The sequence below is a fragment of the Arachis ipaensis genome, chromosome B6 (genome assembly GCF_059453495.1).
Source record: "Arachis ipaensis isolate K30076 ecotype BB chromosome B6, ASM5945349v1, whole genome shotgun sequence".
Lineage (NCBI taxonomy): Eukaryota > Viridiplantae > Streptophyta > Magnoliopsida > Fabales > Fabaceae > Arachis > Arachis ipaensis.
This window is the reverse complement of record NC_142441.1, coordinates 49,553,289-49,625,377: the sequence shown is the minus strand read 5'-3', so window position 1 is coordinate 49,625,377 and position 72,089 is coordinate 49,553,289. Positions and strand designations below refer to the sequence as shown.

Sequence of the window (72,089 nt, the reverse complement as noted above, 5' to 3'; positions counted from 1 at the left end):
ATTTACCAAGGAAAGGAATTATGTTTCGAACTTGAATTATTTAAGAAAGAAATTATGTTTTGAATTTGATTCAATATAGAAAGAGTTATGTTTTGGGCATGAAATAAAAGATTACCTTTTTTAGAAATTTGGTGAAATAATAATATTTGAATTTGAATAGTAAGAGAGATGATTTTTGAATCTTTGTGAAGTTAGTAAATTTGAGAAAGAGTTTTATTTGATTACTTCTAATGAAAGGTTATGTTTTGAAAAGTGTTTAATGAATTTAAAAATAAATGATTTTCTTGAGTCTTTGATAGAGAACTAAAATGAAAGATAGTTTTAAAGTTGGCTTGACTCAAGATTGCCATAGTAGAGATTATGAACTGAATTGATGATTGAGATTTTTATGAACGAATGGTAAAGAGAAATAGCTTGAGCCAAGATATTACAAAAGTGAAAGATGTAAAGTTTGTATAGTATGATTGAACAGAGAAAGAAAAAGATATTGCATAAGAATGTGAAAGTAATGATGAATTATGAGAATGATAATGAATGATGATAATGAGAATGATTATGTAATGATCTGCTGCGTGAAGGCAGCCAGATAGATGGTGGTACGACCGCTAAGAGCACTTCCTTGGGATACTTAGCTATAATGCTATTCTGTTAGTCAGAGGACTCTTACAGAGGTATCAAGAAAATACATAAGTAGCATATTCTCCTGTAAGTCAAAGGACTCTTACAGTGAGTGTGTTGGGCAGACTTGCTCCGCCCTGCAAGTCAAAGGACTCTTGCAGTGGGTTGTTAGTGCCGCCATGCAAGTCAAAGGACTCTTGCGATGGGTGTTGCCAACAGGGAAGCCTTACCTGGTCAAAAAACTCCGGGTAACGTCGGGAGAGGGTATGTAACCGACAGATGAGCTCATTACCTGCACTAGGGCTAGACATGCATCATCCTCGTTTGCGCATTTGCATTTGATTGGGTTTGCTCATTGTACTTCCCTGTGATTGTGCTGTTTGTCTTGCTGTGACTTGTTTGTATGTTGAACTGGATCTCTGGCTTATACTATTAGTTTGTGAATGTATTAAATTGGTTAAGAATTGATGTTTTAATTGAGAATTAATTATGTGACTGATAGATGGTTAATGTGACTAGTTTCATATTTAGAATTTGTTTGAGTTTAGAGATCTGGAAGGAGGTAATTAATTAGTTAAAGTAAAACCAAAAGTATTTTCAAAAAGGTTTGATAAAAATATAATTTCCTTGAGTATGTTAATTATTTGCATTCTATTTCATTACTTTTACGGCATTCCCATTCCCTACTGAGAACGTGTGGTTTGTTCTCACCCCAAAATTTTCCACCCTTTCAGTGACACAGGTTCGAAGACACAGTGTGAAGCTGGGGCGATTATAGAATTTATTTATGAGTTAAGTGTGAGTTAATCTGCTTTCATAGAGTTCCCTCGCGCTTATTGCTTAAGATTTTTATTTTATACAGAGGGATAGGATTTGTATCTGAGTTTTATTTGAAATCTTTTGTATGACAGATATTATTATTAATAATTATGTGATTATTATTACTTTGAAATGTTTGATATATGATTTTGATTATCAAAAACAAAATTTTCTGGAATTTTCTATAAAACTAAATCGCGATATCGAACTAAAGGCTCAATAGTAAATAGTTAATAAAGGAAAGCAGGTTGGTAACACCTTACTTTCGGTACAATCATGACGTTTTGGAAGTTGGGTCGTTATAAATATTACCAACTGGGATACGCTCAGGAGAGAATTCTTGGAAAAATATTTTCCAACTGAAGTTATAGACAGACTGAGGAAGGAGATCTCCTGCATTGTTCAAGGTGAATCGGAGACTCTCTATGAGTACTGGGAGCATTTTAAGAACTTTCTAGACGCATGCCCCCATCACATGATTGACAGACTAGTTTTTATCAGCTATTTCACTCAAGGCATGAAGCCTCAGGATAAGACCACACTGGATGGTGCTAGAAATGATTCTCTGAAAAAGTTCAAGATCGCAGATGAAGCATGGCAACTAATCAGCGACTTAGCTGAGTCCACTAGGAATCACAGGCACAGGCACAGCCACTCAAAAGCTGTTGCAGAGGTTTCCTCTAGCATTGAGACTACTGCTCTCACACAAAGTATATGTGAAATGACCAACCTACTGAAGCAGAAGTAGTTAAATCAACAACAAGCACAACAAGCTCAGCCTCCCCCACTACAACAAAGCCAACAGTTGGTCCCACAAAGAGTATGCGGAATCTGTGCTGATTATAGTCATTATACTGATGAATGTCCGCAGCTCCAACAAGAAGACAACACTGTGGCAGCCACTCATAACTTCTATGACCGCCCGAGTCAAGGATATAATCAACAAGGCGGCAACTACAACCAAGGTGGCAACTATAACCAAGGGTGGCAAGACAACTCCAACCAGGGCTGGAGAGATAATTCCAACCATGGCTGGAGAGGGACAATGATGAGCGGATAATTTATACGCTTTTTGACACTGTTTTTAGTATGTTTTTAGTAGGATCTAGTTACTTTTAGGGATATTTTCATTAGTTTTTATGTTAAATTCACATTTCTGGACTTTACTATGAGTTTGTGTGTTTTTCTGTGATTTCAGGTATTTTCTGGCTGAAATTGAGGGACTTGAGCTAAAATCAGATTCAGAAGTTGAAGAAGGACTGCTGATGCTGTTGGATTCTGACCTCCCTGCACTCAAAGTGGATTTTCTGGAGCTACAGAACTCGAAATGGCGCGCTTCCAATTGCGTTGGAAAGTAGACATCCCGGGCTTTCCAGCAATGTATAATAGTCCATACTTTGGCCAAGCATAGACGACGTAAACTGGCGTTCAACGCAAGCTCTCTGACCAAACCTGGCGTCCAGCGCCAGAAAAGGATCCAAAACCAGAGTTGAACGCCCAAACTGGCACAGAAACTGGCGTTCAACCCCACAAATGGCCTCTGCACGTGCAACACTTAGGCTCAGCCCAAACACACACCAAGTGGGCCCCGGAAGTGGATTTATGCATCAATTACTTACTCATGTAAACCCTAGTAGCTAGTTTATTATAAATAGGACCTCTTACTATTGTATTAGGCGTCTTTTAGACCATCTTTGGATTACCTTATGATCCTTTGATCACGTTTTAGGGGGCTGGCCATCTCGGCCATGCCTGGACCTTCACTTATGTATTTTTAACGGCAGAGTTTCTACACTCCATAGATTAAGGTGTGGAGCTCTGCTGTCCCTCAAAGATTAATGCAACGTACTACTGTTTTCTATTCAATCCTTCTTATTTCGCTTCTAAGATATCCATTCGCACCCAAGAACGTGATGAAGGTGATGATTATGTGTGACGCTCATCATCCTTCTCCCTTATGAACGCGTGTCTGACAAACACTTCTGTTCTACATGAAATAAGCTAGAATGAGTATCTCTTAGATCTCCTAACTAGAATCTTCGTGGCGTAAGCTAGAATGATGGCGGCATTCAAGAGAATCTGGAAGGTCTAAACCTTGTCTGTGGTATTCCGAGTAGGATTCAATGATTGAATGACTGTGACGAGCTCCTAACTCGCGATTGCAGGGCGTTAGTGACAGATGCAAAAGGATAGTAAATCCTATTCCAGCACGATCGAGAACCGACAGATGAATAGCCGTGCCGTGACAGGGTGCGTGAGCATATTATTCACTGAGAGGATAAGATGAAGCCATTGACAAGGGTGATGCCTCCAGACGATTAGCCGTGCCGTGACAGGGCATTGGATCATTTTCCCGTGAGATGACCGAAAGTAGCTGTTGACAGTGGTGATGTATCACATAAAGCCAGCCATGGAAAGGAGTAAGACTGATTGGATGAAGATAGCAGGAAAGCAGAGGTTCAGAGGGACGAAAAGCATCTCCATTCGCTTATCTGAAATTTCTACCAATGAATTACATAAGTATCTCTATCCCTATTTTATTATATAATATTCGAAAACACCATTATCACTTTATATCTGCCTGACTGAGATTTGCAAGGTGACCATAGCTTGCTTCATAAGGTATTACTTGGACGACCCAGTGCACTTGCTGGTTAGTTGTATCGAAGTTGTGACAATCATGAATTAAGATCAGAGCACCAAGCTTTGGAGCCATTACCAGGATTTGTTCGAGCCTGGAGATCACAATTTCGTGCACCAAGTTTTTGGCGCCGTTGCCGGGGATTGTTTGAGTTTGGACAACTGACGGTTCATCTTGTTGCTCAGATTGGGTAACTTTCTTTTCGTTTTCTTTTCAAAAATCTTTCAAAAATATTTTCAAAAAAAAATTTTTCTTTTGTTTTCGAAAAAAATAAAAATGTTTTCAAAAATTTATTCAAAATTTTTAAGAATGAATTCTAGTGTTTCATGAAGCATGTGAAGCCTGGCTGGCTGTAAAGCCATGTCTAAATTCATTTGGACTAAGGCTTGCAATTTGTTATCAAGAGCAAATTAGTTGTTGCTCATCCACCTGCTGCTGATCCATGATCACCTGCTGAAGCTTGGCTAGCCATTGGCCATGTCTAGTGTTTTGGACTGGAGCTTTCTTTGAAAGCTTGGCTGGCTAGTGAGCCATGTCTAATTCCTGGACTAAAGCTTTAGACTAACATGGCAAGATTCCTGGAATTCATATTCAAAATTTTTGGAATCCTCATTTTTCCTTTTAATATGCGAAAAATATAAAAGAAAAATCCAAGAAAAAATTAGAAAATCAAAAAAATCAAAAATATTTTTGTGTTTCTTGTTTGAGTCTTGAGTCATGTTATAAGTTGGTGTCAATTGCATATGCATCTTGCATTTTTTCGAAAATATCATGCATTCATAGTGTTCTTCATGATCTTCAAGTTGTTCTTGGTAAGTCTTCTTGTTTGATCTTGATGATTTTTTGTTTTGTGTCTTTTCATGTTTATCATATGCATTCTTGAATTCTTAGTGCCTAAGCATTAAAGAATTCTAAGTTTGGTGTCTTGCATGTTTTCTTTGCATTAAAAATTTTTCAAAAATATGTTCTTGATGTTCATCATGACATTCATAGTGTTCTTGGTGTTCATCTTGACATTCATAGCATTCTTGCATGCATTCATTGTTTTGATCTAAAAATTTCATGCATTGCATCCTTTTAGTGTTTTTCTCTTGCATCATAAAAATTCAAAAATCAAAAAAATATCTTTCCTTTTTTCTCTCATCAAATTCGAAAATTTGAGTTGACTTTTTCAAAAATTTTTAAAATCAAGTTGTTTCTTATGAGTCAAATCAAATTTTCAATTTGAAAATCTTATCTTTTTCAAAATCTTTTTCAAAAATCAAATCTTTTTCAAAATTCTTAGTTATTTTCGAAAATTTCAAAAATATTTTTCAAAAATCTTTTTCTTATTTTTATACCAAATTTTCGAAAATAACATAATCAATTAATGTTTTGATTCAAAATTTTGAAGTTTGTTACTTGCTTGTTAAGAAAGATTCAAACTTTAAGTTCTAGAATCATATCTTGTGATTTCTTATGAATCAAGTCATTAATTGAGATTTTAAAAATCAAATCTTTTTCAAAAACTAATTTCTATCATATCTTTTCAAAAATATATTCTCATCTTATCTTTTTCAAAAATATCTTTTCAAAATATCTTTTCTAACTTCCTAACTTCTTATCTTTTCAAAATTTGTTTCAACTAACTAACTAACTTTTTGTTTGTTTCTTAACTTTTTCAAAACTACCAAACTAACTCTTTCTCTCTAATTTTCGAAAATATCTTCCCTCTTTTTCAAAAATTTCTTTTTTATTAACTAATTATTTTTATTTCTAAATTTTAAAAATTTTTCGAAAATTTCTAACATTTTTCAAAAACCATTTTTCAAAAATCACTAACTCTTTTTCAAAATAATTTTCGAAAATTATCCCTCCCCCATCTCATTCTATTTATTCATTCATATCCTAACATCTCATCTCACCTCTCTTCCATCCTCACAGTTGTGTTTCTTCCATTATATTACATTCTTTGTCTCCCCCTCTTCTTCCACTCACACAGGAATCCCTATACTGTGGTATAAAGGATCTCCATTATTATTATTATTTTTCTATGCCTTCTTCTTTGTCATATGAGCAGGAGCAAGGATAAGAACATTCTTGTGGAAGCAGATCCAGAACCTGAAAGGACTCTGAAGAGAAAATTAAGAGAAGCTAAAATACAACAATCCAGAGATAACCTTTCAGAAATTTTTGAACAGGAAAAGGAGATGGCAGCCGAAAATAATAATAATGTAAGGAAGATGCTTGGTGACTTTACTGCACCTAATTCCAATTTACATGGAAGAAGCATCTCCATTCCTGCCATTGGAGCAAACAACTTTGAGCTGAAACCTCAATTAGTTTCTCTGATGCAGCAGAACTGCAAGTTTCATGGACTTCCATCGGAAGATCCTTTTCAGTTCTTAACTGAATTCTTGCAAATATGTGATACTGTTAAGACTAATGGAGTAGATCCTGAAGTCTACAGGCTCATGCTTTTCCCTTTTACTGTAAGAGACAGAGCTAGATTATGGTTGGATTCTCAACCCAAAGACATCCTGAACTCTTGGGATAAGCTGGTCACGGCTTTCTTAGCCAAGTACTTTCCTCCTCAAAAGCTGAGCAAGCTTAGAGCTGATGTTCAAACCTTCAGACAGAAAGAAGGTGAATCCCTCTATGAAGCTTGGGAAAGATACAAACAGTTGACCAAAAGGTGTCCTTCTGACATGCTTTCAGAATGGACCATCCTGGATATATTCTATGATGGTTTATCTGAGCTATCAAAAATGTCACTGGACACTTCTGCAGGTGGATCCATTCACCTAAAGAAAACGCCTGCAGAAGCTCAAGAACTCATTGACATGGTTGCTAATAACCAGTTCATGTACACTTCTGAAAGGAATCCTGTGAGTAATGGGACGCCTATGAAGAAGGGAGTTCTTGAAGTTGATACTCTGAATGCCATATTGGCTCAGAACAAAATATTGACTCAGCAAGTCAATATGATTTCTCAGAGTCTGCATGGAATGCAAGCTGCATCCAACAGTACTCAAGAGGCATCTTCTGAAGAAGAAGCTTATGATCCTGAGAACCCTACAATAGCAGAGGTAAATTACTTAGGTGAACCTTATGGAAACACCTATAACTCAACATGGAGAAATCATCCAAATTTCTCATGGAAGGATCAAAAGCCCCAACAAGGCTTTAATAATGGTGGAAGAAACAGGTTTAGCAATAGCAAACCTTTTCCATCATCAACTCAGCAACAGACAGAGAACTCTGAACAAAATGCTTCTAATTTAGCAAATCTAGTCTCTGATCTATCTAAGGCCACTGTAAGTTTCATGAATGAAACAAGGTCTTCCATTAGATATCTGGAAGCACAAGTGGGCCAGCTGAGTAAAAGGATCACTGAAATCCCTCCTAGTACTCTCCCAAGCAATACAGAAGAGAACCCAAAAGGAGAGTGCAAGGCCATTGATATAAGCGCCATGGCCGAACCTCTGAGGAGAGGAGAGGACGTGAATCCCAAGGAGGAAGACCTCCTAGGACATCCAGTGATCAATAAGGAGCTTCCCTCTGAGGAACCAAAGGACTCTGAGGCTCATCTAGAGGCCATAAAGATTCCATTAAACCTCCTTATACCCTTCATGAGCTCTGATGAGTATTCCTCTTCTGAAGAGAATGAGGATGTTACTGAAGAGCAAACTGCCAAGTTTCTTGGTGCAATCATGAAGCTGAATGCCAAATTATTTGGCATTGATGCTTGGGAAGTTGAACCTCCCTTGTTCATCAATGAACTAAGTGATCTGGATCAACTGACATTGCCTCAGAAGAGACAGGATCCTGGAAAGTTCATAATACCTTGTACCATAGGCACCATGATCTTTAAGGCTCTGTGTGACCTTGGTTCAGGAATAAACCTCATGCCCCTCTCTGTAATAGAGAAACTGGGAATCTATGGGGTGCAAGCTGCTAAAATCTCACTAGAGATGGCAGACAGCTCAAGAAAACAGGCTTATGGACAAGTAGAAGATGTATTAGTAAGGGTTGAGGGCCTTTACATACCTACTGATTTCATAGTCCTGGATACTGGAAAGGAAGAGGATGAATCCATCATCCTAGGAAGACCTTTCCTGGCCACTGCAAGAGCTGTGATTGATGTTGACAGAGGTGAAATAGTCCTTCAATGGAATGAGGACTCCCTTGTGTTTAAAACTCAAGGATCTCCCTCTGCAACCATGAAGAGGAAGCATGAAAAACTTCTCTCAAAGCAGAGTCAACCAGAGCCCCCACAGTCAAACTCTAAGTTTGGATATGGGAGGCCACAACCAAACTCTAAGTTTGGTGTTGAACTCCCATATCCAAACTCTAAGTTTGGTGTTGGAGAGTCTCAACAAAGCTCTGCACATCTGTGAGGCTCCATGAGAGCCCACTGTCAAGCTATTGACATTAAAGAAGCGCTTGTTGGGAGGCAACCCAATGTTTATCTAATTCTTATTTTTATTGTTTTTCATGTTTTCTTAGGTTCATGATCATGTGGAGTCACAAAATAAATATAAAAATTGAAAACGGAATCAAAAACAGCAGAAGAAAAATCACACCCTGGATGAGCATCTGTCTGGCGTTCAAACGCCAGAACAGAGCATGGTTCTGGCGCTGAACGCCCAGAACAAGCATGGTTCTGGCGTTCAACGCCAGAAATGGCAGCAAAGGGGCGTTGAACGCCCAAAAAGGGCACCAACCTGGCGCTGAACGCCCAGAGTTGTGTGCAAGGGCATTTTACATGCCTAAATTGGTGCAGGGATGTAAATGCCTTGACACCTTAGGATCTGTGGACCCCACAGTATCCCCACCTACCTCATCATCTCTCTTCCCATTCATGATCATCCCTTCTACTTTCCATTTACCACTCACATCCATACACCCACTACCTTCAAAATTCAACATCTCTCTCCCACCAAATCCCACCCATATGGCCGAATACACATTCCCATCCATCTCCTCCATATCTTCTTCTTATTCTTCTATTCTTTCTTCTTTTGCTCGAGGGCGAGCAACATTCTAAGTTTGGTGTGGTAAAAGCATAGCTTTTTTGTTTTTTCCATAACCATTGATGGCACCTAAGGCCAGAGAAACCTCTAGAAAGAGGAAAGGGAAGACAAAAGCTTCCATCAAGGGTCTATAGCTCAGTGGTAGAACATTTGACTGCAAATCAAGAGATCCCTGAGATACCTTAGGGGATAAATTTTCTTCCACACAATTATTGGAAGCAACTAAGGGTGGAACATCAAGAGCACTCCATCATCCTTCATGAAATCAGAGAAGATCTAAAAGCAATGAAGGAGGAGCAGCAAAGACAAGGAAGAGACATAGAAGAGCTCAAGGACATCACTAAGGTGGATTCATTCCTTGTTCTTATTTCTTCTGTTTTTCGTTTTCTATGTTATGTGCTTATCTATGTTTGTGTCTTCATTACATGATCATTAGTAGTAATAACTATGTCTTAAAGCTATGAATGTCCTATGAATCCATCACCTCTCTTAAATGAAAAATGTTTTAATTCAAAAGAACAAGAAGTACATGAGTTTCGAATTTATCCTTGAACTTAGCTTAATTATATTGATGTGGTGACAATGCTTCTTGTTTTCTGAATGTATGCTTGAACAGTGCATATGTCTTTTGAAGTTGTTGTTTAAGAATGTTAAATATGTTGGCTCTTGAAAGAATGATGACTAGGAGACATGTTATTTGATAATCTGAAAAATCATAAAAATGATTCTTGAAGCAAGAAAAAGCAGCAAAGAACAAAGCTTGCAGAAAAAAAAAATAGGCGAAAAAAAAAATAGAAAGAAAAAGAAAAAGCAAGCAGAAAAAGCCAAAGCTCTTAAAACCAAGAGGCAAGAGCAAAAAGCCAATAACCCTTAAAACCAAAAGGCAAGGGCAATTAAAAAGGACCCCAAGGCTTTGAGCATCAGTGGATAGGAGGGCCTAAAGGAATAAAATCCTAGTCTAAGCGGCTAAACCAAGCTGTCCCTAACCATGTGCTTGTGGTGTGTAGGTGTCAAGTGAAAACTTGAGACTGAGCGGTTAAAGTCAACGTCCAAAGCAAAAAAAAAAAAAGAGTGTGCTTAAGAACCCTGGACACCTCTAATTGGGGACTTTAGCAAAGCTGAGTCACAATCTGAAAAGGTTCACCCAATTATGCGTCTGTGGCATTTATGTATCCGGTGGTAATACTGGAAAACAAAATGCTTAGGGCCACGGCCAAGACTCATAAAGAAGCTGTGTTCAAGAATCATCATACTGAGCTAAGAGAGTCAATAACACTATTCAAAATCTGAAGTTCCTATAGATGCCAATCATTCTGAACCTCAATGGATAAAGTGAGATGCCAAAACTATTCAAGAGGCAAAAAGCTATAAGTCCCGCTCATATGATTGAAGCTCTGTTTCATTGATAGTTTGGAATTTATAGTATATTCTATTCTTTTTATCCTATTTTGATTTTCAGTTGCTTGGGGACAAGCAACAATTTAAGTTTGGTGTTGTGATGAGCGGATAATTTATACGCTTTTTGACACTATTTTTAGTATGTTTTTAGTAGGATCTAGTTACTTTTAGGGATGTTTTCATTAGTTTTTATGGTAAATTCACATTTCTGGACTTTACTATGAGTTTGTGTGTTTTTCTGTGATTTCAGGTATTTTCTGGCTGAAATTGAGGGACTTGAGCTAAAATCAGATTCAGAAGTTGAAGAAGGACTGCTGATGCTGTTGGATTCTGACCTCCCTGCACTCAAAGTGGATTTTCTGGAGCTAAAGAACTCGAAATGGCGCGCTTCCAATTGCGTTGGAAAGTAGACATCCCGGGCTTTCCAGCAATGTATAATAGTCCATACTTTGGCCAAGAATAGACGACGTAAACTGGCGTTCAACGCGAGCTCTCTGACCAAACCTGGCGTCCAGTGCCAGAAAAGGATCCAAAACCAGAGTTGAACGCCCAAACTGGCACAGAAACTGGCGTTCAACCCCACAAATGGCCTCTGCACGTGCAACACTTAGGCTCAGCCCAAACACACACCAAGTGGGCCCCGGAAGTGGATTTATGCATCAATTACTTACTCATGTAAACCCTAGTAGCTAGTTTATTATAAATAGGACCTCTTACTATTGTATTAGGCGTCTTTTAGACCATCTTTGGATTACCTTATGATCCTTTGATCACGTTTTAGGGGGCTGGCCATCTCGGCCATGCCTGGACCTTCACTTATGTATTTTTAACGGTAGAGTTTCTACACTCCATAGATTAAGGTGTGGAGCTCTGCTGTCCCTCAAAGATTAATGCAAAGTACTACTGTTTTCTATTCAATCCTTCTTATTTCGCTTCTAAGATATCCATTCGCACCCAAGAACGTGATGAAGGTGATGATTATGTGTGACGCTCATCATCCTTCTCCCTTATGAACGCGTGTCTGACAAACACTTCTGTTCTACATGAAATAAGCTAGAATGAGTATCTCTTAGATCTCCTAACCAGAATCTTCGTGGCGTAAGCTAGAATGATGGCGGCATTCAAGAGAATCCGGAAGGTCTAAACCTTGTCTGTGGTATTCCGAGTATGATTCAATGATTGAATGACTGTGACGAGCTCCTAACTCGCGATTGCAGGGCGTTAGTGACAGACGCAAAAGGATAGAAAATCCTATTCCAGCACGATCGAGAACCGACAGATGAATAGCCGTGCCGTGACAGGGTGCGTGAGCATATTATTCACTGAGAGGATAAGATGAAGCCATTGACAAGGGTGATGCCTCCAGACGATTAGCCGTGCCGTGACAGGGCATTGGATCATTTTCCCGTGAGATGACCGAAAGTAGCCGTTGATAGTGGTGATGTATCACATAAAGCCAGCCATGGAAAGGAGTAAGACTGATTGGATGAAGATAGCAGGAAAGCAGAGGTTCAGAGGGACGAAAAGCATCTCCATTCGCTTATCTGAAATTCCTACCAATGAATTACATAAGTATCTCTATCCCTATTTTATTATATAATATTCGAAAACACCATTATCACTTTATATCTGCCTGACTGAGATTTGCAAGGTGACCATAGCTTGCTTCATACCAACAATCTCCGTGGGATTCGACCCTTACTCACGTAAGGTATTACTTGGACGACCCAGTGCACTTGCTGGTTAGTTGTATCGAAGTTGTGACAATCATGAATTAAGATCAGAGCACCAAGCTTTGGAGCCATTACCAGGATTTGTTCGAGCCTGGAGATCACAATTTCGTGCACCAGACAACTATAACAGAGGAGGCAAAGACAACAATGGAAACCAGAGGTGAAATAACAACAACAGGTAGCAGAATCAGAACCAACCTTACAGAGCACCTCACCTAAGACAATCTCAAGGATCCCAGCATAACCAACAACAAGTTCCTCAGATCAACTATCCTAATTCCTCATCAAATGACGAGATGCTCCGTTCTCTTGCACAAGGACAACAAGACATGCAGACGCAGCTGAACTCTACTTTAAATAGTCTAAATGCCACTTTACAAGCTCTCATCTCTCGGATAGATTCATTACCTAATTCCACCAACCAACCTTCAAACTCCATTGGAATTCCTTCTCAACCCCTACCTAATCCCAAGGGTGGCATCAATGCTATCACTTTGAGGTCCGGAACCACACTGTAAGAGAGGAACCATGAGGAGCCAAGCCCATCAGAACACGCCCCAGCTGAGGATGTGGTGGAAGTGGAAGACGCTGAAGAGGAAGAGGACGTAAAAGACATAGTTGAAGAAGAAGAAGTTCAACCAAGGAATGGAAAACCAAAGGAAGCTGAAGTTGTACAATACACCATTCCTATCCCATTTCCACACCTTGCAAGGAAATCCAGAAAGCAGATGGAACTTGATCCCAAAATGGTAGAAATATTCAAAAAGGTTGAGGTAACTGTTCCCCTTTTTGATGTCATTCAGAAAGTACCTAAATATGCAAAGTTTCTGAAGGATTTATGCATTCATAAAGATAAAATTAATGAGTTAGAAAGTATTCCTTTAGGTAGTTTTATATCTTCTTTAATGGGAGGTATACCTGAAAAATGTAGTGATCCAGGTCCATGCATGGTTAACTGTACCATTAGAGGTGTAATATTTTCTAACTGCATGTGTGATTTAGGAGCGTGTGTTAGTATAATACCATTGTCTATATATGATACTTTGAGGCTCCCTCCCTTAAAAAGGTCGGCAGCTCGTTTTGTGTTAGCAAATAAAAGTATTATTACAGTAGTTGGAATTGCTGAAGATGTATTAATGAGCATTAAGGGGCTCACATTTTCCATTGACTTCTATATCCAGGAAATGCCCCCTAATGACTCAGGAAGACCATCATCAATCCTGCTTGGAAGACCATTCCTGAAGACTTCGAAGTTCAAGCTGGATGCATTCTCAGGAACTTACTCCTTTGAGATAGATGGCAGAACAATGAGTTTCAGTTTAAATGAAGCTATAAAGCACCCTCCGGAAGATTATTCTATCTTTCAGTGTGACATCATTGATGAAACTATAGCTGAAGTTCACCAACAAGAAATAGAAGATAAGCACATAGAGCAAGGTCCAAGTGTGGGGACACCCTCTGAACACAATGAGGACACTTTGCCATTATCACTAGCCCCGAATGATCCAGAAGCTAGCCATGAGAAGAAATTGGAATTAAAGCCCCTCCCTCCATACCTCAAGTATGCTTACCTTGAGGATAATCAGAAGTTCCCAGTTATCATTGCAAGGGAACTCACTTCTCAACAAGAAGAGCAACTTCTCAGTGTGCTGAGAAAACATAAGAGAGCAATTGGATGGAGCTTGGTGGATATTGTACGCATCAGCCCCCAAGTTTGTGAACACAGAATATTCTTAGAAGAGGGAGCAAAGCCTGTCCGTCAGCCTCAAAGAAGATTGAATCCCACCATCTTAGATGTTGTCAAGAAAGAAGTGACCAGGCTACTTGAAGCAGATATCATTTACCCCATTTCAGATAGTGAATGGGTCAGCCCAGTACAAGTGGTGCCCAAGAAGTCTGGAGTCACAACAGTAAAGAATGAGCATGGAGAGCTCCTGACAACTAGAGTGCAGAATTCATAGAGAGTTTGCATTGAATATAGGCGTCTCAACCAAGTCACTCGCAAGGATCATTACCCCTTGCCATTTATTGATCAGATGCTTGATCGCCTGTTAGGTAAATCCTATTACTGCTTTTTAGATGGTTATATAGGCTACTTTCAAATTCATATAGCTCCTGAAGATCAGGAGAAGACTACTTTTACAAGTCCCTTTGGAACGTATGTATATAAAAGGATGCCTTTTGGCTTATGTAATGCACCGGCTACTTTCCAAAGATGCATGATGAGCATCTTTTCTGATCTTATGGAAAACTGTATGGAAGTTTTCATGGATGATTTTAGCATATATGGTGATTCATTTAGCCTTTGCTTAGATAGTTTATCTAGAGTATTAGACAGTTGTGTTAGTTCAAACCTTGTGTTAAATTTTGAAAAATGTCACTTTATGGTTAAACAAGAAATTGTACTAGGACATGTGTCTAATTCTGGCATTTCTATAGATCCAGCAAAGGTAGATGTCATTTCTAGTTTACCTTACCCCTCCTCTGTAAGGGAAGTCCGTTCGTTCCTTGGCCATGCAGATTTTTACAGGAGTTTCATTAAGGACTTCAATAAGGTAGTATTGCCTTTATCCAGATTGCTGCAGAAAGATATTGAGTTCGAGTTCAGTGAGGATTGCATGCAAGCGTTTGACAAGATGAAGATCGCCCTGACTCAAGCTCCGATTGTGAGAGGACCAGACTAGATCCAGCCATTTGAAATTATGTGTGATGCTTCCAACCATGCAGTGGGAGCGGCGCTGGCTCAGCGTGAAGGTAAGGATCCTTTTGTAATTGCTTATGCGTCTAAGACTTTAGACGCCGCTCAGTCTAATTACACTACTACTGAAAAAGAGCTTCTTGCTATTATTTACTTGGTACAAAGGTGGTAGTGTACTCAGACCATGCATCTCTAAAATATTTATTAGCTAAAAAGGAGTCCAAACCAAGGCTAATACGTTGGATACTGCTGCTACAAGAATTTGATTTAGAAATTAAGGATAGGAGTGGTAACCAGAATTTAGTGGCTGACCACTTGAGTCGCCTTGAGCACATTAAGGATGACTCCACTCCTATCAATGATACTTTCCCATTTGATAACTTACATGCAGTATCTGAAGTAGTTCCTTGGTATGCATCTGTAGCTAATTATCTAGTTAGCCGCATCTTCCCTCCAAATTTTACTAAGCATCAAAGAGACAAGCTGAAAAGCGAGTCCAAATATTATGTATGGGATGATCCATATTTATGGAGATGTGGTTCTGACCAGGTAATTAGACGGTGTGTGCCTCCATCAGAATTCCAGTCCATTTTAGAGGCCTGTCACTCATCTGAGAGTGGAGGACATTTTGGCCCTCAAAGAACAGCTAGAAAAATCTTAGACTGTGGATTCTGGTGGCCTACTCTTTTTAAAGATGCTGCTACCTTTTGTAAATCTTATTCCCCTTGCCAAAGGTTTGGTAATATATCCAAGAGGGATGAGATGCCTCAACAGATTATGCTTTTCTGTGAAATTTTTTATGTTTGGGGCATTGACTTCATGGGTCCATTCCCAAACTCTAATGGTTACCTTTATATACTGTTAGCTGTAGATTACGTTTTTAAATGGGTGAAAGCAATTCCTACCCGTACTGATGATGCTAACACTGTTGTGTCCTTTGTTAGAAACCATATTATTTGTCACTTTGGATCACCACGAGCAATCGTGAGTGATCAAGGCACTCAATTTTGTAACAGGAGACTAACATGATTACTGAAGAAGCATGGGATAATTCACAAAGTAGCAACAGCTTATCATCCCCAAACAATGGGCAAGGAGAATGCCAGGCAACTAGAATAGTAAAAGATAGTAAAGCCTCATAGGAAGGACTGGAATGCCAGGCTCCAGGATGCACTCTAGGCATATAGAACAGCGTACAAGACACCCATTGGGATGAGCCCCTTTTGCTTAGTATACGGAAAGGCTTGCCACCTTCCAGTAGAGGTAGAACACAAGGATTTCTGGGCTGTGAGGGAGTGCAACATGAATTTGGAGGAAGCTGGTGCTGAAAGGAAGCTGCAACTAGCAGAACTAGAGAACCTTCGCCTAGAAGCATATGACAACTCCAGGCGATACAAAGAAAAGATGAAGGCTGTCCATGACAAGCATATAAAAAGGAGAGAATTCAGACCAGGGCAGTTAGTTCTTCTTTATAACTCCAGACTGAGGCTCATGCCAGGTAAGCTGAGATCAAGATGGGAAGGTCCATACAGAGTAGAAAAGGCAGAGCCATACGGAGTTTTTCACCTGCGTTATCCTTCTAGCTTCAAATTCATCAAGGTCAATGGACATCGCCTAAAGCTCTATCATGGAGAAAAAATGAAGGATCACAAAGAACTAGAGGTCTTCCTCTTGGAAGACCCACCAACAGAAGCAGAATGAGCTTGAAGACCGTCCAACTTAAGGATGTAAAAGCAAAGTGCTAGGTGGGAGACAACCCACCATGGTATGATCGTTTCGTTTCAATCTTAGTTTTATTTTACTTTATTCTATTTTTATTTTGTTAACGACTCTTCTCATAATCTCTGCATATAGTCTACATTTACATTTGTATTCTGCATAAAAAAGGGGGGGGGGGGGGAGAGCACGCGACACACAAGCGTCACTAACGCACTCGCGTCATAAGGATGCATTCAAAAGAAAAGAGAAGTGAACAGAAAGTCACGCGGGAGCGTGGCTAGAGGCGTGCCTTAGGCACAAACATGCCCACGTGAATGCGTGCCCTATGCATCCACGTCAAATTTCATATCCAGCCCTCCACGTGTGCGCGTCACCCACGCGCACGCATGACCCTGCAAAATCGACGTAAATAGGTGTATGGCAGCAAGTTGTGATGGAGTGGGGCTGGAACCATTCTAGAAGCACAAACCTTACCACGTGAATGCGTGTCCCACGCGTCTGCGTCGGTTTTCAAAATAACGCCTTTCACGCGTACGCGTCACTCACGCGCACGCATCACCCAAAATTTTGGCAAAATACAAACGAAATAGAAAGTCATGCGAACGCGAGGCTGCTCTTGCACTACTAGCCCAAATCAAGTCACGCGTCCGCGTCACTTGAAATTATCGCCAATCACGCGAACGCGTGATCCACGCGTCTGCGTCGCCTGCGCCGCATAACTTATCCAGATCAGCGCCAATTGTCTTATCTTTTCTTCCCCAAAACCCAATTCTTTCTTTCCCTTTCTTATTTCTTTCTTCTTCCTTCTTTCTTCTTTATTCTTTCTCACTTTTTACTTTCTTTTCCCCCTTCTTTCTTTTCCACATTTATAAACAATGTTTTTTTCTTTTCTTCTTCCCTCTTTACTTTTCCATTATTATTTTTATTTATGCTTTCTTCTTCTTTTTCTTTTTTACTTTCATTATATATATTTTTCTTTTTCTTTCTTTTTCTTTTTATTATCCTTTTCTTTGGTGTTAGAAATTTAATGACGTGATTGTTTTCTTCCATATGTTGCTTGTGGATTATTAAGAAATTATTTGACAATTATATATTACTTCTTAAAGGGTTGCTTGCATGTTCAATTTCATATTTTCAATAACATATTTACTATGCATGCTATGTATTTGTGAAAAAGCCCGTATGGTATGGTGCATTATTTTAAATTATTCTATTCTACTACTCTAATGCCTATTTTTCACAAAATCCCTTTTATATTTTATTGATTAAATATAATTGTCAATACAAACAGATTGTTAGTTTGAAAGAGTTGATAATCTAACTTGGACATTTAATGCTTGATCTATACTAATCATGCCTTTGCCGGCATGCCAATAAACATCTTGCATCTAAATGCCATCACATGCACTTGCTATATTTCCATTGATGAACTTTTCACATGTAGTCATGACCATGTGTTAACGACATCCTCCTTTACCGTGCATTGATTATCACCTATACCATCCCCTTCCTTGCTCTAATCCTTAGTTTTAAAAAGTTACTCTCTTCTTCCCTTTTCTGGATGGCCACCAAGAAAGGCAAGGAGAAAGCTACTCCCAAACCACCATCAAGGAGAGGAACAAAAAGAGCACTAGTGGCAGAGCCATCTTCAACAGCGGTGAAACCCTCAACAAAATAAATCAAGAGGATCATCAAGGTCGATGAAAAAGAGAAAGTCTTTCCAGCAAAGGACACTGCGCGGTTCACTAACCGCTACTACGAGCAGATGTTCCCCATCCTGGCTAAGAGGAATTATAACAATGAGCACCTTCTCATCCTCCCAACCCGCATTGTTGAAATTGTTGAGCCCTTCATTGAGCGAAGACAATGGGGATTCCTATAGAGACAGCCACGGCAGGTTAATCTATCATGGGTAGTTGAATTCTACTCCAATTTTCACATGCCAACCCTGCAGCCTGTCTATGTCCGTCAGAAGCAAGTCCCCATAACTGAAGAGGCCATTCAGCGAGCTTTAGATCTTCCCCCTGCTCCAGAAGGATTGGACGCATTCCAAGAAGCCTCACTCAAGCGCCGGACATACCAATTTGACTAGGACACCATTCTCAGAATTATCACACAACCTGGTAGCAGATGGATCTATGGATACCATCGATCCCGACCTAAGGGCATAATGGCTTCAGCACTTACCTTGGAGGCTCGAGTATGGGCACATATTATGTCCCACTACATTTTTTCGAGCTCTCACGAGTCCTCTTTCACTGCAGACATGGCCATTTTACTTTGGTGTATCCTTACAGACCAGCCTCTAAACTTACCAAGACACATTCAGGATACTATGGGACACGTACAGATTGCGGGCAATTTACTTTTTCCTACCTTGGTTTTAGATCTAGTCTCAGCAGCCAGAGTCTCCTACAGAGTTGGGGACACTAAAGCCATGATTCCACGGGATGATCAGTATGTCCCTAACGTGAAGTATATCAGACCTCCAGCAGCCACTACTAGCCAGCCTGTAGAACCGGCCTAAGATATTCCTTCCCCTTCCACATCACAAGCACCTTCAACAAACCAACTGCTCCATCAGATACTTGAAAGATTGGATCGGCAAGAACAAAAAGCAAAGCTAAGAGAGCGCCGTAACCAGCGCCGATTCACAAACCTCAAGGAGCTGCTTATGGGAAACCACAGACCTGAAGAAAACCCAAACACCCCGGACTCCACTTTATTTACCAGCACAGGGAGCCATGACGGTGCCGATTGTGGAGATACTGCTACCAGCCTCCCTTTGTTCCTGACTAATGGCACCGAGGACGGTGCAAAGTCTTAAGTGTGGGGAGGTCGATCAGTGCCTGACTTCCGGAGGTAATTTCTCTTTTTTAACACCAATAAAATAAGATATTTATTTCGTTTTCTTTTGTTAGAATAGGATAGATTTTATAGAAATAGGTTATTTGCATGCATGTTCTATTTGGTTGAAAATTAATAAGTTTCTTTTTAAGACCCTATTTTTGAAAAATTTTACTAATTTAATTCAAACCTTTTCTGTTAAATTTGTTTGAAGTTGTACTTGGAACATAGTTTAAAAAGCTAAGAATACACAACCTGTGAGATTTGAGCTTAAAGACATGGTTACACTATTTAACCATAAATATTTTATTCTTGTGTGTTTACTTCTCTATGATTGTAATCTATATTTTGTTCCATCGTATATGTCCAATATTTAATGTATTTAAATGCATGCATATGATTGAGGCCATTATTTTATTAACTCATTTATCCCAAATAAGCCTACCCTTTAAATCACCCTTGTCAGCCACTTTGAGCCTTTTAATCCCATTTGTTCTATATTTTACCACATCACTAGCCTTAAGCAGAAAAACAATTAAATACCCCAATTGAATCTTTGGTTAGCTTAAGTTAGAGATTGTATATTGATTAAGTATGGGAAAATCGTGGGAACATGGATTAATAAGGGAATGTGTTATGTTCTTACTTTGATAAAATATTGGGAATTTGGGTGCCTACTCATGTAAAACAGAAACATTAAAAAAAAATCCATGTGCATTATTGATATGTTATTTTTTTTGCTTTATTTATATAATTAAAAAAATCCAAAAATATTCAAGTAATTAAGTAATTAAATAAGGGGACAAAATTACACCAATGCTAAGTTAAGTTAAGGAAAGGATCAATGCATATGTGATACAAGTTAAAGAAAAGTTGATGCATGAGTATGTAATGCAAAAGTGGGAATTTTGGGTAGCTAGGCATGAATTTAAAAGGATAAAAAGTGTATGTATAGGTAAGAGCTTAGGTTATTCAAAGATTCAATTTATAGCTCACTTAGCCATATATATATACCCTCACCCTTACCTTAGCCCCATTACAACCTTGAAAAGACCTCATGATGTTTGCATTGGTACATTAAATATTTGTTGATTGGTTAGGTGAAGAACAAGGTTTAGAAAGCATGATTCGAGAAGAGTAGAGTGATTACCCTATACATTAGAGAGACTAGAGTGCACATACACCATTAGTGAGGGTTCAATGCTTGATTCTATGTTCCCTGCTTTCATGAGCTGTCTTCTTACAATTTTACCTGTTTTTACTGTATAATTTGAATTAGTGAAATTTGATTTATGTTTGTCTTAAAGAAATTATTTACTTTTAACCAAGTAGACAAAATCATATAGTTGCATTCATATACATAGGTTGCATTGCATTGCATGAGTCTTACTTTTCCCTACTCATTTATTTTATCTCCTTAAGCTAAGCATGTGGACATGCTAATGTTTAAGTGTGGGAAGGTTGATAAACCACTATTTTATGGTTTATATTGTGTTCAATTGAATGGTTTTATCAAGTCTTTACCCACTTATTCATATGATTAGCATGATATTACAATTCCTTCCCAAGTTTGGTTCTATGGTTGAAAACTTGCTTCCTAGAGATCTTTTATTTGTGTATTTTAATTCTCCTTTATACCATTCGATGCCGTGATCCGTGTGTTAAGTGTTTTAGGCTACATAGGGCAGGAATGGCTTAGAGAATGGAGAGGAAGCTTGCAAAAATAGAAGGAACACAAGAAACTAAGGAGATGACCAGCGAGCATCGACGCGCACGCATGGCTCACGCGTGCACGCGAAATGGAAAAAAGCGCAGTAACGCGTGCGCGTGCCTGACGCGTATACGTGGATTGGAGTCTGCACAAATGACGCGCACGCTTGGATAACGCGTACGCGTGACAAGGAAAATCGCTGAATGACGCGCAAGCGTGGACGACGCGTACGCATGACATGCGCGATCTGTAGAAATAACAGAATACGCTGAGAGCAATTTTGGGCCACATTTTGACCCAGTTTTCGGCCTAGAAACATAGATTAAAGCCAAGGAACATGCAGAGACTCAACACACATTCAGACACATTGACATACATTCTCATTAGGATTACTTTTAGTTTTAGATCTGAATCTGGAGAGAAACTACTCTTCCTCTAGGTTCTCTTTACATTTATAATTTATTAGTTTTATGCTTTTGGATATTGAAGAGTCATCACCTCCATTGAAGATATTATTCTAGTTTGTTTCCTAGTTCTTTACTCTTTTAATTATGGTTTATGTTATCTAGTTTGTCACTTACTCTTCCATATCCTTATTTACTTTATTTAGAGTTACAATTGGATTATTTTCATGGATTGTTGATAAAGAGGATTAGTTTTATTTTTAATTAATTTTCAATCTCTATTTTATTTAATTTAATTTATTATGTCTTCTTCTTATATTTTTCTGAGTATTATATTCATGTCAATGGAGTAGATTCCCAAACTTGACATGGGGGTTGATTGAAAAGAGACACTTGAGTTGGAATGCTCAAGTGCTTTGTTAAATTGGACGTTGTTGGCCAATTCTGTATTTACTAATGCTAGACCTTCCCAAGGGAGAGGACTAGGATTTGCGAATAAGAGTTAGCCCAATCACTTGACTTTCCTTTATTTAGTAAGGGTTAACTAAGTGAAAACAACAACCTCTTTATACTACACTTGAGAAGATTTCAACAAGGATAGAACTTCCAATTAATCATTCCCCCAGTTAAGGCTTTTTATATTAATAATAATTCTTAGTTTTTATTGCTTTAATTTACAATTATTTAATTGCTTATTATCCAACTCGAACTTTCTTGAAAACTCCTGATTAATAAATTAGCACCCATTTCTGCAACTCATTGGGAGACGACCTGGGACTCATACTCCCAGTATTTTTATTTCTAAATTTTGTGACAACTTTTCTAAATTCACAAGGCGGATCTTAGCTGGTTAAAAACTATACTCACAATGCATTCCATATATTGATTTCTTAATTAGCCGACTTCTGCCCTCTCGTCAGTACCCTTCATCAAGAACTTCTTGAATTGATGGTTCAATAAACTCACTATCTATGCCAGTCTCTACTTCATTGGAGTGTAGATTCCCATAATTATTTTCATCCCTTACAACCTCCTTTGTTTGTGCATCTTCCTTCTTTGTTGGTGCATCTTCCTCCTTTATTTTTGCATCTTTCTCTTCTTCCATAGTATCTTACATTATATCTCTTGGGAAGGAATTTGCTTGTTCCTCTTCCTGGGACTTGATAATCAACTGCACATCTTTCTCTACATTTTTGACACTTGTCTTTATATCATGTATGAATTCTTTCATGAAAAGCTCAAGATCTGATGGTATTTGATATGAATAAGGAGATGGTGGCTCTTGATACGAGTAAGAAAGAGATGATGATTCTTCATAAGAGTAAAAATATGATGGTTCTTGGTATGGGTAGGGAGATAGTGGCTCTTGATATGGGTAAAAAGATGATGGTTCTTGATATGGATAGAGAGGTGGTGGTTCTTGGTATGAATATGGAGATGATGGTTCTTGATATGAATATGGAGATGGTGGTTCTTGATAGTTGGAACATGGAGCACTGAAGTTTCTTTGGTTTTGACCTTGCCAACCAAAATTTGGGTAGTTCCCCCATTCATAATGATATGAATCACTCCTTGGGTGTGAGTAGTAACCCTTGTGATCTCTCTCCATTATTTTTCCTTAGTACAAAATACCAAACAGAATTAAACACACCATGTGGTAAACAGGCAAGCAAAGAGGAAAGAATATAAGGAAATTTAAACTCAATAAATAAAATAACTAGGGAGAATAAAACAACTAAAGGGACACCAAATTTAATTTCAGAAATTAAGAGAAATGAAAAAAAATAATGGTTTAATTGAATAAATCAAAATATTTTTTTTTGAAAAATTTTAAATAAAATTTAAATAAAATTAAAACTAAAACGCCTAATCTAAGCAATCAAACAACTAATAGTCGTCAATCACAGTCAATCCCCAGCAACGGCGCCAAAAACTTGGTGCGGAATTTATAACCCACAAACTAACCGGCAAGTGCACCGAGTCGTACAAAGTAATACCTCAGGTGAGTGAGGGTCGATCCCACGAGGATTGATGGATCAAGCAACAATAATTGAGTGATAGGCTTAGTCAGGCAAGCAGAAAATAGTGTTGAGAGTTCAAAAGCATTAAATGATAAATTCAGAATTTGAAGACAGGCAGGTGAATAGGTTGGGAATAAAATATGGAGAAAGCAGTTAAGGTTTCAGAGTTATCTATTTTTCTGGATTGACTTTTCTTATTAATTTATTTTAATCAGGCAAGATTTAATTTATGGCAAACTATATATGACTAGACCCTAATTCCTTAGACCTTTCTAGTCTCCTCTAATTCTCATCAATTGCCAATTCCTTGGACAATTAATTCCAATTAGAGGGTGAAGCTTAATTCTAGTTATTATGCCACAAAAACTCTAATTACCCAAATATAAAAAGATTATATGTCACGTATCCCGTTAAATTCAGATAATTAGAAGTTTAGGAGAAATTGTTTCCAAGCTGTTGTTCAAGTAAAGAGCTTTTCCAAGTTATACAAGAACTCAATTAGAAAGAGGGTCATACTTCCGTTCCACCCAAATTTATTAGATAAATAACAAAAATAATTCTTAAATTATAAATCAGTGCATGAATTAAAATAAAGAAAATAATAGAATCAATCCATACAAATAGACAGAGCTCCTAACCTTAACAATGGAGGTTTAGTTGCTTATGGTTCAGAGAGAAAATAAGGATTGTAAATTGGGCTGAGGTGGAATGAAAAGTTAACTCCTTCGAATCCCCCTCAGGGAAGTTCCTTTTATATCTAATCCTAATAAATTTAAAATCTAATTTTTAAAACTAAAACAATATCTTTTCCTAAATTAAGATTTAAATTTAAATCAGAATTAATTAAATAATCAAGTCTTTAATTGATAGATGGAGACCACTTGTTTCGTCCATTCTGCAGCTTCTAATCTGTGTTTTCTGGGCTGGAAATTGGGTAAAAACAGCCCAGAAATTGCCCCCAGCATTTTCTGCGTTTTCTGCACGTGGCGCATATCACGCGTACGTGTCAGTCACGTGTACACGTCGATGGTCTTCTTCGTGTGTCATGCGTACGCATCAGTCACGCATACGCGTCACCGTGCAAATCTTCAAATGACGCGTATGCGTCAGGTATTTGCACGCGTCGCCATGGAAAGCTCCAAATCACACGCACACGTCGTTCCTTGCTGTCATCTCCTTTAATTATTGTGCTGCAGAAACTCCATCAAATCCAGCCGAATGCTACTGATGAGCGGATAATTTATACGCTTTTTGGCATTGTTTTTGGTATATTTTTAGTAGGATCTAGTTACTTTTAGGGATGTTTTTATTAGTTTTTATGTTAAATTCACATTTCTGGACTTTACTATGAGTTTGTGTGTTTTTCTGTGATTTCAGGTATTTTCTGCTTGAAATTGAGGGACTTGAGCAAAAATCAGATTCAGAGGTTGAAGAAGGACTACTGATGATGTTGGATTCTAACCTCCCTGCACTCAAAGTGGATTTTCTGGAGCTACAAAACTCCAAATGGCACGCTAACAACGGCGTTGGAAAGTAGACATCCAAGGCTTTCCAGCAATATATAATAGTCCATATTTTGCCCAAGTTTAGATGATGCAAAAGGGCGTTGAACGCCAGTTCTACGCTGTAGTCTGGAGTTAAACGCCAGAAACAGTCACGAACCAGAGTTGAACGCCAAAAACATGTTACAACTTGGCGTTCAACTCCAAAAAGAAGCCTCTGCACGTATAAACTTTAAGCTCAGCCCAAGCACACACCAAGTGGGCCCCGGAAGTGGATTTATGCATCAATTACTTTCTTCTGTAAACCCTAGTAACTAGTTTAGCATAAATAGGACTTTTTACTATTGTATTTACATCTTCGGATCATCTTGGGACGTCTAGTTCTTAGATCATGGGGGCTGGCCATTCGGCCATGCCTGAACCTTTCACTTATGTATTTTTCAATGGTAGAGTTTCTGCACTCCATAGATTAAGGTGTGGAGCTCTGCTGTTCCTCATGATTTAATGCAAAGTACTAATGTTTTATATTCAATTCAACTTATTCCGCTTCTAAGATATCCATTCGCACCCAAGAACATAATGAATGTGATGATTATGTGACGCTCATCATCATTCTCACTTATGAACGCATGTCTGACAAACACTTCCGTTCTACATGCAAACAAGCTAGAATGAGTATCTCTTAGATATCTAATACAGAGGACCGAGTCTGAGATATTAGAATCTTCGTGGTATAAGTTAGAACCCATGGATGGCAATTCCTGAGATCCAGAAAGTCTAAACCTTGTCTGTGGTATTCCGAGTAGGATCTGGGAAGGGATGGCTGTGACGAACTTCAAACTCGCGAGTGCTGGGCATAGTGACAGACGCAAAAGGAGGGTGAATCCTATTCCAGTATGATCGAGAACCTCCAGATGATTAGCCGTGCCATGACAGAACATTTGGACCTTTTTCATAGAGAGGATGGGATGTAGCCATTGACAACGGTGATGCCCTATATAAAGCTTGCCATGGAAAGGAGTAGGACTGGTTGGATGAAGACAGCAGGAAAGCAGAGGTTCAGAGGAACGAAAGCATCTCTATACGCTTATCTGAAATTCTCACTAATGAATTACATAAGTATTTCTATCTTTATTTTCTGTTTATTAATTATTATTATTCGAAAACTCCATAACCATTTGATATCCGCCTGACTGAGATTTACAAGATGACCATAGCTTGCTTCATACCAACAATCTCCGTGGGATCGACCCTTACTCACGTAAGGTTTTATTACTTGGACGACCCAGTGCACTTGCTGGTTAGTTGTATCGAAGTTGTGACAAATTATGAAATAAGATTAGAGCACCAAGTTTTTGGAGCCAGTACCAGGGATCACAATTTCGTGCACCAAGTTTTTGGCGCCGTTGCCGGGGATTGTTCGAGTTTGGACAACTAACAGTTCATCTTGTTGCTTAGATTAGGTAATTTTCTTTTTCGTTTTATTTTCAAAAAAAAAATTTCTTCAAAAATCTTTCAAAAAATTTTTCCTTTTGTTTTTGTAAATTATTCAAAATTTTTAAGAATGAATTCTAGAGTTTCATGGTAACATGTTGAAGCCTGGCTAGCTGTAAAGCCATATCCAAATTCTTTTGGATTGAGGCTTCCACATGTCAACATAAAAGGCTTGTATATGGAGTTGGATGAAGTATCAGCTGTTGCATGCCTGATTTATATCCTAAAGCTAGCTGGCTATTAAGCCATGTCTAACCCTTGGATTGGAGCTTTAGGCTAACATTGAAAGATTCCTGGAATTCTTATTAAAAAATTTTGGAATTTCTTATTTTCTTTTTCCAATATGTTTTTCGAAAAAAATATATAAAATCATAAAAATAAAAGAATATTTTGTGTCAATTTTTACGTTTGGTGTCAATTGCATTTTTTCTAAAAATTTATGCATTTTTCGAAAATTCATGCATTCATAGTGTTCTTCATGATCTTCAAGTTGTTCTTGGTAAGTCTTCTTGTTTGATCTTGATGTTTTCTTATTTTGTGTCTTTTGTTGTTTTTCATGTGCATCTTTGCATTCATAGTGTCTAAGCATTAAAGATTTCTAAGTTTGGTGTCTTGCATGTTTTCTTTGCATTAAAAATTTTCAAAAAATAAGTCTTGATGTTCATCATAATCTTCAAAGTGTTCTTGGTGTTCATCTTGATATTCATAGTGTTCTTGCATGCATCACATGTTTTGATCCAAAATTTTCATGCATTGAGTCTTTTTGATGTTTTTCTCTTTCATCATAAAAAAATTCAAAAATAAAAAAAATATCTTTCCCTTTTTCACTCATAAAATTCGAAAATTTGAGTTGACTTTTTCAAAATTTTTTAAAATTTAGTTGTTTCTTATGAGTTAAATCAAATTTTCAATTTAAAAATCTTATCTTTTTCAAAATCTTTTTCAAAAATCTTTTTTTTAATTTTATATCATATTTTCGAAAATATCATCAACAATTACTGTTTTGATTCAAAAATATCAAGTTTGTTAGTTGCTTGTTAAGAAAGATTCAAACTTTAAGTTCTAGAATCATATCTTGTGATTTCTTGTGAATCAAGTCATTAATTGTGATTTTAAAAATCAAATCTTTTTCAAAACTAATTTCAATCATATATTTTCAAAAATATATTTTTATCTTATCTTTTTCAAAATCATATCTTTTTAACCATACCTTTTCATATCATATCTTTTTCAAATATCTTTTCTAACTTCTTATCTTCTTATCTTTTAAAAATTGATTTTCAAAATTTGTTTCAACTAATTAATTAACTTTTTGTTTGTTTCTTATCTATTTCAAAACTACCTAACTAACTATCCCTCTCTAATTTTCGAAAATACCTCCCTCTTTTTCAAAAAATTCTTTTTAATTAATTAATTGTTTTAAATTTTAATTTTAATTTTATTTTCCCTTTAATTTTCAAAAATCATCAACTCCTTTTCAAAAATTATTTTCGAAAACTTCTCTCTCATCTTCTTCTATTTATTTAATTACTTACTAACACTTCTCTTTATCTCATATCTCTGCTCTCCTCACCCTTGTGTTTGGATTCTCCTCCCTTCTCTTTCCTTACATTACATTCTTTTCTTCTTCTACTCACACAAAGGAATCTCTATACTGTGACATAGAGGATTCCATATTTTCTTTGTTATTCTCTTCTTTGTCATATGAGTAGGAGCAAGGACAAGAACATTCTTGTTGAAGCAGATCCTGAACCTGAAAGGACTCTGAAAAGGAAACTAAGAGAAGTTAAAATACAACAATCCAGAGACAACCTTACAGGAATTTTTAAACAGGAAGAGGAGATGGCAGCCGAAAATAATAATAATGCAAGGAGGATGCTTGGTGACTTCACTGCACCTAATTCCAATTTACATGGAAGAAGCATCTCCATCCCTGCCATTGGAGCAAACAACTTTGAGCTGAAACCTCAATTAGTTTCTCTGATGCAGCAGAACTACAAGTTTCATGGACTTCCATCTGAAGATCCTTTTCAGTTCTTAACTGAATTTTTGCAGATCTGTGATACTGTTAAGACTAATGGAGTAGATCCCGAGGTCTACAGGCTTATGCTTTTCCCATTTGCTGTAAGAGACAGAGCTAGAGTGTGGTTGGACTCTCAACCCAAAGATAGCTTGAACTCCTGGGATAAGCTGGTCATGGCTTTCTTAGCCAAGTTCTTTCCTCCTCAAAAGCTGAGTAAGCTTAGAGTGGATGTTCAAACCTTCAGACAGAAGGAAGGTGAATCCCTCTATGAAGCTTGGGAGAGATACAAGCAACTGACCAAAAAGTGTCCTTCTAACATGCTTTCAGAATGGACCATCCTGGATATATTCTATGATGGTCTGTCTGAATTAGCTAAGATGTCATTGGATACTTCTGCAGGTGGATCCATTGACCTAAAGAAAATGCCTGCAGAAGCTCAAGAACTCATTGACATGGTTGCTAATAACCAGTTTATGTACACTTCTGAGAGGAATCCTGTGAGTAATGGGACGCCTCAGAAGAAGGGAGTTCTTGAAATTGATACTCTGAATGCCATATTGGCTCAGAATAAAATATTGACTCAGCAAGTCAATATGATTTCTCAGAGTCTGAATGGAATGCAAGCTGCATCCAACAGTACTCAAGAGGTATCTTCTGAAGAAGAAGCTTATGATCCTGAGAACCCTGCAACAGCAGAGGTAAATTATATGGGTGAACCCTATGGAAACACCTATAATCCCTCATGGAGAAATCATCCAAATCTCTCATGGAAGAATCAAAAGCCTCAACAAGGCTTTAATAATGGTGGAAGAAATAGGTTTAACAATAGTAAACCTTTTCCATCATCCACTCAGCAACAGATAGAGAATTCTGAGCAGAATCCATCTAGCTTAGCAAATTTAGTCTCTGATCTATCTAAGGCCACTCTGAGTTTCATGAGTGAAACAAGGTCATCCATTAGAAATTTGGAGGCACAAGTGGGCCAGCTGAGTAAAAAGATCACTGAAACTCCTCCTAGTACTCTCCCAAGCAATACAGAAGAAAATCCAAAAGGAGAGTGCAAGGCCATTGAAATGACCATCATGGCCGAATCCAAGGAGGAAGGGGAGGACGTGAATCCCAAGGAGGAAGACCTCCTAGGACGTCTAGTGATCAACAAGGAGTTTCCCTTTGAGGAACCAAAGGAATCTGAGGCTCATTTAGAGACCATAGAGATCCCATTGAACCTCCTTATGCCCTTCATGAGCTCTGATGAGTATTCTTCTTCTGAAGAGAATGAGGATGTTACTGAAGAGCAAGTTGCCAAGTACCTTGGTGCAATCATGAAGCTGAATGCCAAATTATTTGGTAATGAGACTTGGGAAGAAGAACCTCCCTTGCTCACCAATGAACTGAGTGATCTGGATCAATTGAGATTGCCTCAGAAGAAACAGGATCCTGGAAAATTCTTAATACCTTGTACCATAGGCACCATGACCTTTGAGAAGGCTCTATGTGACCTTGGGTCAGGGATAAACCTCATGCCACTCTCTGTAATAGAGAAACTGGGAATCTTTGAGGTGCAAGATGCCAGAATCTCATTAGAAATGGCAGACAACTCCAGAAAACAAGCTTATGGACAAGTAGAGGACGTGATAGTAAAGGTTGAAGGCCTTTACATCCCTGCTAATTTCATAATCTTGGACACTGGGAAGGATGAGGATGAATCCATCATCCTTGGAAGACCCTTCCTAGCCACAGCAAGAGCTGTGATTGATGTAGACAGAGGAGAATTGATCCTTCAACTGAATGAGGACAACCTTGTGTTTAAAACTCAAGAATCTCCTTCTGTAACAATGGAGAGGAAGCATGAAAAGCTTCTCTCAGTACAGAGTCAACTAAAGCCCCCACAGTCAAACTCTAAGTTTGGTGTTGGGAGGCCTCAGCCAAACTCTAAGTTTGGTGTTGAACTCCCATATCCAAACTCTAAGTTTGGTGTTGGGAGTCTATAAAATTGACCTGATCACCTGTGTGGCTCCATGAGAGCCCACTGTCAAGCTATTGACATTAAGGAAGCGCTTGTTGGGAGGCAACCCAATTTTATTTATCTAATTTTATTTTTATTTTTATTATTCTTTCATGTTTTATTAGGTTCATGATCATGTGGAGTCATAAAATAAATCCAAAAACAGCAGAAGAAAAATCACACCCTGGAGGAAGGGCTTACTGACGTTTAAACGCCAGTAAGGAGCATCTGGCTGGCGTTCAACGCCAGAACAGAGCATGGATCTGGTGCTGAACGCCAGAAACAAGCATAGAACTGGCATTCAACGCCAGAAACATGCTGCATCTGGGCGTTGAATGCCCAGAACAAGCATCAATTCAGCGTTTAAACGCCAGAATTGCATGCAAAGGCGTTTTACATGCCTAATTGGTGCAGGGATGTAAATCCTTGACACCTCAGGATCTGTGGACCCCACAGGATCATCTCAGCATCTGTGGACCCCACAGGATCCCCACATACCTCTACTCACCTTACCTCCTCATAATCCTATATCACCCTTTCCCAAGAACCCTTCACCAATCACCTCCAATTCCCCTCCAAAACCATCATACACCCACCTACACCCACTCCTCCATCTCCTCCATCTCTTCTTCTTCTCATCTTTCCTTTCTTCTTTTGCTCAAGGATGAGCAAACATTCTAAGTTTGGTGTGGAAAAAGCATTGCTTTTTTGTTTTTCCATTACCATTGATGGCACCTAAGGCCAGAGAAACCTCTAGAAAGAGGAAATAGAAGACAAAAGCTTCCACCTCCAAGTCATAGGAGATGGAGAGATTCATCTCAAGGGTCTATAGCTCAGTGGTAGAACATTTGACTGCAAATCAAGAGATCCCTGAGATACCTCAGGGGATATATTTTCCTCCACACAATTATTGGGAGCAACTAAGGATAGGAGCACAAAGAGCACTCCATCATCCTCCATGAAATTAGAGAAGATCAAAGAGCTATGAGGGAGGAGCAACAAAGACAAGGAAGAGACATAGAAGAGCTCAAGAACATCATTGGTTCCTCAAGAAGGAAATGCCACCATCACTAAGGTGGACTCATTCCTTACTCTTAAATTTTCTGTTTTTCATTTTTTATGTTAAATGTTTATTTATGTTTGTGTCTTATTACATGATCATTAGTGTCTATGCCTTAAAGTAGTGAATATGAATCCATCACCTCTCTTAAATGAAAAATGTTTTAATTACAAAAGAAGAAGAAGTACATGGTTACAAATTCATCCTTGAAACTAGTTTAATTATTTTGATGTGGTGACAATACTTTTTGTTTTCTAAATGAATGCTTAAACAGTGCATATGTCTTTTGAAGTTGTTGTTTAAGAATGTTAAATATGTTGGCTCTTGAAAGAATGATGAAAAGGAAAAGTGTTATTTGATAATCTGAAAAATCATAAAAATGATTCTTGAAGCAAGAAAAAGCAGTCAATACAGAAAGCTTGCGAAAAAAAATAGCGAAAAAAAATAGAAAGAAAAAGAAAAGCAAGCAGAAAAAGCCAAAAGCTCTTAAAACCAAAAGGAAAGAGCAAAAAGCCAGTAACCCTTAAAACCAAAAGGCAAGGGTAATAAAAAGGATCCCAAGGCTTTGAGCATCAGTGGATAGGAGGGCCTAAAGGAATAAAATCCTGGCCTAAGCGGCTAAACCAAGCTGTCCCTAACCATGTGCTTGTGGCGTGAAGGTGTCAAGTGAAAACTTGAGATTGAGCGGTTGAAGTCAAGGTCCAAAGAAAAAACAGAGTGTGCTTAAGAACCCTGGACACCTCTAATTGGAGACTTTAGCAAACCTGAGTCACAATCTGAAAAGGTTCACCCAATTATGTGTCTGTGGCATTTATGTATCCGGTGGTAATACTGGAAAACAAAGTGCTTAGGGCCACGACCAAGACTCATAAAGTAGCTGTGTTCAAGAATCAACATACTGAACTAGGAGAATCAATAACACTATCTGAACTCTGAGTTCCTATAGATGCCAATCATTCTGAACCTCAATGGATAAAGTGAGATGCCAAAACTATTCAAGAGGCAAAAAGCTACAAGTCCCGCTCATCTGATTGGAGCTATATTTCATTGATAGTTCGAAATTTATAGTATATTCTCTTCTTTCTATCCTATTTGATTTTCAGTTGCTTGGGGACAAGCAACAATTTAAGTTTGGTGTTGTGATGAGCGGATAATTTATACGCTTTTTGGCATTGTTTTCAATATGTTTTTAGTAGGATTTAGTTACTTTTAGGGATGTTTTATTAGTTTTTATGTTAAATTCACATTTCTGGACTTTACTATGAGTTTGTGTGTTTTTCTGTGATTTCAGGTATTTTCTTGCTGAAATTGAGGGACTTGAGCAAAAATCAGATTCAGAGGTTGAAGAAGGACTACTAATTTTGTTGGATTCTGACCTCCCTGCACTCAAAGTGAATTTTCTGGAGCTACAGAACTCCAAATGGCACGCTCTCAATGGCATTGGAAAGTAGACATCCAGGGCATTCCAGCAATATATAATAGTCCATACTTTGCCCAAGTTTAGACGACGCAAAAGGGCATTGAACGCCAGTTCTTCGCTGCAGTCTGGAGTTAAACGCCAGAAACACGTCACGAACCAAAGTTGAACACCAAAAGCACGTTACAACTTGGCGTTTAACTCCAAAAGAACCCTTTGCACGTGTAAACTTCAAGCTCAGCCCAAGCACACACCAAGTGGGCCCCGAAAGTGGATTTATGCATCAATTACTTACTTTTGTAAACCCTAGTAACTAGTTTAGTATAAATAGGACTTTTTACTATTGTATTTACATCTTCGGATCATCTTGGGACGTCTAGTTCTTAGATCATGGGGGCTGGCCATTCGGCCATGCCTGAACCTTTCACTTATGTATTCTTCAACGGTAAAGTTTCTGCACTCCATAGATTAAGGTGTGGAGCTCTGCTGTTCCTCATGATTTAATGCAAAGTACTACTGTTTTATATTCAATTCAACTTATTCTGCTTCTAAGATATCCATTCGTACCCAAGAACATAATGAATGTGATGATTTTGTGACGCTCATCATCATTCTCACTTATGAACGCGTGCCTGACAAACACTTTCGTTCTACATGCAAACAAGCTAGAATGAGTATCTCTTAGATATCTAATACAGAGGACCGAGTCCGAGATATTAGAATCTTCGTGGTATAAGTTAGAACCCATGGATGGCAATTCCTGAGATCTGAAAAGTCTAAACCTTGTCTGTGGTATTCCGAGTAGGATCTGGGAAGGGATGGCTGTGACGAACTTCAAACTCGTGAGTGCTGGGCGTAGTGACAGACGCAAAAGGAGGGTGAATCCTATTCCAGTATGATCGAGAACCTCCAGATGATTAGCCGTGCTGTGACAGAGCATTTGGACCTTTTTCACAGAGAGGATGGGATGTAGCCATTGACAACGGTGATGCCCTATATAAAGCTTTCCATGGAAAGGAGTAGGACTGGTTGGATGAAGACAGCAGGAAAGCAGAGGTTCAGAGGAACGAAAGCATCTCTATACGCTTATCTGAAATTCTCACCAATGAATTACATAAGTATTTCTATCTTTATTTTCTGTTTATTTATTATTATTATTCGAAAACTCCATAACCATTTGATATCCGCCTGACTGAGATTTACAAGATGACCATAGCTTGCTTCATACCAACAATCTCCGTGGGATCGACCCTTACTCACGTAAGGTTTTATTACTTGGACGACCCAATACACTTGCTGGTTAGTTGTATCGAAGTTGTGACAAATTATGAAATAAGATTAGAGCACCAAGTTTTTGGAGCCAGTACCAGGGATCACAATTTCGTGCACCAGCTACCTAAATTAAACCGAATTGCACGAGACTCAAAGTAGCATCTATAGTGGCCAAAAGATAATTAATTCTTGATTAAACTCAACAAATTAAATGCAAATTCACTAGGAAAAGATAGGAAAGATGCCCATGCATCAGATACCTCTTTCAATTTTGATGAAGAATGCATGCTTGCTTTTGAGAACCTTAAGTCAAAACTTGCCTTTGCACCTCTTATAGCACCAGCTGATTGGAATTTTCCATTTGAATCAATGTGTGATGCTAGTAATTATGGCATTGGTGTAGTACTAGGACAGAGGCAAGAAAAACTCTTACATGTTATATACTATGCTAGTAAGTTCTCAATGAGGTTCAACAGAATTATACAACCACTAAAAAAAAATTTCTAGCTGTTGTCTTTGCTTTTGAAAAATTTATATCCTATTTGTTTGGATCAAAGGTGATTGTGTTTACTGATCATGCTTCTTTGAAATATTTGTTGACTAAACAGGATGCAATGCCAGGCTTATTAGATGGATTTTCTTACTCCAAGAGTTTGATATAGAAATAAGGAATAGAAAAGGAGTGGAGAACCAAGTTGCAGATCATCTTTCTAGGATCCCTTGTGAGAGCCATCAAGAATTGAATGAATAATTCCCTGATGAACAATTGCTAGTGATAAAGGAAGCTCCATAGTTTGCTGATATGGCCAACTTTAAAGCTACTAGAGTCATGCCTCACTCCCTCAGTTGGCACCAAGGAAAGAAGCTCCAGCATGATGCCCGCTATTTTATTTGGGATGATCCATATCTTTTCAAAAGATATGCTGATGGTATCATTAGGAGATGTGTCCCTGATGAAGAAACCCAAGGAGTGTTGTGGCACTGCCATGGATCAGAATATGGAGCCCACTTTAGTGGAAATAGGATAACAGCCAAAGTGCCTCAATGTGAATTGTATTGGGCAACTCTATTCAATGAGGCTAGGAAATTTATTGCATCTTGTGATAAGTGTCAAAGGACTGGAAATATTTCAGCAAGAAATAAAATGCTACAAAACTTCATTTTAGAAGTTGAACTCTTTGATGTTTGGAGAATTGATTTTATGGGCCCCTTTCCTTCATTTTACTCTAACAAATATATACTTGTTGCAGTTGATTATGTTTCAAAGTGGGTAGAGGTCACACCAATACCCACTAATGATGCTAGAGTTGTTGCTAACTTCCTCAAAAAAAAACATTTTTTGTACGTTTGATATCCCTAGAAGACTCGTCAGTGATGGAGGAAGCCACTTTTGCAACATACAATTAGAGGCTTTACTACACAAGTATGTGATTAAACACAAGATTGCCAAGAAGATTGGGCCAAGATGATTGACAATGCATTATGGGCATATAGGACAGCTTTTAAGACACCAATTGGCATGTCTCTTTACCAATTAGTGTATGGAAAGTCTTGTCATCTCCCTGTTGAATTGGAACACAAGGCTTACTAGGCCATCAAGTTTTTAAACTTTGATGAAAAGGGTGCTCAAGAGAAAAGACTTCTTCAGTTGCATGAGTTAGATGAGTTTAGGAATGAAGTATATGAGAATACAAAACTCTACAAGAAAAGAACTAAGAAATGGCATGATAAGAGGATTCTCTCAAGGAACTTTGGGCCTTGCCAGCAAGTGTTATTATTCAATTCAAGGCTCAAATTCTTCCTTGGCAAGTTGAGGTTAAGATGGTCTGGATCATTCATCATTATAAAGGTTTCTCCATATGATCAAATAGAAGTTATGGATGAAAGATCTCAAGAGAAATTCACTACGAACGGGCAGAGATTAAAACTCTATCTTGGAGGAGAGTTTGATCGCCAACAGATAATTCAAACTCTAAGTTGAGGAGAGCTAACCGTCAAGCTAGTAACGTTAAAGAAGCACTTGTTGGGAGGTAACCCAATCATAGTATCCTTTGATTTACTCTTAATTCGTAGTTTAGATTAAATCTTTGATTTTACCACTAATTAATGCATAAAGACCAAGAAATAATAGATATAGATTCAAGGGTTTTCACTCAAATAGGGGTTGAGTTGGTGTGCTAATCAACCATGTACCAAAAAGAATGAGTTGAAGATGAGTGCATGATGTCTTTCCACTCATGAACAATGCAATTTAAAAAGAAGGAATGGTTTGGTACGAGAGTTTAAGTAGGAAACAAGTTTGATGTTAGCATGCATTGTAGCAGTGGAAGTGTGGTGCAAGTGTAGTGCTAACATGACATTTGAGATTTTAACTTGCATCACTCTACATAATCTGCATGATCACAACACTTTTTACAGAATCTTTTTGGGTATGTGATAAGCAACCATGCAATAAAGAGAATAAGTTGTTGTTTAAGTGTATGATGCTTGCCAGTGAGTTAGGACACCAAACCATGCATGAAATTGGTTTGGTTTAGACTAATTCTACATCTCATACTTGCTTGATATGGTTTAAACCACTTTTGCTCTGAAAATGTCAATTTGAGTTTCATAAAAGTCAGTTTTGGAATGAGAAGTACATAGCTCATGTATTCACATTTCATGCATGCATCATTAATTTTAAAATTTAAGTTAGCATTGCATGAAACTAAGTTTGTTGTTGCCACCAATCTTAGAAGAAAGCATATAATTGAATCATAAGGAATCATGCATCATTTGGTATCTCAGCATGCATGAAACGTGGCCAAAATGACCATATGATTATGTAACATGAGAAACTTAGAAAGTGGTGTGCCACAGGACATGTTTGGTGTCCAATAACACCAAATGACATTATATTTTTGTTTACCGTGCCATGGCATTTTGATGGCGTCCCATGCTTGGTTACCAGAGAATGAGCATTCTCATTTTTACATATTTTGTGGTTTGCCGTGGCACACCAAACTTGTGGTGTTGGATGGATGAACGGGGATTCATGCGTACACATGGCATGTGTGTACACATGAGTGGCTAGAATTGGGTTTTTGTGTGTACGCACAGCATGTGCGTATGCACAAATATGTGATGGCGTCCCATGCCAAAGCCAAGCCGTCGTACACTTGTTACATGCATCCTTTATATTTCAATTAAATCAAGCATCACCATAGCATTTCCTTTATGGCATTCCACAACACTTTTATGGCATTCCACGCCTATGACATGCATGCATTCATATTCAATCAAATCTCATGTATTTTCATTACTGTCCCACGTGAGGAATTTGGCACTCCACACCTAGTCAAGGTGCATGCATTATGAATCTAATTATTTTATTCATTTTGTTGCATGTCATCCCATGATGAGTTGTATTATATTTTTCATTTTGTTGCATTATGAGTCCAATTGTTTCATTCTTTATGTGTCAAGGTGCATGCATTATGACATCCTTAGGACATCCCACACCTAGTGCATGCATTGTGAGTTGATGAGTGGAAATTACTGTATGATTACAATAACTCCTTCGACAAGTATACCGAATTATCGTCAAGTAAAAACTCATAGAGAGTGAGGTCGATCCCACGAGGATTGATTGATTGAAAAACTTTAGTTAGAAGGGTAACTTAGTTAAGCTAATCAAGAATAAGTGTTGAGTGCAGAAATTTAAATGACAGAATTGTAAATGACTTAAAGATAAAGAAAGCAGTAGAGTGCTGAATTGTAAAGAGCATAAAGATAAATTGCTACAATGTAAATAACAGAAATGTAAATGACCGAATTGTAAAAGGGAATGTGTTGATTAACAGAAATTAAACAAAGCTATAAATAATAGGGAAGATAAGAATGGGAAAGATTCATTGGGGTTAGGAGATGTTGCATTCTCCAGATTAATTTCAGATCATCTCTTCATCAATCATGCAACTCATTGACCTCTTGGCAATCATAATTGATTGAATCCCAATTCCTTGATAATTTAATCTCTCAAATCTTGATAATCAGCCAATTCCTTGGTCTAATTGCTCATGAAGAGAGATAAACTTGGTCCCTGATTATACCATTCATTCTCATAGATCCAAGTAATCGGTAGATCTAGTGTCACATTTATCTAATCCCAAAACCCATATCTACTCAATGTGAGAAGGGATTTCAAGTTTGATTTTATGTTTCCTCTTCCAAGGTTCCCATAAAACCCAAGATGCATTCAATCTCTTTTCCAAGATAATTGAATGCTAAACATGAAGAACAAAATTCCTTCTAGCAAATCAAAGAGAGATGAAGAGAAGAAGAAATTTACTAGCATTAATCCATCAAGTATAACAGAGCTCCCTCCCCCAACGAGAGGGAGTTTAGCTACTCATAGCTTAGAGAAAGTGCAAGAGATGGAAGAAGGTGAAAGTAAAAGTAAAGTGAAGTAAAAGTTCCAAGCCCCTTATCAGTACTCTTCCAGGGGTATATATACTACTCGTATCACTAGAAATAAGAAATTACAAAAAGAAAAGAAATTACAATTAAAACAAAAAGGAATAATATCTCATTTGTGGCATGTGAGTGGCGCGTGAGTGGCGTGCCACACCCAATGTGTTGGTTTGGCATGCCACGCCCGAGGTCCCAAGTGGCACACCCATGATGAGGATTAGCTTGGCTGCCACACCCAAGGTACCAAGTGGCACGCCCATGATGATGGTTGGCTTGGCATGCCACGCCTAAGGTACCAAGTGGCACACCCATGATGACGCTCTTTTCCTCCTTCTCTGAAAAAATGAAGTGGCGTGCCACGCCCAAGTCTGGCGTGCCACACCCTTGTTAAAGTCTTAAATCCTCTTCTCTAGAAAGTTAGCCTGGCGTGTGATGACTTGCATCATCTACCCTTTTTCTTGCATAAAAAGGACCATAAAAATAGCATAATCTCATTTGATCATTGCAATTCATGGTACATTACTTTAAAATGAGTTTGTGCTGAATTTCAGGTGAAAAAGACATCAAAAAGGGGAGAAAACAACAAAACAAGCTAGGCGTGTGAAACTGGCATGCCACATGGAACAAACGCCACAAAATTGTATGGGCGTGGCACGCCAGGAGCTGGGCGTGGCACGCCAGTGTAGTTTTCCAGAGAGCAATAATGAAGGCCACTGAATGGGACGTGGCACGCCAGGTTGGGCGTGGCACGCCTAATCCCTCACATACTAATGGCGTGCCACTTGAGCCATGGGCGTGGCACGCCAGTTCATCACTCCAGAAGGGATCATCACCTGGGCATGCCACTTGGTATCGAAGCCGTGGTACGCCAGCTTCAAAAGTCACTTGGGCGTGCCACTTGATGAGCCATGCGTGGCACATCAAGCTTAAGAAAGCCACAAATGAATGGGCGTGCCACTTGAGCAGCATGGCGTGGTACGCTAGTACAAGATTCCAGAGAAGAGGTTGAAGGCTAAAAAGGCCTAGGCGTGCCACTTGAGATCGAAGGCGTGGCACTCCAAGCTTTCACCCTCACTTAGGCATGCTACTTAAGCATTTAGGCATGACACGCCAATGTACAAGAAAGCCAAAGCAAAAGCTGGGGGTGCCACTTGGTATCGAAGGCGTGGAATGCCAGCTCAAGATTCTCACCTGGGCGTGCCACTTGAATGCTGGGCGTGGCACGCCATCTACTGGAACCAAGAGGAACAATGGGCGCGGCACGCCAGACCCTGGGCGTGGCACGACAGTTATATTTTCCGGAGATGGAGATAGGAGGCCAACCATATAGGTGTGGCACTTGGTATCGAAGGCGTGGCATGCCAGCTACCATTCTCCACCCAGGCGTGCCACTTGAGTCTCCCTTTGTAGGGTTTACCTAGTGCCTAATTTAGGAGATTTTATGACCTTTTACCCACATTTATTCAATGAAATAGCATGGTTTCATGATTGTCTCCTAATTTGTGCTTAAGTGTGAAAACATGCTTTCTAGGCCCTTAATTATTTAATCTTGATTTACCTTTGATTCCACTAGATGTCTTGATGTGTTTGTTAAGTGATTTCAGATTAGAAAGGCTAGGAATGGATCAAAGGAATGGAGAGGAAGGCATGCAAAGTGGAGAAATCATGGAAAATCAAGGATTTGGGATAAGATCAACGACGCGCACGCGCAGCTGACGTGCACGCGTGGATTGTGAGGTCGCATGGCGACGCGTACGCGCACATGACGCGTACGCGTAGGTGGAAAATTGTCAAGCGATGCGCACGCGCACTGTACGCATACGCGTCGATATCCGCAAGTGAACCATTTAAAGTGAATCCGCTGGGGGCGATTTCTGGGCTTTCCAGGCCCAAATCCAACTCATTTCTGATGCTATTTAACCCAGGGAATGAAGAGGAATCAACATACTTTCACATACTTTTACACACTAGTTTAGTTTAGTTTAATTTTTGGAGGAAAAGTTAGTTTTACAGAGAGAAGCTCTCTCTTGTCTCTAGGATTAGGATTAGGTTAGATCTAGATTAGAATCCCTTAGATCTAGTTTAATTTCATGCTTTGATTTACTTTTCCTTCATCAATTCTTGTTCCTCTTCCTCTCCTCTCTCTAGTTTAGCTTTTAATTCTTGTAATTCTCTACTTTTATATTGATGCACTTTTGTTCTTCTATTTCTTTTTTAATGCAATTTATGATTCATGTTCTTTTATTGTTGAATTACTTAGTTCATTTTACTTTCTTTTTATGCCATCTAAGTGTTTGATGAAATGCCTAGTTGGATTTTAGTATAGAATTTTGTGCTCTTGGCTTGGGAAGGTAACTTAGGAACTCTTGAGTTACTAATGTCCAAGTGATTGATGATTGGGAGCCATTAACTCTACATCTCACTAATTGATTTGGTGTAGAACTAGGACTTATGGACTTGGATTGACATAGCTCATTTGACTTTCCTTTATTAGTTAGAGGATGACTTCATGGGGTTGATCCTTGCCAATTCTCATGTTGTGGTTAGTGATTAGGATAGAGATCCTTGACCACCAAACCTTGCCAAGGCCTTTTTGTTATTTGAATTTCATTTCCATTTACTTTTCATGTTTCTTATCCAAAAACCCCAAAGCACCTCATAACCAATAACAAGACACTTCGTTGTAATTCCTAGGGAGAACGACCCGAGGTTTAAATACTTCGGTTTATAGATTTTAGGGGTTTGTTTTAGTGACAAACAAATTTTTGCATGAAAGGATTATTGTTGGTTTAGAAACTATACTTGCAACGAGAATCCATTTGTGAATTCTAAACCACACAAAAGTCCTCTCATCAAAATGGCGCCGTTGCCGGGGATTTGCAATGGTGTTGTGTTATTGGTTATTGTACATATGTGAATATTGTGAATAGCTTGATTTTTGGATTGTTTGCTAGTCTTTGCTAGTTTAGGACTTTGTTTCATTATTTTTCTATTAGCTTTTGAATTTTATTTTCTCTTTTCACCATGAATTCTCACTTTGGCTATGAATGTGATTACAACTATGTTGTAGGTAATGGGAACTTCAACGAGGATGTGTATCAAGGATGGGATAATCAACGGTGGGAGGAGCCATATATATATGATTAATCTTCATGGCAACAACCTCCACCAATGCACTATGAAGAAGAACCATTCTATGATGCATACCAATAAAATGGCTATGGTGAGCATCCTTGTGACTTTCAAGAACCACCACCATATGCCTATGAGCCATATCCACAACATAACCCTCAACCATACTCACAAGCCTCTTTTCACTAAACATCTCCATATGACTCTAATCCATATCCACCATACCAACCACCTTTTGAACCACATGAGCCGTACATGGAACCACCATTCCAATATCAATACTCCCAAGAACCACCTCAATACACACCACCACACCCTTACCAGGAAGAACTACCTTCCTATCATGAACACTTTCTCCAAGACATTGAACCCTCTTATCCACCCCAATCCTCAATGGATGAATTTCTTGGCCTTTTACTTCAAGGGCAAGGAGAAATGCAAAGGGAGACACTAGAATTTGTGGCTACCTTGACCAAGGTAGTAAGCACTTTAGCCTTCCAATATTTGAGCATTCAAAGCACTCCCATGGTCACATATGAAGAATCAATTGAAGAATAAAGCATGAAAGAGAGATTGGAAACTCTGATGGGTGATGAGGAATGCCACTTTGTATTAGAGCAATTGGAGAAGCCTATGATCATTGAAGAATAGGAAGAAGTGGTTGAAGACTTAGGAGATGCGGAGCCTCCTTGGGAACCTAGAGTCAAAGAGAACCTCCCCAAGGCTATTGAATTGGATGTTGAGGAGGAGAGTGCACAATCTCTAAAACAAATTTTGAATGAAGACTTGGAGGAAATGAAACAAGAATTGAGTTCCCTTGGAGATAAAGATCATGCATCCAATCTTCTTGGTGGTGAATCCTTTGAATTTGAAGAACCTTCTCCCGATGAGATGGAAAGCAATGTGGAGGTAGATTTTTTCCTTCCTCCTATTTATGATTTGAGTGATGGAGAAGAGTTAGATGAAATTAATGAACAAAGGATTGAAAGTGAGGAAGTTTGTCAAGAGGTGGAGGTAGTCAAAGAAGAACACAAGGGAGTAGAGCTTACAAGCACATTGGAGATATCTCTCCCCAAGCCACCACCATCTATTCTTTCATTCAAGTGGGTACATTCCTTATACTTAAGCTTTATTATTCCCCTTGAATATGGTTTGCTAGAGACGGATGGTCAACTTAGATATATTTGTTGCTTTAAGAGCAAAAGGAAGATGGCTAGTGGTTGGAAATATCATTCTAGGTGCATGATGGCTACACGTTCAAAGCTTAATTGCAACGGTTGGTATAGAGCTAAATCGCTTGGGTCTAGGAGCACATTTGGTCACTATATTGAGAATTCACCTTACTCACCACCCGGTTGGACTAATAATGATGATCAATCTCAAGACCGGTGTGAAAACAAAGTGTGGGATCCCGGATTACAAGAAGAGGATCAACTTTGGGAGCCCCAAGCTTGTGAAGAACTCCATCAACACTTGGTGCAACAAATAGGAAATCTTAGGGCACAATGGAGAACCAAGCATTGGTGGGAGTTCCAGGATGAATTCAAGCACAAGCCACCTTGAGAGGAGCTCTCCATAAGTCCAACTTAAAGACAATAAACAAAAGTACTAGGTGGGAGATACCCCACCATGGTAAATTCTTTTCAATTTCTCTTTTTGTACATATTGGTAATTAGTCTAAATTCATGTTTTTTTTTGTTTGTTGAGTTTTAGTTAGTAGTTTTGCATGTTAAATAAGGTTTTATGGTATTTTGGTAGCTGTTTGGAGGTTTGGAATGCTTGGATTGGTGCAAAAACATAGAAAAATTTTGAAAAACAGAGCATCATCCACACGTACGCGCACGCGTGCATCAAGCATTTTTGCCTACCCACGCGGACGCGCCATGTACGCGTACACGTGGATTGAGAAATTCCACCTCCCATACATTGACCCGAGAGTTGTGCCTACGCTGCGCTAGCACCATGCCTGAGGCACAAACCACCTCGCATGTAATGACCCAATTTCCAGTATGTCTAGATCATACCGGAAACTGAGCGTTACCAACTTGTCTTCCTAATTATTATCTATTATTTATTATATGAGCCTGATTCGCTGTTAAAAACGTAGTTATTTTGCGAGGTACCTTTTTTTTTTTTGAAAACGTTTGAATTAATAGACGGAATCATTCATAATCAATTCACAACTGATAATAGATAAAACAATTATAAACAACCACACTTATATACATCTCAACAATTAATAACGTTCGGTAATCCAGCCTTTATTAGAGTAAAGATCTTTAGTTAGAATACCCCTAGATATAGCTAGATAATAACTATATACATATATATACATACAACATCGCAGGCGCTGACCTGTTCAAGAAGTCCCTAAGCTGGCGCCCAGGCTAGCCTAGACTCTATACTCACCTAGTCCCTCTAAACTACTAAAGCGAGGGAAAGTACGTTCTAAGTCTTCAAAACTCAAGTCAGGTGGAACGTCATCAAAAGCTGGAAGGTTGTCTACTACTCCTCTGCACGATCATACATTGCCATATGACGTCCCACTGGTACTCCATCAGGTAGCCACACAACAGGAGTCTCGTACACAGGATTTAGGCCAAAGTGCGCATACGAACGAGGTGCAGACGTTGGTTGGTCTCACAATATATACATATAAACAGAAACAAAGTTTACTCTAGACTCATAAAACTACCTAGAGCGGAATCCTTTTTGCGTATGATCATCAGCGAATTACGGAAGGGAGCTCATGCTTCCATTTGAAGGGGGAAGGGAGAGAGAAGTGGTAAGAACTGGGGAGTTCTTAGTAGGGCCGGGGTTATTAGTTAAGTTCATTAATTCCGTGTTGTTTAGCAGACGAATAGCAAAATACCGAGAAACAGTGAACAGAAGATACAGATAAATAGATAAAATAGAAAAAACAGAAAGCAGAACACAAACAAAAGAATACAAGAAAATAAAACACAAATACAAAGAATAGAATAGAATACAAACAAACAAAGCATACATTCATTCAACAATCATAACAGAGGAAATGCACAACCAAGTATGATGCATGTCTGTCCTATGCAGGCCATGAGCTCACGTGTCGGTTTTCACCCTGCAGCCCGACATTTCCTAGGAACAAGTCCCAGCTATGGTTTCCCTTTGTGTCCTTAGTGCATACGTGTCGGTGGTAAGAATATCACTCCTTCGTGACTACCGGCAGTCGGCGCAAAGCTCGACCCCATAATATACGCACAAGGGGAAACAGTGATCCTCAATTCGTGGGCGTCCCCGAGATCAACACACAAACAAAACAAAGATCCTCAGTTCGTGGGTTTCCCCGAGATCAATACTCAACAATACAGTAATCTTCAGTTCATGGGTTATACCCGAGATCAACATACAACAGTTCGTGGGTTATTCCCGTAATCAATGATTATCAGTTCATGGTTTTTTCCCACATATAAAATAGTTAACAGTTCGTAGGTTTTCCCGAGATCAATGATCATTCAGTTCGTGGGTACTTCCCGTATTTAACCAATTATCCGTCCGTGGGTTTTACTACTCTTTTCTCTTTGTCTGTTTACTCTGCTCTGATTACTCTTTTCTCTGTATGTGTTTCCTTTGCTCTCATTACTCTTCTCTCTATATCCCTATTACTCTTTTTTCTTTATCTCTTTACTTTACTCTGGTTACTCTGTTCTCTGTGTTACTTTATTCTGCTCTGATTTCTCTGTTTAACGTTTATTTTTAAGGCTTATGTAAATTTCGGAATGAATAGTTAGCCTGTCCCAAGTATAGGTTCATTAAGTCTATACTAAAACAGTTTAACTTTTCATATAATACCTAACCCTAGTCGCAACTCAAGGACTAACCATGTTGCCCTAGTTCATTCACTAATCTCTGTCTGTTTTTCTATTATTAAAACTTTACAGACTTTTCTTTGGTTTTTATCTTTTCTTTAACTTCTTATCTTTCCTTTATCTTTGCCTCACTAACATGTTATTACCACTCCCTAAGTGTTTTATGAAGGTAATTATGAGATTCTACGCTTAAAGTTGCCTTTCTAAAACTTTTACAGAAAACTGCCATTTCTACATTATTTTATTATTTTTATTAAAATATTATTTTTAATTAAATATTATTATTTAATATTTTATTATTATTTATTATTTTATTACTAAATTTTCGAAAATTACCTTGCCTTTACCTTTTAACCTTTAAAATTAACATTTTACCCCGGTAACTTTTAATATTTCTACTTTAACCACCCTAACTTTCAGAAATTACAAAATAACCCCTCAAACACCAAAATATTTACTTCCTTGCCCTTTCTAAGATCTAAAAGGTGTTCTTCAATGTTCTTCATCACACTCAAAGTTTTCTTCATGTTCTTCATAAATTCTTCAGATTCTTTCTCTGTTTTTACCCGTTTTTCAGTCTTTTCAGCAACCGATTTTTACCAAAATTCAAAATAAATTCCCAGCCACTAAAACCCCATCTTTTCTACATGATTTTAACACAAATTGAACCCCAATTTAGGGCCTAGGGTTTCGTTTTCCAGCTGCTCCAAGAACACAAACTCAATGCTTGAATTTCATCAAATTTCATCAAAATTTCACCAAATTTTCACCAAGAATCAATCATATATGCAACCAATTTTAGCACAGCCAAATCATACAAAATTCACACAACTCAAACACAAATAATCAAGATTAATTTTGTCAAACCCTACCTGGTTTTGCTGCTCCAAATTCGGTTATACTTTCAAGTGGTCCTTAAGCACTTTTTCCTCCTAAATCACATCAAGAACAACTTTAAATCCAAAAATTCTCAACTGACCAAATCTCTCTCAGCATGTTAGGAAGGAATATCTCACCTTATACTTGCTTGAAAGTAACATTTCTTGGCCCTCAAGTCAAGTTTAGCATGATTCCTAAGGAAGAACATCAAGAAAACACATGTTTAAGCATGTTTCCTTGAAAACCAAATTGAAGAGGGAGAGAGACAGCCATCTCACCTTATTTCCAGCCTTGATATGTTATATGGTTATGCAGAGGAAGAAGAGAGGATCATTTTGGTGAAATCGGAGTTTTGATTTCAGTTTTAGTTCAGAAGAAATCAAGCTCTGAAGATTTAAGTGTCACGAAAGTTTCTCTCTTTTCTCTCTTCTCATTTTCGGCCAAAGGGAGTAAATGACCAGACTTGGAGTGTCTTGGGGGTGTAGGGTGAGTTGTGATTGGTTGGCTTGGAGGTGGGTTAAAATAATATTAAAATATATCAGGTGTATAACTACTAAAACTTGATGTATCGGAACACTTATAAAAATATCTCTAAAAATTATTTTCTGAGCTACTAGCATGAATGACTAGTAACATATTTATTATGAGAATAGAACATGTATGATGAGGCCTTAGTATTTCTAAAGTCATCAGGGAGTGTTGGTGCTAAGGTGCACCAGTAAATTCTGAACCCGGTTAAACTGATTTCCTGTTTTTAACTAAAACAGACCAGGTAACCTTATAATATCATTCAAGTATTTTCTAATACTAATATAATGATAATATTATACTATTATCTCTCTCCTCTCATGAATCGAGTCCGGTTCTTCAAACAGAGACTATTTACGAAAATCAGAATCAAAACTGCCAACCGATACGGTTCAAAAACTAGGTTCTTCGCGATTGCATTATCGAGCTTGCCTCAGAAGAGGTTCTAGCTTAAGTATGACATAATGACAATGAGGATCGAGATACTTGTTGATATAGAAGAGGTTTTCCCTTTACTGATCTTTCGGTGAAATCCGTGCCTTCAGAAAAGATCTTGCATACTCGAAAATCAGGGTTGTTACATCGCGCGCACGCACACCTGACGCGTGCGCGTCACTTTCGAAATAAGCCATCGACGTGGACGCGCCATGCACGCGTACATGTCGTGTTCATTACACCATCATCCACGCGCGTGCGCCATGCACGCGTACGCGCGGATGCCCTTCCTTCAATTCACTTCTTTTCTTCTCCTCTTTTCATTTCTTTCCTTCTCCTTTCTTCTTCCCTTCTTCTACCCCTCATCCAACACTCCCAAACACCATTGATAACCATTTATTTTAGATAGTTAATTAGTTACTTAGTTAGCAAATTAGTTAGTTTTAGTTTAGTTTTCCATTTTATTTTTTCTTTTTCCTTATAAGTGTTGGATTATTGATTTTGTTTGCTATATATTGCCGCTTATTACTGATTGAATGCTATCTTAGCATAATTGTTTTTGAATATTCATTGTTGGATTCTATTGTTGAGGTCATATTTTGCTACTTGGTTTTGAGTTCTTTATGCTTACCTTTTTGAATAACCAAGTACATGACATTGCCTTCAAGCTTTTGAATCCTTTTGAATTGTATGATTTGGCCAACATGTAATTTCAATCCTTTTCCTCGATTAGGCAAACTCTTGATATTGGATGTTGTGCATTTACTTTAATGCATTGTATTCCATGATTATATGCATCCATATGCTTTTAGCTTGAATGCTTTCATGCTTCTTTAATGCTTGTTTTACCTTACAAGTTTACATAAAGCATTTCAAGCACATTAGGATAAGTGAAGTGTATGCTCATTTATGCTTCTTTTGTGACATAGCTTTTTATGCTAGTGTGTGTTCTAGACCGCATGCATCTTGGACTTCACACATCTACTTTCCTTAATATCACACTACTTCACTCACTCCATTCTAGTGATTAGTACCTCATTCCAACAATGTATGCTTCCTTGCTTTTGTATTTTTCTTCTCTTATGGTGTTACTTTCTATTTTTCATGAATGATGCACCGCAAGTAAAAACGGAAGCAAGATAAAAAACACACAGCAACCGGTTGATCCACCAACTAAACTTGGCAATCCGGAGAGTCGCCATACCCCCTTGCCCATCATTGAATGCACCGAGGACGGTGCAAACTTTTAAGTGTAGGGAGATCGTCCGACCGATCGGCGCCTCTTTTGGGTGACAAATCTCTAATCCCGACACTTTTGCATTTCAGTTTAGGTTTTTAGGATTTTTGTTTCATTTTCTTAATTTTGCATTATATACACAATAAGCTTAGTCAAAATAATGAGGTTTTTCAAGAATTCTATCTATAGGGCACCTCAATTGATTTGAGTGAAAACTTTTCATAGAACTTGCTTGAATTATATATACATTATGGAACATGTTTTGAGCTAAGAACACAAGCAAGTGAGATTTGAGCCTAATGGTGTAGTTACATCTTATAACCGCTTATTTTCCTTCTTGTGTGCATTATTCTCTTTCTATGATTGTAATCCTTGATTTGTTTGATTTTTTATGTCCATTATTTTGTGTAGACATGCACTTATATGATTGAGGCCATTGTTTCATTATCTCACTTACCCAAATAGCCTTACCTTTTATCTTTCATTGTTAGCCAAATTTGAGCCTACGATTAACCCACTTTGTTCTTTAATTTAGCACATTACAAGCCTTAAAGCGGAAAACAATAAAAGTCCTTATTTTGATCTTTGATTAGCTTAGGCTAGAGTGTGTGTATCATTTAAGCGTGGGAATCTTGGGACATTGGGAGAATAAAAGGGTAGTTTGTATTTTTGTTGTAAATATTGAGAACTGGGTACATGCTCATGTGTTAATTAAAATGTATAGACCTTATGCATTGATGTTCTTGTACATAGTTTGAAAAAAAATGAGAAAACCAAAAGAAAAGAAAAAGAAAAGAAAAAGAAAAAAATATATGAAAAAGAAAAAAAATATAGAAAAAGAAAAGAAATAAAAAGGGGACAAAATGCCCCAAAGTGAAGCTCAATAAGGATCAATGCATAAGTATTGTGAAATGAAAAAGAATGCATGTGTATGTGAAAAAGTGAAAAATGGGTAGTTAGGTTAGAACTTAATTGTATAGGATGTCATAGGTTAGGTGGGAAGTTTAAACTTATCAAAGATTCAAATTTCAAGCTTACTTGACCAAATATGCATCCTACCTTGACCCTAACCCCATTACAACCCATGAAAAGACCTCATGATATGTGTATGCATGCATGAAATATATGTTGATTGTTAGAGGAAAAATAAATGTTGGAAAGCATGATTAGGGGAGAATTGAGTGAATCAACCCTAAACACTTGAGCAAATAGAGTGCAAACACATCCGGTGAGGGTTTGAGGCCCAACTACATGTTTTCACCTATGATCATCATTCTTCATGCAAGTTTGTAAAAATATTTAATAGCTCAATTCAATTGTGGATTAGACTTGCTTGTCCTTTAGCCCTTGTGCATATATGCTTCTTGGAAATTGATTTATTTTGCCCAAGCAATTGCATTCATGTAGATAGTTGTATATAGGTTGATTGCATTTAGTTAGATTTCATTGAATAAATGTTGATACTCTTTGTTCTCTTTGGTTTAAGCATGAGGACATGCTTGGTTTAAGTGTGGGGAGGTTGATAAACCCCCTTTGTAGGGTTTATCTTGTGCCTAATTTAGGATATTTTATGACCTTTTACCCACATTTATTCAATAAAATAGCATGATTTCATGATTGTCTCCTAATTTGTGCTTAAGTGTGAAAACATGCTTTCTAGGCCCTTAATTGGTTAATCTTGATTTACCTTTGATTCCACTAGATTCCTTGATGTATTTGTTAAGTGATTTCATATTGGAAAGGCTAGGAATGAATCAAAGGAATAGAGAGGAAAGCATGCAAAGTGGAGAAATCATGGAAAAGCAAGGATTTGGGATAAGATCAACGACGCGCACGCGCAGCTGATGCGCACGCGTGGATTGTGAGGTCGCATGGCGACGCGTACGTGCACATAACGTGTACGCGTGGGTGGAAAATTGTCAAGCGACGCGCACGCGCACTGTATGCGTACACATCAATATCCGCACGTGACCCACTTAAAGTGAATCCACTGGAGACGATTTCTGGGCTTCCCAGGCCCAAATCCAATTTATTTCTGATGCTATTTAACCCAGGGAATGAAGAGGAATCCATATATTTTCACATACTTTTACACACTAGTTTAGTTTAGTTTAATTTTTGGGGGAAAAGTTAGTTTTAGAGAGATAAGCTCTCTCTTCTCTCTAGGATTAGGATTAGGTTAGATCTAGATTAGAATCCCTTAGATCTAGTTTAATTTCATGCTTTGATTTACTTTTCCTTTATCAATTCTTGTTCCTCTTCTTCTCCTCTCTCTAGTTTAGCTTTTAATATTTGTAATTCTCTACTTTTATGTTGATGCACTTTTGTTCTTCTATTTCTCTTTTAATGCAATTTATGATTCATGTTCTTTTATTGTTGAATTGCTTAGTTCATTTTACTTTCCTTTTATGCTTTCTAAGTATTTCATGAAATGCCTAGTTGGATTTTAATATAGAATTTTGTGCTCTTGGCTTGGGAAGGTAACTTAGGAATTCTTGAGTTACTACTGTCCAAATGATTTACGATTGGGAGCCATTAACTCTAGATCTTACTAATTGATTTGGTGTAGAACTAGGACTTATGGACTTGGATTGACATAGCTCATTTGACTTTCCTTTATTAGTTAGAGGATGACTTAATGGGGTTGATCCTTGCCAATTCTCATGTTGTGGTTAGTGATTAGGATAAAGATCCTTAACCAGCAAACCTTGCCAAGGCCTTTTTGTTATTTGAATTTCATTTCCATTTAATTTTCATGTTTCTTATCCAAAAACCCCAAACACCTCATAACCAATAACAAGACACTTCATTGTAATTCCTAGGGAGAACGACCGAGGTTTAAATACTTCGGTTTATAGATTTTAGGGGTTTGTTTTAGTGACAAACAAATTTTTGCATGAAAAGATTATTGTTGGTTTAGAAACTATACTTGCAACGAGAATCCATGTGCGAATTCTAAACCACACAAAAGTCCTCTCATCACACGCCAGGCTATCCAAGGTTTTGAAAAGGACTGGGCGTGCCACTTGAAGTCGAAGGCGTGGCACGCCTGGCTACACAAGTGCTTAAAGAACCCTGGGCGTGCCACTTGGGCTCAAAGGCATGGCACACCAGGGAGGCCAATGAAGGAAGGTGTGCCGCTTGAAGAGTTGGGTGTGGCACGCCAAGCCAGATTCAGAGTTGGGGTGGCACGCCACTAAAGCGCCAATCACACGCCAGCTGGGAGATGACATTTATTGAGTTTCTTTTCCCTCTAAATTTTATTTTTCTTTTCACTTTTGTTATTCCTTTATTTTCTAGTGCTAGGAGTAGTATAAATACCCCCTGAAGATACTGAAAAAGGGGTTAAGCAGTTGGGAAGTTAAGATGTGGAGTAGAGTTTTTTGTTAGATTTACTTTTTCACTTTATCATCTCTCCATCTCTTGTACTTTTCTCTGAGCTATGAGTAGCTAAATTCCCTCTCATTGAGAGAGAGAGCTCTGTTGTACTTGATGGATTAATGATAGTTAGTTTCTTCTTCTCTTCATCTTCTCTTTGATTTGCTAGAAGGAATTTTGTTTTAATGCTAGTGTTCAATTATCTTGGAAAAGAAATTGAATGCCAAATGGGTTTCATGGGAACCTTGGAAAAGGAAACATAAAACCAAGCTAGAAATCTCTTCTCACACTTGAGTAGGATCTGGGTTTTGGTGTTTGGATATGGTGACATATAATCCTCCCTCTACTTGGACCTATGATGATATGTGGTATAATCAAGGACCAAGCTTATCTCTCTTCATGAGCAATTAGACCAAGGAATTGGCTATTGATCAAGATCTATGAGCTGGATTTAATCCAAAGAGACAACATCTCCTGATCTCAATGAATTTCCCTATTCTTATCTTCCACTTTCTTTATAGCTTCCTTTACATTTTGCCGATCCCCATTTCCATTTACAATTAAGTCATTTAAGTTTCTGCCCTTTACATTCTTGCCATTTCCATTTCTTCACTTTACTGATTTTCTTTACTTTTGAGTCATTTATAATTCTGCCCATTTATAATTCTGTAATCACAATCTATTCTGTTTAGCTTGACTAATTCACCAATTGATTAAAATTGCTCAAATCTACCAATCTCTGTGGATACGATCCCACTCCACTGTGGGTTATTACTTGACGATAATTTTGGTGCGCTTGCCAAAAGAATGGATTCATCATTTTTATATGGGGAGTGAATTCCAGTCATCAAGTTTTATGGCGCCGTTGTCGGGGATTGGTTTGAATTTGACAATGATTAAATTGATTGGAAAGCTAGATTAAGCAATTTAATTACCTTGTTATTTTTCTTTTAGTTCTTTAATTCTTCTTCTTTCCATTCTGTTTTCTTTTTTACTTTGATCATTTCAGTCATTCGTTGTTCATATTTCCATTTTTCTAACTGTTTGATTAATTGCATCAACCAAGCTAACCACTAATCCTGACAAGAGTGATTTCTTCAGTTGCCCTCTGCTTGCTGTTTGTTGAATGCATGACAGGTAGAAGGGGAGAAACTTCATCTTCCTTCGATAGTGAACCTGAGAGGACCTTCCTTAGATTAAGGAGGGAAGCAAGAGGTAAAGGCATAGTTGGAGAGGAAGTAGTGGGGGAAGATCTGAGAATTACTATGGAGGAAGAAGTGCATAACAATGTTGGAGAGGATGCTAGCAATCATGTTGGGCAAGAGAGGAGAGTCTTAGGCTCCTACATCAACCCAAATCTAGGAAACTGTGGCAGCAGCATCCTCAAACCAACAATCCATGCTAACAATTTTGAGTTGAAACCTCAACTCATCACACTTGTCCAGAATAACTGTTCATATGGAGGAGGTGCCCAAGAAGACCCGAACCAATATCTCACTACATTCTTGAGGATTTGTGACACTGTGAAGTCCAATGGTGTACACCTTGACACCTACAAGCTACTTTTGTTCCCTTTCTCACTCAGAGATAAGGCAGCAAAGTGGTTGGAAGCATTTCCCAAGGAGAGCTTAACCACATGGGATGATGTTGTGAATAAGTTTCTAGCAAGATTCTACCCTTCACAGAGAGTCAACAGGCTAAGAGCTGAGGTGCAAACTTTCAGACAGTAAGATGGTGAAACACTTTATGAGGCCTGGGAGAGGTTCAAAGATTTGACAAGGAAATGCCCACCAGACTTCTTCAATGAGTGGGTACAACTACACATTTTCTATGAAGGGCTGTTATATGAGTCAAAGCAAGTGGTAGATCATTCTTCAGGAGGCTCACTCAATAAGAAGAAAACCATTGAAGAAGCCATAGATGTCATTGAGACTGTGGCTGAGAATGAGTATTTCTATGCTTCAGATAGAACTCAAAAGAGAGGTGTAATGGAGCTCAATTTAATGGATGCCCTATTAGCCCAAAACAAAGTGATTACTGCACAACTAGCAACCTTGACCAAGAAGATGGAGAATAATCAAGTCTCAGCCATTCAAGCCCAAGCCCTTCAACAAGAAGGAGATGCACCAGAAGCTGAATGTGAATAGGAGCAAGCTAACTATGTGAATAATTCTAGACCACCATATGATCCAAACTCCAAGACATACAACCTAGGTTGGAAGAACTACCCAAATTTTGGGTGAGGGAACTAACAAAGCCACAACCAAGACCATAACAAGCCATACAAAGCCGATCAATACCACAATCACAACCCCAACCATCAATCAAGCAACAACAGACCTTACCATAACTCATAAAACACATCATATCATTCCACCCAGCAACCACACAATAACCACCATCAAGACACATCAACCTCAACCATACAACCATGTGAAATCAAGAGCAACTTTGAGAGAGTAGAGGCTGCAATAGCACAACTGTCATCACAGCTGACAGAAGCTATCTCCACTCTTTTGGAGAGACAAACACAGGCTGATAGAAAGATAGATGTCAACCAAGAAGAATACAGATCAAATCTGAAGAATCAAGGCGCAGCAATCTCAAAATTGAAAGCACAAGTAGGGATTTTATCCAAACAAATTCCAATGTCTACACATACATTTTCCAGTGATACTATGGCTAACATAAGAGGGGAATGCAAGGCCATCACACTTAGAAATGGAAAAGTTGTAGAAGATGCAATGCCAAGCCAGGCCAACCAAGGAAAAGAAGCTACAGAAAAGCCTGAAAATAAGAATGAAGAATAAACCCCTGCCCCATCCTCACTAAAGCCAGTCTTGAAGCCTTATGTGCCAAAGGCGCCATATCCACAAAGGCTGAGGAAGGATGGAAAGGATAGCCAGTTCTCTAGATTCTTAAATATCTTCAAGAAGCTCCAAATCAACATACAATTTGTTGAGGCATTGGAGCAAATGCCACTCTATGCCAAAGACCCTGGGAATTTCCAAATCCCCTGCATCATAGGGGATATCAACATTGAAAAAGTATTGTGTGACCTGGGAGCTAGCATCAATCTCATGTCCTTGGCCATGATGAGAAGGATGAAGATTGAGGAAGCCAAACCAACAAGGATGGCACTCCAATTGGCTGATAGAACATTCAAATTCCCTCATGGGGTGGTAGAAGACTTGTTGGTAAAGATGGGAGACTTTATTTTCCCAGCTGACTTTGTTGTGTTGGATATAGAAGAAGATGGTCTTCAATGTCTTTAAGGCAATGAGTTACCCCAAGGAATCTATAGGAGGGTGCATGATGGTAGATACCATAGAGAAGATAGTTCAAGGAGTGTTGTAGGAAGAACAATGTGAAGAGATTATGGAGCTAGAACAACACGTACCAGGTGAAGAATTACCACAAGGAACCATGGAGAATTCAATCATGTTGAACCATAAGGACAACAAGGAAGTGGAGGCACCAAAACTGGAGCTGAAAACCTTACTCCAAGTTTGAAATATGCATATTTGGGTGACAACAACACTTACCCAGTGATCATTAACTCAAGCTTGAGTAAGGAACAAAAAGAGGAGCTTATCCAAGTGCTGAAACAACATAAGGATGCTATAGGATGGACACTTGCAGACTTAAAAGGAATTAGTCCTTCAATCTGCATGCACAAGATCCTACTTGAAGAAGGTGCTAAGCCCTCAAGACAGCAACAAAGAAGGCTGAACCCAACCATGAATGAAGTGTTCCAAAAAAAGGTGTTAAAATTGTGGCAAGCAGGGGTGATTTACCCCATCTCAGACAGCCCTTGGGTAAGCACTGTGCAAGTAGTGCCAAAGAAAGGAGGGGTCACTGTTGTACCAAATGAGAAGAATGAGCTGATACCAACAAGAACAGTGACTGGCCGGCGTATGTGCATTGACTATAGGAAGCTTAATGAAGCCACCAGGAAGGATCACTTTCCTCTGCCTTTCATGGATCGTATGCTTGAGAGACTGGCCGGACATGAATATTATTGCTTTTTGGACGGTTATTCTGGCTATAACCAAATTGTTGTAGACCCTAATGACTAGGAGAAAACCTCATTTACTTGTCCATATGGTGTCTTTGCTTATAGAAGAATACCCTTTGGATTGTGCAATGGACTTGCAACATTCCAAAGGTGCATGCTCTCTGATGAGCGGATAATTTATACACTTTTTGGCATTATTTTTAAGTAGTTTTCAGCATGTTTTAATTACTTTTTAGTATATTTTTATTAGTTTTTATTCAAAATTCACATTTCTGGACTTTACTATGAGTTTGTGTGTTTTTCTGTGATTTCAGGTATTTTTTGGCTGAAATTGAGGGACCTGAGCAAAAATCTGATTCAGAGGCTGAAAAAGGACTGCAGATGCTGTTGAATTCTGAACTCTCTGTACTCGAAATGGATTTTCTGGAGCTACAGAAGACCAATTGGCGCGCTCTCAATTGCGTTGGAAAGTAGACATCCAGGGTTTTCCAGCAATATATAATAGTCCATACTTTGCTCAAAGATAAATGACGTAAACGGGCGTTTAACGCCAGTTCCATGTTCCATTCTGGCGTTAAACGCCAGAAACAGGTTACAAGTTGGAGTTAAACGCCCAAAATAGGTTACAACCTGGCGTTTAACTCCAGAAATAGCCTAGGCACGTGTAAAGCTCAAGTCTCAGCCCCAGCACACACCAAGTGGGTCCGGAAGTGGATTTCTGCACTATCTGTCGTAGTTTACTCATTTTCTGTAAACCTAGGTTACTAGTTTAGTATTTAAACTTTTAGAGATTTATTTTGTACATCATGACATTTTAACACTTTACATTGTATTTCTGACGGCATGAGTCTCTAAACCCCATGGTTGGGGGTGAGGAGCTCTGCTGTGTTTCGATGAATTAATGCAATTACTACAGTTTTCTATTCAATCACGCTTTGTCTATTCTAAGATATTCACTCGGAGTTCACCCTGATGAATGTGATGATCCGTGACACTCATCACCATTCTCTACCTTAGATTCAGTGTATATCTCTTAGCCTCTTGGTTCATGATCAGAGTCTTCGTGGTATAGGCTAGGACTATTGGCGTCCGTTCCTGAGATCCGAAAAGTCTAAACCTTGTCTGTGGTATTCCGAGTAGGATCTGGGATGGGATGACTGTAACGAGCTTCAAACTCACAAGTGTTGGGCGTAGTGACAAACGCAAAAGGATCAATGGATCCTATTCCAACATAAGTGAGAACTGACAGATGATTAGCCGTGCGGTGACAACGTATTTGGACCATTTTCACTGAGAGGACGGATGGTAGCCATTGACAACGGTGATCCACCAACATACAGCTTGCCATGGAAGGAGACCTGCGTGCGTGAAGAAGAAGACAGTAGGAAATCAGAGATTCATAAGACAGAGCATCTCCAAAACCTCAATATGTTCTCCATTACTGCATAACAAGTACTATTTAACTTATGCTTTTTACTCTTTATAAATATAATCACTCTTATCATTGATTTCCTGACTAATAATTACAAAATAACCATAGCTTGCTTCAAGCCGACAATCTCCGTGGGATCGACCCTTACTCACTTAAGGTATTACTTGGACGACCCAGTGCACTTGCTGGTTAGTGGTACAAGTTGTGAAAAGTGTGATTTACAATTCGTGCACCATGATGCCAAGGCATCTTAGGCTAGTTTCACTAGCCTTTTTCTTTTATTTTTAGTTGTTTTATGCATTTTCTTGAGCCTTAAGTAATCATTTGGGCTAAATAGTCATGCTTGTCTTAAATCATTCAACATGAAGATTTTGATGCAAATTCCATGAGTTTTTAGTTATATTACTTGAATGCTATGAATGGAAGATTTCTCATGAAATTTTGCAAGACTTTGATGCAATTGTTTGGATGATTTCAGGGAAGAAGAGGCTAGGCAAGGAAGCAACAAAATCAATAAAGGAAGCTTGAATATCACATGTGGAGTTTAAGTTCCAGTTTAAGCTTAAACTGGAACTTAAACTACCAAGCCATATAATGCTGGAATTGAAGTTTAACCTCCAGTTTAACCTTAAACTGGAGGTTAAACGCCAGAATGAAAGTCTCACCTAAGAAGCATTCCACGTTTAACCTCCAGTTTAACCTTAAACTGGAGGTTAAACGCCAGAATGAGAATGCCAATCAGGAAGCATTTCCACGTTTAACCTCCAGTTTAACCTTAAACTGGAGGTTAAACGCCAGAAATGGGAAGTGCACCAGGGAGCCATTTCCACGTTTAAGCTCCAGTTTGACCTTAAACTGGAGCTTAAACGTGTTCGACCAAGTTTTCTCCTCCAGGGTTGCTTTCTCCATTTCCACGTTTAAGCTCCAGTTTAACCTTAAACTGGAGCTTAAACGTGTTCGACACCTCCAGGGCTACCTTTCTCAGCTTCCACGTTTAAGCTCCAGTTTAACCTTAAACTGGAGCTTAAACGTGTTCGACCTCCAGGATGCCTTCTTCCATTTCCACGTTTAAGCTCCAGTTTAACCTTAAACTGAAGCTTAAACGTGTTCGACCTCCAGGGCTGCCTTTTCTATCTCCACGTTTAAGCTTCAGTTTAACCTTAAACTGAAGCTTAAACGTGTTCGACTAAGTTACCCTCCAGGGCTGCCTTCTTCCATTTCCACGTTTAAGCTTCAGTTTAACCTTAAACTGAAGCTTAAACGTGCTTCCACAAAAGGCATCACTGGAAGTGTCTGGCGTTTAAGCTACAGTTTAAGCTTAAACTGCAACTTAAACGCCACTCTTGGAAAAGGTTTCTGGGCCAACAATATTGCGGTTTAAGTTAGTATTTGAGCACAAACATTAACTTAAACTTACTCTGGTATGAAACCCAATTGAATATCATGGTTTAGGGGATTGGGCCTGAAGGATTGATGAGTCTGAAATTTCAATTTATTGAGTCATGTGTCATTATTTGATTATCACTAAGTTGGCTCAATGAATGTTGCAGATTTTGGATCAACAGCCTCATCAAGATTATGGATCATAAACCCAAGGCAAAAGGAAAGCAGGGAGAGGCCTCAAAGCCCAAGAAACACAACAGAAGCTCAATATAGAAAGTGTATAAATAGGATAGAATTTAAGTTAGGGGGGACTTTTACCTTTTCATTTGGCTAGTTTTCATATCTTTGTAATTGAATTCAGAGCTATGACTCACTAAACCCCCTTTCATTGGGTTAGGGAGCTCTATTGTAATTCAATGAATCAATAATAGTTTATCTTCTTCTTCAATCTTTTCTCTTGAATTTTGTTAGAAAGCTTCTCGATCTAATTCCATTGGGTAGTTGTCTTGGGAAAGAAACTACCCATAATTGGAATCCTTCGGAACCTTGGGAAAGGAATGGAGGATTCATGCTAGAGAAGCTTTCTCACAGTGAATTGGATTGGGGTTTGGATGGATATTGTGACATGTAATCCTACCAAATTGTGGTTCATGAAACTGTGTGGTATAATCAGTGATCGAGCATCATCTCTTCTTATGAACATTTAAACCAAGGGATTGGGAATTTGTTCGTTTTTAGAGAGAATTGGTGAGCCAAGGGATTGGGATCCAATCATATAAGATTGCCAAGCAAAATTCAATGAACGCATTGGTTGAGGAAGAGATAAACATGTTTTGATTCGATCTCAATATCTCCTATAACCCAATGAATTCCCCATTTCTGATTTCCACTTTCTCTTTACATTCTGCAATTAAATTCATGCAATCACCCCCATTCCCTTTAATTTCAGCAATTTAGCTTCTGCTCTTTACTTCATGCAATTTAAGATTCCGCCATTTAAATTTCTTGTCATTTACGTTTCCCGCCAATTTTACATTCCGCAATTCTCATCTAAATCTTGATTCCGCTCAACTAGAACACACTTCTAATCCGAATTGCTCACTCAACCAATCCTTGTGGGATTCGACCTCACTCTATTGTGATTTTTTACTTGACGATAACCGGTGCACTTGCCGGAAGGAATTTTGCCGATCGTGCAATTTCCTAAATCGTAGCATAACAAGTTTATGCGCATCACACCACTCTCCATATTTTTAGACATGATTGAAAGATACATTGAGGTGTTTATGGATGACTTCTCTATGTTTGGTAACTCATATTCTAACTGCTTGCACCACTTAGCCTTGGTGCTAAAGAGATGCCAAGAAACCAACCTTGTTTTGAATTGGGAAAAATGCCATTTCATGGTTACAGAGGGGGTGGTTCTTGGTCATAAGATCTCAAAAAGAGGCATAGAGGTAGACAAGGCTAAGGTGGAAGTGATTAAAAAGTTACCCCCACCTTGCAATGTCAAAGTAATTAGAAGTTTCCTAAGACATGTTGGCTTCTATAGAAGGTTCATTAGAGATTTTTCAAAAATTGCTAAACCTTTGAGTAACTTGCTTGTCTCTAATATACCTTTTATCTTTGATAAAGAATGCATGCTAGCCTTTGATGAGCTCAAGAACAGATTTTCCTCTGCACCTATCATAGCACTGCCATGCTGTGATTTACCCTTTGAGTTGATGTGTGATGCATCAGATTTTGCTGTGGGTGCTGTTTTAGGACAGAGGAAGGATAAATTGGTGCATGTTATTTACTATGCTAGCAAAGTCCTTAATGAGAATCAAAGGAACTATACCACTACAGAGAAGGAATTACTTGCCATTGTCTTTGCTTTTAATAAATTTAGGTCATATCTTATTGGCTCGAAAGTAATTGTATTCACTGATCATGCAGCACTCAAATACTTGCTTACCAAACAAGAGTCCAAGCCCAGACTAATAAGGTGGATCCTGCCACTCCAAGAGTTTGACATTGAAATTAAAGATAGGAGTGGAGTAAAAAACAAAATGGCTGACCACCTTTCAAGGATCCCACAAGAAGAAGATGGGGCACACCAATTTGCAGTGAATGAGAGCTTCCTTGATGAGCAGTTGATGATGATCCAAGAAGCTCCTTGGTTCGCAGACATAGCCAATTTCAAGGCTATTGGAGAACTACCAACTAACATCAACAAACACATGAGGAGAAAGCTAGTCAAAGATGCTAAATATTACATCTGGGATGAGCCCTATTTATTCAAAAAGTGTGAAGATGGGATCTTTAGAAGGTGTATTTCCCATGAGGAAGGACAAGAAGTGCTTTGGCAATGTCATGGATCTGCATATGGAGGCTATTTTAGTAGGAAAAGAACTGCAGCAAAGGTGCTACAATGTAGATTCTATTGGCCAACCATGTTCAAGGATACAAAGGACTTGGTATCAAGGTGTGATGAATGCCAAAGGGCTGACAATCTACCCAAGAAAAATGAGATGCCACAGAGGTTCATAATGGAGTTAGAGTTGTTTGATGTGTGGGAAATTGATTTTATGAGACCTTTTCCATCCTCCTACTCAAACAATTATATATTGGTGGCTGTAGATTATGTGTCAAAGTGGGTAGAAGCCATAGCCACTACAACAAATGACAACAAGGTTGTATTAAGCTTCTTGAGAAGGAACATTTTTAGTAGATTTGGAGTTCCTATAGCCTTTATTTGTGATGGAGGAGCACACTTCTGCAACAAGCAACTTGAGACACTCCTTTTCAAGTATAGAGTCAAGCACAAAGTGGCAACTCCATACCATCCACAGACCAACGGGCAAGCAAAAATTTCAAATAGGGAGCTCAAAAAAATTCTGAAAAAAATTGTTGGAAGCTCAAGAAAGGATTGGTCTAAGAAGCTGGATGATGCATTATGGGCCTACAAGACAGCCTTTAAAACACCTATTGGGATGTTTCTATACCAATTGGTGTTTGACAAGGCTTGTCACTTACCAATTGAGCTTGAGCATAGAGTATTCTGGGCTCTGAAAATGTTGAACTTTGATGATCAAGCTACTGGAGAAAGGAGGCTAATGCAACTCAATGAGTTGGAGGAATTTAAGAATCAAGTATATGAGAATGCAAAGATCTACAAGGAGAACACAAAAAAGTGGCATGATCAGAAGATAGCAAGGAGGGAGTTCACTGAAGGACAGAAGGTGCTGCTGTATAATTCAAGACTCAAGTTCTTCCCTGGGAAGCTTAAGTCTCGATGGTCAGGACCTTTCACCATCCTCAAGGTGTTTCCGTATGGTCATGTAGAGCTTATGGAGGACAAAAAACAAAGGACCTTCACTGTGAATGGCCATATACTCAAGCATTACTTAGAGGACTCACTGGATAAGAAGAGAGTGAGCTACAACTTCAGCTAAGAAAGGAAGAACGTCAAGCTAATGATGATAAAGAAGCGCTAGTTGGGAGGCACCCCAACACCTTATATACTTTTGATTTACTTCTTTCTTAGAAGTAGCTTAAATTTGTTGATTTAGATAGTTTAAGTTTCAGGTTAATATTTGTGTTTCATTACCTTCTAGAGGTAGAGTGTAAGTGGTAGATTAGGAAGTTTAATATCAGTTTTGGTAGTTAAGAGACCCTTACATTCTATTTTCTTTTATTCTGGAAATGCAATCTGATGAATATATGTACTAAGGATGAATAATTGGGCTGAGAACTAGCCAAAAAGCTAAGTTTGGTGTGGCCACTTACCCACTTAATATAGGCTTACAACCATTTGGATAAATTAATTTTGAAGAGTAAGCCCAGAGATTAAGTTTGGTGTGGCCACCACCATACAAGGATCACCTAGCAAGCCCAATACTACTCAATTTAAAAGCATTTAATAAATTCGTGAGAGCATGAACGTGGTTTAAATGTGTTCAGAAGAGGTTAGAAGTGAAAGGATATGAAAGGATTGGAATTATTTTACCTTTATGAACACATTAAAAACCCAATGATGAACCCAATTTATTATGATGCAATGGGATTAAGTTTGGTGTCCCAAGGGACACTCATCAGTTGCAATTTCATTGCCTCACACTATAAGGAATGTGAAGGGTTCTTTTGTCATTACTAATGGGGTCTTAGGTTTGTATTTTCAGGAGAGAGAATGGGGCCCACATGATTGATAGCTCACAAAGCAAGAAGTCAAAGTGTACTTGCACTTTGGAACTCAACACTTGCAGAAGCCAAAAGGGATAAGGGTTGGCGCCTCTTCCCATGCTAGGCGCCACTCCCCAAGTGGAAAAACATTGAATTGATTTTACTTCCTACCATTCAGACCACACTTTCCACCCCCTATAAAAGCCCCTCACTTTTCCACCTCTCCTCCCACTTCAAACCCCAACTTCACACATGAAAAGAACCCACACAATTCCTTCCTTCTTTTCATATCTTTTCTCTTTCCCTTACCTTTCTTTTCCTACTTCTTTTTCTTTTCTTGATTGGGACAATCAAGTCCTAAGTTTGGTGTTGGAGCAAAACTGTGTTTTGCTTGCTTTCTCTTGCAACATTTCCCAACTTTCTTTAAACCTTCAAACACCCTTTTTCAACCCAATGGCACCACCAAAAACCTCAGCATCAAAGAAAAGAAAGACCAAGGAACCAATTTCTAGATCCTCAAGTTCAAGCTTCAATGAGTACAAGTTCCCCTCCTCATTCAACCAAAACCACTTTTATGGTTGGGTGAGTGAGAGGCAAATCATCCCAGAGGTAGGTTTCCAGCTGGGGAGAAATGAGCACCCTGAGATCAACAGGGAGATAAACAATAGAGGCTGGGCACTCTTGTACAACCTACCAAGGAAGGTGGTGGAAAGCTTGGTGAGAGAGTTCTATGCCAATGCTGTGCCTCAGCCAGGACAACCCTATGGCTATCTTAGCTATGTGAGGGGGAAGTCTAATGATTATATCCCCTCCAACATAGAGAGGATGTTAATGGTGAAGTGGACAAACTCCACCCAGAGCTATGAGGAAAGAATGAAGCAACAAGACCCAGGATTTGGTGAAATCCTCAATGAGATATGTGTGTTGAATGTGCAATGGATAAATGACAAGGATGGGAGGCCCAACCAGGTGAGAAAAAGAGATTTGAAGGTCTCTAATTCCCACATCCAACACTTCAGAGGTGACTAAAGAGAGAGTTGTGCTCATATACAGCATAATGAGAGGAAAAAATGTCAATGTTGGGGAGTTGATTGCCAACAACATCAACAAAGTGCTGAAAAGCACCAAAGATAGCTCAAGGTTGGCATTCCCCAGCATTATCCAAAGGCTATGTGATAAAGCAGGGGTGGAGAAAATTATTGATGAAGTGCTAGTGGAACAAGACAAGCCCATCACTGCCAAGAAGATGGCCAAAGTGGTAGCTGTCCACCCACTTGAGAGAAGAAGGGGGCCTAGAGTTCATGGCCATGAGCCACAAGAGCAACAACAACAAGAGGAGGAAGTTGAAGAGCAACCACATTTCCTAGCACTCCAACCACCACCATACCAACAATACCAACAATTTCCTGAAGGTTTCAACTGGGAACAACTGCAAGAAGACGTACACCAAATGAAGGGAGAGCTACATCATCTGAGACAAGATGTCAACCAACTTAAGGATAATCAACAACAACAATGGAACCAAGTGAATGAGAATATACAACAACTCCAAGGGAGTCTAGAGCACATGAGGAAGGAATAGCAAGAATAGTTTGACTGCGGCGAGATGCAAAGTGCACTCAACAAAATAGTGGAGCAGAACAAATGGCAATAGAGGAACCTTGCTGAGTTCAGGAATCTTTATGATGCTAGAACCATTTCAAGGAGGCAATATGATATCAACACACAAGTGGAGCTGAATCACTTGTGTAATGCTCTGGCTGCTTTAAACCCTGATACCCAACATTCATGCAAGGAATGGAGGAGTTGAGTGCAAGACAAGAAGAAATTTTGGCCAAACACAAGGAGGATGAAAGAAATTACATAAGGAGGCTAGGATTTTGGAAGCCCAGAGACACAAAGGCACAAGAGGGATCCTCTAAGAAGGATGATGAAGACTCCTCTCCCTCCAAGAAGAAAGACAAAGGAAAAGGGCCAATGAACTGAAGCTGCTCATGGTTGTTAAGTTCCATGGTTGACACTCTCTAATTTTTGAATTCTGCTTAGTTTTCTCTATGTTTTAAATTCTATCTAAGAATAAATTGCAACATTAGGATAGTTTATTTTTCATGGTTAGTTTTCTTTTCTCATGTCCTGAAGTCTTTTGTGAGTCCTTTGAAGTACAAGAAAGAAAATGCAATGTTAATTTTAAGTCTTTTTAACATCAATAAAAGAATAGTTTGTCTCCATAAGAGTTGTTGTGAGTTGTGCAAGAATAAGAGTAAAAGAGACTAATACCAAGAGAGATCATTCAAAAACTAAAGGACAAGGAAATAAGTGTAGAACCTTGAATGAACTGAAAAGAAAATGAGTCATGAAAAGCAACTAAGCTTAGAAGGTATGACAAGTAGAGGTTAAGGGGTGTTCCTTGAACATCCATAGAACCAAGAAGTAGTAAGCAATAAAGACCCAAGGCTCTGAGCATCAACTGCTAGGATGGAAAGAAACATTAAAAAGCTCAAAAGAGTTGGAAACCCTAGTAGATGCTTGTAGTGAAGATGTGTCAAGAAGAGACCTGGGCAAGTAAATTCTTAAGGGTGTTTCAACACCTAGTACCCTAAAGCCAACTGGTTTAGGAGTGCTAATTGAAAGCCTAACTAAAGGGTTGTCTTGAGACAAAACACTTAGAATCGTGGTCAATAAATAGAAAAGAAAGAACAACCAAAAAGAAAATGAAAAAACTCTTACTACTTCAAGGTGACAATCAATAAAAAGGACCCCTGAAGCTTATACTTGAAAGAACCCTCAAGGATCTAGGAGTTTTTTGTGGCATTAAAACAAAATTATTCATGCATGTGTTAAACACTTAGTCCTACCCTTAGTCATGTTTGCATCCATTCAAGGTCAAAGTCTCAAATCATAAAAGGACTACTCACATTGATTTGCTTGGGACAAGCAAAGCTTAAGTTTGGTGTTGTGATGACTTGCATCATCTACCCTTTTTTCTTGCATAAAAAGGACCATAAAAGAGCATAATCTCATTTGATCATTGCAATTCATGCATTATTTGATGAATATTATGGTACATTACTTTGAAATGAGTTTGTGCTGAATTTCAGGTGAAAAAAACATCAAAAAAGGTGAGAAAACAACAAAACAAGCTGGGCGTGTGAAACTGGCGTGCCACTTGGAACAAATGACACAAAATTGTATGGGCGTGGCATGCCAGTGTAGTTTTCCAGAGAGCAATAGTGAAGGCCACTGAATGGGGCGTGGCACGCCAGGTTGGGCGTGGCACACCTAATCCCTCACATACTATGGGCGTGCCACTTGAGCCACGGGCGTGGTACGCCAGTTCATCACTCCAGAAGGGATCATCACCTGGGCGTGCCACTTGGTATCAAAGGCATGGCACGCCAGCTTCAAAAGTCACTTTGGCATGCCACCTGATGAGCCAAGCGTGGCACACCAAGCTTAAGAAAGCCACAAATGAATGGGCGTGCCACCTGAGCAGTGATAACGCCCAATTGCACAGGTCTGGATTTTCACACTAAAAGTAGAATTTGTCCATTGCAAGTATAGTCCAAATCCAAAAATTGAACATCAATCAAATAATAAATTCAATACAAAACATATAATCGAGAGTATTTAAACCTCGGGTCGTCTTCCCTAGGAATTGCAATTAAGTGTCATATCATTGGCTATGAGGGTATTGGGGGTTGTGAATGCAAGAGAGAGCAAGCAATGTAAATGGCAAGAAATTAAAGTGCAAAAGGGTAACTTAGCATGCAAGAAAGTAGAAGTCAAAGCAAGTAAAAGTAATGAAAATGGCAATTGAAAGCTAAAAAGGAATCTTGGTGAGAATTGGCTAATTAAGGATTCCTATCATAGTTGTGGACCACAAATATGGTAATTATATGTAGATTAATCCCAATTAGTCAGCCCTACATCGAGAATAAGTCAATTAGGCATAATTAATTTCAATCCACAAGTCCTAATCAACTCACTAATTAACTTAGTGAAATGTTAGCGTTAGTGGAAACCAAATTAATTAACAACCCTCACACAATATGGAATGGACATCCACCACACAAGTTCACCCAAACCACATAATTTCTCAACCAAGAGTGAGAAAAACTATGCAAAAACCCAACCAAGCATTTTATCAAACACTTGGTGGACATGAAAAGAAAGCATGGTAAATGACAAGAAATAATAAATGCTACAACTAGAAATTGCAAGGGAAATAAAGATAGCAACTCAATAAAGCAATAAAGAGGCATGAAACATAAAATCGTATTAAATGTAAATTAAAGTAACAAGAGTGCAAATACATAAAAGTGGCAAAAATGGAGAAAGTGACAAGATAAAATAATGAAATTAAGACAACAGAACAAGGAAAGGTAGAAGAGATTAAAGTAAACAAGAATTAAAAAGGCAAATTACAAGGAAAATAAACTAAGAAACCTAATTTCTAGAGAGAAGGGGGAGCTTATCTCTCTAGAAAATGAATTACATGATAAAAATCTGCCCTAATTGCTCCCCCCTTCACATGGAGTGAGGCCTTGCTTAATATAGGAAGAATCAGCTTTAGAAAGTCTAAAAACTGGGCTCTGGAGGCCCAAAAATCGCCCCTAGCTATTTCCATTAAAAGAGTCACACGCTGGGACGTGTGTGGATGCACAGGTGTCTGCGTCCGCACACATGCTGATTTTCTTCTTGTGCGTATGCACAGGTTGTCGTGCGTACGCGCACATGGTTTTGTGGCTTTTGTGCGTACGCACCCTAGGTCATGCGCACGCACACTCCAATGTGTGCTTCTCCTTTGTTTTCTTCATGTTTTTCCCCTTTGTACATTGATTTATGATATTTGCTTGATGGTCTAGAATTTCTTCTTATAGAAAAGAATTACTTCGTTGTAAGCATAGCTCCAAACCGACGAACAACTCTCGCAATCAAAATATTGTCGGTTATCACAAAGAACAAACTCCAATAAGAATTAACCGAAGTATTTAGACTCCGGGTCGTCTCCCTAGGAAACAATGTAGTGCTTAGTTATTGGCTATGAAGGGGTAAATAGGGGGGTTTGGTTCATGAGATGGCAAAAAAGTAAATCAAGCAAGTGAGTAAAGAAAGTAAAATAGAGAACTCTTGGCTAAGACTTAGGTAATCGAGATCACCATCCTTGTCAACAAACCGAATATTGATAATTATGAGAGGCCAACCTATTAAGTCTACTTCCCAAAAGCTTTAAGTACGTAACATTTACTCCTAAGCTTGATGTACGTCAAATAGGTTTGATCACATCAACCCTTAAGTCCTAACCTACCTACTAATTAACTTAGTAGTGGGTTAGCGTCAATGGATATCAAATTGATCACCATGGGTTCTCAATGCACCAATTCCATCATACTCAATGACTCAAGTTTACCCAATTCCCTTGGCTTAGACCAAGAGTTGACAAAACTACTCAAAAACTAAGGAGAACATTTCATCAAACACATAGAGTGCAATAAAAGTAAACATCATAATTTTTCCAAAATAATAAAATCTAACAACTACTAAGTGCAAGAAAAGTAAGATCACAACTCAATTCATCAATTAAAGAAACATCAACATCAAAATTGTATTAAATGTAAACCAAATCTAACATGAGTTCATCATTACAAAAGAGAGCAAAATGAGAAATTAGCATCACAATTAAGAGAATCAAGATGTAGAGATGAGGAATTATAAAAGAAACAAGATGAAATCAAGTAATTAAACATGAATCTAAGATAATCTAACCTAATCCTAACCTAATTCTAGAGAGAAGAGGGAGCTTCTCTCTCTAGAAAACTAACTAAAGGCTCATGATGGCTAAAACTAATTGCTCCCCCTTTGCTTGGACTTCAATTCTGCTTGAAATACACTCAGAAACAAGTTAGATTTGGGCCTGGGTAGCTCAGAAATCGCCCCCAGCGTTTTGCCTTCAAGTGGGCCATGTGAGAGTACCGGCGCGTGCGCGGCATATGCGCGTGCGCGTCGATTGGTAAATTCTCCATCCGCGCAGACGCGGCATGTACGCATGCGCGTCTATGGGCGAGACCACTTTTGCGCGTGCGCATCCTTTGATGCATTCCCAATCTTTGTTTCTTCATGCATTCTCCCCTTTGTATGCTTTTCTACTCATTTCTTCCATCCAATACTTGCCTTATAAACCTGAAATCACTCAATACACATATCAAGGCATCGAATGGAATTAAAGTGAATCAAAATTACCAATTTAAGGCTTAAAAAGCATGTTTTTACACTTAAGCAAAATTCAAGGGATAATTATAAAACCATGCTATTTCATTGAATAAATTTGGGAAAAGGTGGTAAAATCCCCTAAAATAATCACAAGATAAATCACGAAATCGGGGTTTATCAAATCTCCCCACACTTAAACTAAGCATCTCCTCATGCTAAAATCAAGAAAGAAGCAAAGGGTGTTAACATTTATTCAATGCAACTAACGAATTGCAATCTATCTATATGCAATCTGTTTACATGATGCAATGGCTTAGTCAAAATAAATCAATTTTCAAGAATACACATGCAAGCACAAGGGCTAAGGTATTAGCAATCAAAGCAAACCACAATTGGATTGAATCATTTGAAAGAGTTCATAAATTTGCAAGAAAAAATGATCATGGGTGGAAACATGTAATTGAGCGATTGAACCCTCGCCGGATGTGTATCTGCTCTATGCACTCAAGTGTATGGGGTTGATTCACTCAATTCTTTCCTAATCGTGCTTTCCAAGATTTGTTTTTCATCTAACAATCAACAATTACTTTATGCATGCATACAAATATCATGAGGACTTCCCATAGGTTGTAATGGGGCTAGGGTCAAGGTAGGATGCATATGGTCAAGTGAGCTTGAAATTTGAATCTTTGATTAACTTAAACTTCCCACCTAACCTATGACGACTGACGATCGGGATTTAATGTCGGTAAAGAATAAATGTGATCGCGTTGTAAGTATAGTTTCTAAACCAACAGAAAATCTTTTCGTACAAACGTTTGGTTGTCACAAGTAACAAACCCAATAAAATTTATAAACCGAAGTATTCAAACCTCGGGTCGTCTTCTCAAGGAATTGCAGGGAGGTATGACTTATTATTAGCTATGGAAAAGGTAGAATTTTGGGTTTTGAAAGGTTTGAACAAGGAAAATAAATTGCAGGAATTACTAAATTAATATCTAAATACACTCTTGGCAAGGTATGAAAATTCGGAAGTCCTATCCTAGTTATCCTTATCGATGGTGATGAGAATTGAGTTTTAATCCCACTTAGTTAACCCTTACTAAAGCAAGGGAAAGTCAAGTGGACTAATTAGTTAGATCCTCAAGTCCTAGCCAACTCCTAAGGAAAGCCTAGAGTTAGTAGAATTCAATTCAATTAGCAAAAATAACAATTGAAAACCACGATAAGTTTAATAACTCAAGAGTTTCTAGTTAATCAATTAAAGCCAAGAATATAAAAAGCTAAATAAGAATCATAAATCTGAAATACCTCAATTTATATTAAATAAAGAAAATCCTAACATGAATGGTTCATAAGCCGATTTGGCAACATAAGTAATTAAATAAAAGCATTAAAGTATCTGAAAGTAAAAGAGAGATATAAAGTAAAAGGAATGTTGAACCTGATAGGGAGTTGAAATCCTAAATCCTTTAAGAGGAGTCCTAATCCTAAAACCTAAGAGAGAGGAGAGAACCTTTCTCTCTAAAAACTACATCTAAAATACAAAAAGTGAATGTATGATATGTTCTTTTGATTCCTCCCTTCTCTGGCTTATATTATGTGTTTCTGGATTCAGAATTGGGCCGAAAAAGGGTCCAGAAATCGCTGGGGGTGTTTTCTGCATTTTATGCACGTAGCGTCTGTCACGCGTCTGCGTGGGTCATGCGGTCACGTCATCTGGAGTTCTGCTCTTCCACGTGGTCATGTCAGGCACGATTCCGCGTCAGTTGTACTTCACGCGAGTCATACGTTCGCGTTATGCGCGCGTTCGCGTTATGCGCGCGTTCGCGCAGATGTGAATTTGCGCAAAGCACGCGTTCGCGTCGTCTATGCGGACGCGTCACATCCAGTTTCTTCAGAAACTCCATTTTGTGCTTTCCTTCCATTTTTGTATGTTTCCTTTCCATCCTTTAAGTCATTCCTGCCCTACAAAGCCTGAAAGCACTCAACACACAAATCACGGCATCGAATGGTAATAAAGGATGATTAATTTTAATATTTCTAAAGCATAGGAAACATGTTTTTCACATATGTCACATAATAAGGAAGGGAAAGTAAAACCATGGAATTTACATGAATAAGTGGGTGAAGGATTGAATAAATCACTTAAATTGAGCACAAAATACATCATAAAATATGGGTTTATCAACCTCCCCACACTTAAACAATAGCATGTCCTCATGGTAAATCCAAGAAAAAGGGTAAAGTTAGAATGGGGGAATCTCATGCAATGCATTCTATTCTAAATGCAACTACCTAAATGAATCATGCAATTCTAATTTTTATTCACTTATATATTAAACTTACATGTAGTTAAATTAATTCATATCCTCAAGGAATCATATATGCATAGCCAAACCCTAGATAATGTTAAAGCACTTTTACAATTGAGATGAGTAAAAGTATTTCACAAACTTGCAAGACAATTAACAATTAAGCAGAGATATATGGTGATGAGCTATTGAACCCTCACTGGATTTTGTGTTTACTCTCTAGTCACTCAGTGTTGATTTTAATCACTCTATTCTTTTTCTATCCTTTCTTTCTAAAACTT

The 72,089-nt window shown here is 38.5% G+C and overlaps 3 non-coding genes and 1 pseudogene across 3 annotated transcripts; 1 reads left to right on the top strand and 3 right to left on the bottom strand.

Annotated features, from left to right (window-relative positions):
• Positions 1 to 6,663: 6,663 nt before the first annotated feature.
• On the bottom strand, positions 6,664 to 6,771 carry LOC148555501 (small nucleolar RNA R71). Its single transcript, XR_015887731.1, has one exon. It is a non-coding gene; the product is annotated as a small nucleolar RNA R71 (small nucleolar RNA).
• A 22,087-nt stretch (positions 6,772 to 28,858) lies between these two features.
• LOC148555500 (small nucleolar RNA R71) lies at positions 28,859 to 28,966 on the bottom strand. Its single transcript, XR_015887034.1, has one exon. It is a non-coding gene; the product is annotated as a small nucleolar RNA R71 (small nucleolar RNA).
• A 24,450-nt stretch (positions 28,967 to 53,416) lies between these two features.
• LOC148555498 (uncharacterized) lies at positions 53,417 to 54,433 on the top strand (annotated as a pseudogene).
• Positions 53,981 to 54,087, bottom strand: LOC148555499 (small nucleolar RNA R71). Its single transcript, XR_015886646.1, has one exon. It is a non-coding gene; the product is annotated as a small nucleolar RNA R71 (small nucleolar RNA).
• Positions 54,434 to 72,089: the final 17,656 nt, after the last annotated feature.